This window comes from Lactuca virosa, chromosome 5, assembly GCF_052849685.1.
Source record: "Lactuca virosa cultivar CGN04683 chromosome 5, Lactuca_virosa_CGN04683_v6, whole genome shotgun sequence".
NCBI lineage: Eukaryota > Viridiplantae > Streptophyta > Magnoliopsida > Asterales > Asteraceae > Lactuca > Lactuca virosa.
In genome coordinates, this window is record NC_136430.1 from 396555298 (window position 1) to 396627386 (window position 72089).

Consider the following 72089-nt stretch of genomic DNA (forward strand, 5'->3'; position numbering starts at 1 on the left):
TAATTGTATTCTCAAAATTTGATTATGATTACGGCATCCCACTTCATAATCAAAATTGTGAGAACATGGCAAATAGATATATTATAGCAAAAGAGTGATCAAGTATCATATCTTTATGTTAGAAATTATGAATCGTGTCCCATATGCTTCGGATATAGGATCGATTGCATATGCTATAATAATCTCGTGTTCTAAATTTCCGAATGCCTAGGGCGTTTAGAGGGAAAAAGGAATAGAATCGGATATGACTAAAGTGGTTGAACAACTGTTAAGGACAATCTAAGGTTCGCCAAGGATTGGTCGCTTAAGGGCATTTGAAAGTATAGTAATGGAAGGACCATATTGACATTATTATGAATAGAAAGGAGTCTATTAATAATGAGTTGTCATATGGCAAATATGGAATGTTTCCATATTGGGAGTTGAAGAATAGACGAAAAAGTTAGAAACTTTTATGCAAGAAGGATATTCAAAGAAATGTACTTTGAATTTGAGACTTCATTTCCATGGAATTGTCTTGTAATAATCTCCAAAGGAATATTTTGTAATATCATTGGTCAAGTCTCTGTGACTTTTGGAACCTAGACATTACAAAAGAATCATTGCATGATAGTTAAGAATCTAACACTTTCTAGCAGTGACAAGAATTTGGAATTCTTACACTTGCAATAAGGATTTGGAATTTTGAAATGAGCATCATTGAAATGTTTTTCAATTGATCTATTTCACAAAGTAAGGACCATAGACAAACATAGTGTGCATGCTTGATGCATGGCATAACCATTGTTTAGACAAACATAGTGTGCATGCTTGGAGCATGGCATAACTATTGTTTTAATTCAAGTATTAAGTTGATTATTCGAAACATTATACAATGAATAATGAGTAGTCAATATGACTCAAAAGTTTTTGGGCTATATAGGATTAGTATTGTTCTTGTGTTTCGCTTTGCATGTTTTGACTTCCCGAATAACTAGGTTATTCAAACCATCCACAGTTGATCATACTTTGGAAGTAGGTATTGAGGCAAGACTATCATGAATGGGTATGTAGTTTGTCTAGGACAAGGTGGCTGCAGTGTTCATGAGTACTCCTGGAATAAGATTCGAGTATTGGATTCAACCCATGCTCATCTGAATCACTTCATGGATTTTATCAAGAGTGATTGTGAGACGATAATATCTTATATTCTTGAAACGAAAACATGTGAGTTGTAGTTGCGAGTAGGTTGCACATTGACATATGTAAGCGCACCAGTAACTTGGATGTTATAAAACATATTGTTGTGTGTAACTTGATGAGTAAGTACAAGCAAGCATTTGGGTCGAAGTTTATTCGTTCCTTTTACCCCATGTGGATAAAAGCGATATTTGTGGGCCCCTCGATGATTTAGTGATGACACCAGGCCTGGACTGATTTTGATTTGTTCCATTAGTCGGTTGTCATAAATCTGAATCGGGAAACAACAGATGGACAGAGAGAATGATTATAATCCATGTCTCAGTCCATATGATATCAAGAATGGAGGAATATATGATCCCTTTGTTGGGTTTTGAGCATTCTAACACTCCTATGGTGTACATGCAACCCTATAAACCTTGGATCTATGTTTTCTCTATTATACATGCAAATATTAACTATTCCAAGGTTTCATCCTAACTAGCATATTATGAAGCACCTATACTACAAAGTTCTAGTTAGGTGACATACCTTTTGATGTAGCTTGATATCTTCAAGCTTTAAGAGCTTAGCCCCAATAGTGTGGAAGCCTCAAATGGAATCACAAATCACCAAAACACCTTGGAAGAACTTGAGAGAATATGTATGCACACTAAAATCGGCCCACTCTTATTTTCACACACTTGTGCCAATTTTGTGAGCCAAGGACCCCTTTATATATTATGGAGGATTAGGGTTACATCCATGTAAACCCTAACACCCATGACCTTTCATTTACATAGGATCCATGGGTTAAAAGCTCCATGGACCATCCATGAAAGCTTAGTCCAACCTAAATAAACTTGGCCCATTCCATATATATAAGAGTCCATATTTAATTAGTTCTTTTTGATCACTTAATTAATTCTAAATTAATTCTTGATCAATACTAATTAAATAATATGATTCCATATTAATATATTAGAACTTATAATACATTAATATAAATCATAAATATACTATTCTCAAAAGACTATCCATATAAATTGTGTCGGTGAAGTGCAACCCAAATGGACCATGCCGGGTCGAGTCAAGTACATACCAAATATAGTTATGGACTTAGACATTAATCCAACAGTCTCCCACTTGGATAAGTCTAAAACTATTATTGAGTATGACTTCAAAACCTAACTGGCAATCGTAGCTCTTAAAGCCGCTGTCGAACTCTGACCTTGTCAATGACTTGTCCATTAGATAAGGGATCATATATTCCTCCATTCTAGATATCATATGGACTGAGACATGGATTATAATCATTCTCTCTGTCCATTTTTTGTTTCCCGATTTTCGATTTATGATGACTGACTGATTGAACAAATCAAATCAGTCCTGGCTTGGCCAAGCACTCACATGTGTCATCGCTAAATCATCGAGGGGCCCACAGATATCGCTTTTATCCCGAAGGTAAAAGGAATGGATAAACTTCGACTCATATGGCTTGTTCTACTACTTGTTGAATCATACACAAAGGCACGTTTTATAACATCGAGTTACCAAATGCGTTTTCGTGCAATCAATGTATAACCAACTCATAGTAACAACTCATATCTCTAGGTTTGAAGAATATAAGATATTATTGTCTCATGATCACTCGTGATAAAATCCATGAAGTGATTCAAATGAGCGCGGGTTGAATCCAATACTCAGAACTTATGAGCACTCATGAGTGTTGTAGCACCACTTTGTCCACTAACTTGGACCTCTACAAACCAACCCATGACAGTCTTGATTCGTATCTACTTCCAACATATGACCGACTGTGGATGGTTTGAATAACTTAATCATTCAGGAAGAGCGACTTAGTTATTCTAGAAGTCAAAACATGCAAAGTGAAACACAAGACTAAATGAATCAAATATGGTATCAAACCCTATGAATATAAATAAACACTTTTATTTATCACCATACTGATTACTCATTATTCATTATTTCGATTTTATCAACTTTATAAATGAATTAAAAACACTAGTTGTCCCATGCTCCAAGCATGTACACTATGTTTTTCTTAAACAATAGCTTTGCCATACACCAAGTATGCACTATATGTTTGTCTATGATCCTTACTTTGTGAAATAAACCAATTGAACATAATTTCAATGATTCTAATTTCACACTCCCAAATCCTTATCGAAAAATGTGAGAATTTCAAATTCCTATCATTTATCGAAATCTGTTTAGATTTTAAACTTATATGCACTGACCCTCCTGTAATGAATATGTACAAAGTCACAAAGACTTGTCAACAGTCATTATAAGCTATTCCAATAGAGATCAACTCCATACAAAGTTCTACTACTTGTTGAATCATACACAAAGGCACGTTTTATAACATCGAGTTACCAAATGCGTTTTCGTGCAATCAATGTATAACCAACTCATAGTAACAACTCATATCTCTAGGTTTGAAGAATATAAGATATTATCGTCTCATGATCACTCGTGATAAAATCCATGAAGTGATTCAAATGAGCGCGGGTTGAATCCAATACTCAGAACTTATGAGCACTCATGAGTGTTGTAGCACCACTTTGTCCACCAACTTGGACCTCTACAAACCAACCCATGACAGTCTTGATTCATATCTACTTCCAACATATGACCGACTGTGGATGGTTTGAATAACTTAATCATTCAGGAAGAGCGACTTAGTTATTCTGGAAGTCAAAACATGCAAAGTGAAACACAAGACTAAATGAATCAAATATGGTATCAAACCCTATGAATATAAATAAACACTTTTATTTATCACCATACTGATTACTCATTATTCATTGTTTCGGTTTTATCAACTTTATACTTGAATTAAAAACACTAGTTGTCCCATGCTCCAAGCATGTACACTATGTTTTTCTTAAACAATAGCTTTGCCATACACCAAGTATGCACTATATGTTTGTCTATGATCCTTACTTTGTGAAATAAACCAATTGAACATAATTTCAATGATTCTAATTTCACACTCCCAAATCCTTATCGAAAAATGTGAGAATTTCAAATTCCTATCATTTATCGAAATCTGTTTAGATTTTAAACTTATATGCACTGACCCTCCTGTAATGAATATGTACAAAGTCACAAAGACTTGTCAACAGTAATTATAAGGTATTCCAATAGAGATCAACTCCATGGAAACTAAGTCTCATATTCAAAGTACATTGCTTTGGACATGCTTCTTGCATTAAGTTTTCTAATCTTACACAGATAACTTCCACCTATGGAGACAACTCCATATTCTCATTTTGACTATCACTTCTGAATAAGAGATGCCTCTTTTCAGAATATGTCAATATGGTCCTTCCAAAATTAGCACTATACTTCCAATTGTCCCTAAGCAACCAATCTTTGGTAAACCTCAGATTGTCCTCGACAATTGCTTAATCATTTTAGTCATATCCAATTCTAGACCTTTTCCCTTCTTAATGCCTCTGGGCATTTGGAAAAATTTAGAAATGACAAATATTATAGCACATGCAATCGATCCTGTACCCAAAGCAAATGGTACACGATTCATGATGTCTCACATAAAGACATGATTCTAGACAGTCTTTTGCTACAATATTTTTATTTGCCATGTTTTCAAAATTTGACTATGAAGAGGGATGCCGTAATCATAATCGAATTTTAAGAACGCAATATATAGAATTTCCTTAATTTGAACCAATCCAACATGAAATTCATATATATATTCTTGACTAAAGATGATTAAGGTCTCAATCTAAGCCTTTAGAACTGAAATGAAGTATATCCTCTCCCTTAATTATAGCAAAACAACTTTTTCAATCCCTGCAGCCTCACGAATTGAAACTTTTGTTTTCTATAATTAACATTGCTAACTTGCAACACTAACAATAATTATCATGCTCCCACTAACATGATGATTATTAGCATAACACTTATGCTCCCACTAGCTTTGACATGTACTCAGAAATCAGCTGGACTTCTAGAAATCAATACTTTATTGACTTTCTTACCAAAGTTCAGATTTCTGATACGAGATGCTTTGATAAAACTTTATCAAAATGATACACCTTTCCTTAGATAGCATGCATGTGTGTCTAAACAATTTCAGAACTATGAAAAGGGATGTCGTAATCATAGTCTCAATTGTTTAGACCTTTTGCCATCTGCTTCAAATCTACTTGGTGGAAGTGTTTCCTCACCATCATTTTCATGAATCGGATAGAAACCTTATGACCCTTAGATTTTATGGTGTATGTGTTCTTATCCATGTGAATCGTCAAAACCATAGTCACAAGACAAGGATAATGACAAATCCAAACTCATATGGACTGAACTTATGCAATCTTAACTTCTTGCCACCTGGCAGCATAGGGCCTGCCATTGCTTCCAAGTTGTTATGCAACCAATTGAGAACTTTCAGAACTCCTATGCAAAGCCAACTTTAACTGGAATGGGCACAGAATATGTCAACACGATAGGTTATAAACCTCAAGTCGTGTGCTAGTGAAGAACCTCAGGTTTTATTCTTGATTAGTTCTTGAAATTTTTTTTAGGATCTTTAAGACTCCCACTATCCTCTTGACATATAAGACTATCTTGCCAAATATTCAAGAGATAGTGCGGATTCTTTATCAAGACAAACACTTCACACAATTGGCCTTAGTTGGTCTTTGTTTTATCCAAAACATCACAACCTACCAAATTCAAATGTACAAGAGTAGGACACTTTTACTCTTACATTTGACAAGTGTTTTAAACCTTTCTTTAAGATATGTCACTCAAGTTACAATCTTGGAGTATGACTCTAAGAATTGTTTTGGAACGAAGTATGACTCATCTTCCTGATCTAACCATTTCAACAATTCATGACTCCTCTTCTTAGTCATAAGAATGCACTAAGATGACCTTTAGAGGACTAATTGTGATATGATTTCTAAATCATTAAGATGATCACAAACATGATACTAAAGTACTCTCCCATCTTTTCAGATTTGAGAAACTTTTATCTTTCTGCCTAATTTGATTCTTCCCATTCGTTCTGCCATACATTGAGACTTTTCCAATGTTTCAGAATTATACTTAAACTTGTAAGTATAACCATATTTACTAAACTTTAGTAAATCAAATAGTCTTAACGAGCTTTGTGGTGGACATGACCAGTGCACAAGAATGTGTACTCGATCCCTTTAGTCCTTCACTTGACTCACACATCCATGTGAACAAGTAATTAGTCTTGATTTTCCAATGCTTGAAAGTTCTCATTCATCATACTATTCAACTTGCATGATTCCAAGTTTCGGTCCAATTGAAACTTAGGTGATGAGGAACTTTCCTGATTTGGTAAATTTAGACACTACCACAAAGGAAAGAATCAAATCCATTTTCCAATATTGCTGTCAGTGGAATCATATAAGCAACAATTTTCCACAAAATGTCATTGTAAGGATACTTCAAATAAACAAAATTAAACAATTTTCTTTTATTTTAAAACTTTGCGGAAAAACTTATCCTTACAATCCACATGGAAAATTGTTGTTATCTATTCCTTAGCAATATATCATAACTTCTTAAGCAACTGCTCAAAATTCTGATGCGATCGAAATCCGCCTTCACGATCAGAATCAGCATATACTTCCTTTAAGATTTCTCTCTATTCTTTGATTCTTAAAGCATCAACATGTGACCCAGTCACATCATGTAATGAGGATCTCAGAATAGAACTTAACAGAGTTAGATAATGGGCTCTACCTGATGTAGAGTCAAACTTATTGACTTTAACATCCTTAGGTAAATTTGGCAGCTTTGCAATCAACGCCCCTTCCTTTGGCAAAATAAACATATGGACCCTTTGGTAATGGGGCTATCTCAGACTTAGCCTTTCTCTTTATCATTTGGTCAACCAGGTTGACTATGGCCAATCCCTTTCCATTGGGAAGAGAATGCTTTTTCTGGATTTCCAGTGTCACCATTGTCACTGTCCATAAAGTTTTTGGGAAGTTGATCTTCTAATCAAATTTGCTTCACTATCGTTCCAAATCATTGCTGATTCAGCAGCACCAAGCAAATAGATATGATCATTAAGGTTCATGTCATAGTCTGTATCATAGTAGTCCCAAAGGAACTCACTATGTGACTTAGAAAGTGATTGAACATCCAACTTTCTCAAGACTTTGACACCCAACTCTCCCGACTTGTCAATATGTGACTTCATTTCTAAGATGTGATCACACATAGACCTTGCTTGCCATTAGGGCTTGAGGGACCTTGAACTTGTGGGTTAGGGAGAATAATTGGAGGAGGTGGAGGAAGAGAAGTATGACTTCCATGAGCCAAACTCGGGAAGTCATATTCATTAGGAAAGCTTGGTTTGGGAAGATCATTGTTGTCTAAACCAGACATCAACAATGGGAGAAATTCACGTAAAGTTGATTTAAGTCCTTAATATAACACCCAATATGATATATTATGGCTAGGACCCAACAAACTATTTTATAACTTGGAAGAGGGATGTCGTAATCCAAGCTATAAAATATTTGAAGGTAGGTGAATGACGATTCACCAATTTCCACCAAGATAAATGAAATGTATTATTAGGTTTTAATTGGTTTTGAAACTCCTAGATTCTTTTGAGATTCATTGAACTTTTCAATGGCATGTTTCAATCTCGAGTGTGCCCTTCAGGTTTTGTGACTGAGATGCCGAGGATCACAAAACAAGGTGTGAAGTAACCATGCAAATATACTTGGTACCCTTAATATTTACCCCTCAATCGATGTGCCGGTTAACCACACACGCTCCAACGATACTATGATAAACATTAAGTTACCCTTTGCCATCTTGTTAAGTCCAGGTTAGTGTGCCGGTTAACCACACACGCTCCACTAACAGCTTAAACAAAGTGCAAAGTGTAATTTCATGGATTAGCACCTTATTCACATTTTCCTAAGTAACTAAGATTATGAATTTATAAGTGTTTAGTTACTTAGTATTTATCATTATACTTATAATGAAGGGAGAATTATAGTCCTTGTCCTACCTGTTCGGCTAACGACCCTCCACCGGTCAAGGAAGCGGTGAGTGAGAGTGGACACCCATTAAACTGCCATTTTATAGGCAGTAACCTTATACCCCCCTTATAGACCGGCTTCGTGAATGAGGCCTACTAATGGTAAGACGACTTGCTCTTATACATATAATATATTAAACTTTTAATATTATAATAGTATAAGGTGTATTTTAGACATTTAAAATACTTGGTGGTTTAATCTATTAATTAAACTAGACTTTTAATTTAATTAAACTCAAACCATATATTTATGGATTAATAGTACTCTTTTAATTAAACGCTTTAATTAACTATTAATAAAGTCCATAAGAGTTAATTTGAACTATTCAACAAAACATCATAATTCCAATTATTAAACTCAAAATTAAAACCATTTAATTAATTGTTTAAGTTATGAACCCAAGAGTTTTAGAATTCAATTCTTTTTTTCATAAAAAACTTTTCTCAAATTCCAAAACTTGAGGGCAAGTTTTGTAATTCTTGAAAACCTTTGGATTCCATAACTTATGGAATTAATGGTGTTTTATGATGAAACTTTCCATGTTCCATAACTTAAGAACAAGTTATGGAATTCTTTAAAACATTAACACCAAATTTTGTAATTCCATAAAAACTTTGAATCAAATTTTTTTTTTTTAAAAAAAAACTTTCATATCCATAACTTATGGAAGTTTCAAAAGCCCTTAAGATCACAACTTTAAAAAAAACTTTTGAGCTCCAAAATTTTATGACAAAATATGTAACTCCTTAAAACATTTAGATCAAACTTTTAAAACTAATAAAATAATCATATCATTTTATCTTTTACTAAATTTGACCTAATTCAACTCATATAACAAATGATTCAAATTTTACAAATAATTCGTTTTTCACAAAACAAGTAATTATCTTAAAATTTGACTAACGTCATGTTTTTTTTTCCTTTTTTTCAACTTGAAAATAAAACATTTGCATCAATATAACAGAAAAAAACCCATGGCTCTGATACCACAGTTGGGTTTTGAGCATTCTAACACTCCTATGGTGTACATGCAACCCTATAAACCTTGGATCTATGTTTTCTCTATTATACATGCAAATATTAACTATTCCAAGGTTTCATCCTAACTAGCATATTATGAAGCACATATACTACAAAGTTCTAGTTAGATGACATACCTTTTGATGTAGCTTGATGTCTTCAAGCTTTAAGAGCTTAGCCCCAATAGTGTGGAAGCCTCAAATGGAATCACAAATCACCAAAACACCTTGGAAGAACTTGAGAGAATATGTATGCACACTAAAATCGGCTCACTCTTATTTTCACACACTTGTGCCAATTTTATGAGCCAAGGACCCCTTTATATATTATGGAGGATTAGGGTTACATCCATGTAAACCCTAATACCCATGACCTTTCATTTACATAGGATCCATGGGTTAAAAGCTCCATGGACCATCCATGAAAGCTTAGCCCAACCTAAATAAACTTGGCCCATTCCATATATATAAGAGTCCATATTTAATTAGTTCTTTTTGATCACTTAATTAATTCTAAATTAATTCTTGATCAATACTAATTAAATAATATGATTCCATATTAATATATTAGAACTTATAATATATTAATATAAATCATAAATATACTATTCTCAAAAGACTATCCATATAAATTGTGCCGGTGAAGTGCAACCCAAATGGACCATGCCGGGTCGAGTCAAGTACATACCAAATATAGTTATGGACTTAGACATTAATCCAACACCCTTATCTAATGGACACGTCATTGACTAGGTCAGAGTTCGACAGCGGCTTTTAAGAGCTACGATTGCTAGTCGGGTTGGAGTCATGCTTGCAATAATAGTTATTAGACGTATCCAAGTGGGAGACTGTTGGATTAGGTGTCTAAGCCCATAACTATTATTTGTATGTACTTGAAACGAGAGTAGCATGGTCCATTTGGGTTGCATGGCGTCGGAACAATTTGGATAGACTTTTATGAGAAGAGGATATTTATGATTTATTAATATATTATAAGTTCTAATATATTAATATGAAATCATTTTATTTAATTAGTATTGATCAAGAATTAGTTTGGAATTAATCTTGTGATCAAAATAGACTAATTAAATAAATGGGGATTGATATGGTAAATCATTCATTCTTATAAAGTAGGCTTATGATCCATAGCTCTTCATGTTGGGCTAAACCCATGAGGTGACCCATGGATACTCCATGGAGGTTAAAACCCATGGATCATGAGGAATGTGGAAAGTCATGAGTTACATGGTGTAACCATAATGTGCACACTATATAAGATGCCTCATAGCTCATGAAATGACACCTTTTTAAGGGACAAGAAGTGAGGGCTAGCCGATTTGTGAAGCAAGTGTTCTTCTCTCAAGTTATTCCAATTGTTGGTGGTGTTGTGTGATTCCATTTGAGGTGCAACACTTTGGGCACTAAGTTCTTAAAGGTCCAAGGCTTCCAACTACATCAAAAGGTATGTCTTCTAACTTGTTTTATTACCCAAGTATCAACGTTTGTATGCTAGTTAGGGTAATACCTTGGAAAGATCAAGTTTGCGTGTATAATAGAGAAAACATAGATCCAAGGTATTTAGGGTTGCATTCACACCTTAGGAGTATTAGAATGCTCAAAACCCAACATGTTCAGCATGGACCGGTTCTATGTTTAGCAGCTAGGGCCAGACGTTATCTTCAGCAGGGTTGTTATGGATTTGTGGCTTATGTGACGGATACCCGAGAAAAGGGTAAGGTGACTGTGAGTGATGTACCGATTGTTTCGGAGTACCTAGATGTGTTCCCGAAGGATTTTCCTGGAGTACCACCGGAGAGGCAAGTGGAGTTTCGGATTGACTTGGTTCTAGGTGCGGCTCTGATAGCCAAAGCACCCTATCGGTTAGCACCTTCAGAGATGCAGAAGTTGTCTACACAGCTGTAGGAGCTTCTAGACAAGAGATGTATTCGGCCAAGTAGTTCACCATGGGGAGCACCGGTCTTTTTTGTGAAGAAGAAAGTTAGGTTGCATCGGATGTGTATAGACTACCGGGAGCTGAATAAGCTAACGGTGAAGAACCGTTATCCACTCCCCAGGATTGACGATTTATTTGACCAGCTCCAGGGTGCATCTTGGTTTTCCAAGATTGATCTACATTTGGTTTATCATCACATGAGGGTCAGAGCGTAGGATACGCAGAAGAAGGCCTTTCGAACTCGTTATGGTCATTACAAGTTCGTGGTGATGCCCTTCGGGATCACCAATGCTCCAACCGTATTCATGGATCACATGAATCACGTATGTAGGCCTATGCTAGATCGGTCTGTGATTGTGTTTATTGATGACATATTGGACTATTCCAAGACCCAGGAGCAACATGAGGAGCATCTGAGGGAGGTATTGGAGACTTTGAGGTAGAGATTGTATGAGGCGTCGATTCTGAACCTGCCAGAGGGTATTTAGGATTTTGTGGTGTAGTGTGATGTAGGGATAAGAATAAGCGGGTACTCGACTAAATTCAGTGGAACCGGAACTGGCGGTTCCTAGGATGTTGGAATCGGAACCGGAACCGGTTACATCAATTTTGGAACCGCTCCCGGGACCGCCGGAACCGGTTCCAGTTCCGGGTACCCGCTTCCTAAAAGTTTCAAACTATTTCAAGCCAAAAGTGATGAAATTTTTAATAATTGTCTATTTAAAAACCTCATAATTTATAATGAGTACACTCCCATATACAAGATCGGATGCAAACATGTCTACAACTTGTTAGTCATCTTTTTTTATAGCCTTTTTTTTCAAATTCATTTACCCCTCAAGCAATGTGGGATGATGTCTAGCAAGTGGCCACGGTTTCTTATTATTGATAAATTCAACAAAAGAACTTTCAATGTGGAAAGCTAAAACTAGGGATGACAACTTCTCTTATTATTTGAATAGTATACAATTTTGGCTACTATATGCTATCGAGCCACATTCTTAAAGTAACATTTTAAAGGTTTTATTATAAAACAATTTTGAGATAACTTGAGTTTAAAGATATGGTAATCATATTTATACCTTTCATTGTTAACGAATAAAAAAATGTCAAATATATATATATATATATATATATATATATATATATATATATATATATATATATATATATACACACACACACACATAAAACCGGTCTCCGCGGGTACCGGTTCCAAAAATATGAGAATTGGAACCAGAATCGCCTTAGGCATTTCCAAAACATTCGGAACCGGAACCGCTTAAGGCGGTTCCGGTTTCAGAACCGGCAGTTCCGAGGCGGTTCCGGTTCCGAAAGTGGGTACCCTATTCCGCTACTCATCCCTAGTGTGATGCATCAATCACAGGTTTGGGTGTAGTGCTGATGCAATGGGGTCATGTGATCGCTTATGCCTCGAGGCAGCTGAAGCCTCATGAGGTGAATTCTACTACCCATGACGTGGAGTTGGCGGCTGTGGTTTTCTCCCTCAAGAATTAGCGAAATTACTTCTATGGGGTCCGTTGTACTATCTACATGGATCACAAGAGTTTGAGGTATCTGATGGATCAGCTGAATATGAATATGAGGCAATGTTGGTGGTTGGATGTGGTGAAGGATTATGATTGCGATATCCTTTATCACCTGGGAAAGGCCAACGTGGTGGCCGATGCTCTCAATCGCAAGGTGGTTGCTGCTCCGATCAGGGATGTGTGTTTGAGTATGACGGTGATTACCCCACTCTTAGAGAAGATTCGAGAGGCTCAGGTTGCGGCTGTGAATGAAGAGCATCGGAAGAGTAAGCGTGTAGTGGGTTAGGTGGCTTCCTTATATTATGATAGACGAGGCTTATTGACCCTTCATCGGAGGGTGTGGGTTCCATACTGGGGTGGTGCACATCAGTTTTTGATGGAGGAGGCGCAAAAGTCGAGATTCTCTATTCATCCCGGAGCGAAAAAGATGTATAAAGATCTCCGACTTGACTATTGGTAGCCATGTATGAAGCGGGACGTGGCCTGGTATGTGAAGAGGTGCTTGACTTGTAAGAAAGTCAAGGCCAAGCATCAGAGACCTCATGGAAAAATGGAGCTATTGGAAGTTCCCGTTTGGAAATGGGAAGAGATTACGATGGATTTTATCAAAAATTTGTCACGGACGGTGTGCGGAGTGGATTTGATATGGGTCATCGTGGATCGATTGACCAAGAGCGCAAATTTTATTCCGATACAAGAGAGTATTTCGACGGAGAAGTTAGCCGATATCTACATTTGGGAAGTGGTGGCACGATATAGGGTGCCGGTTTCAGTGGTCTCTGATAGGGATGTTCGGTTTACTTCCAGAATCTGGAAGATATTTCACAAGGAGTTGGGTACTCGTGTGCACTTCAGCACGACTTTCTGTCACAACTCCGAATTTTAGACATAGCATGGTCTAAACCCTAACCAAGTACTAGTGTAAACTATATTGCAAACCTTGTTGCATGGTGTCTTCTATAACCCCAGGGCTTGTTTATAGAACTAACAAAGAAGCATGGATTGAAACCTAAACTAAATTAGGATAGTATAATTCAACATTTAGCAAAAGATTAAGGTTTAATCATGAAATAACACACCATAGGTGTGTTCACGACCAAGAACTCAAAAAGAAAAGGAGTTCACGGCCTAGAGTAGTTAAGGGAAAGGAGTTCACGACCCTAGACTTCTAGAAGGGGGAGTCCACGGTCCAAAGAATGAAGCCTCAAGTAGTTCACGGTCCAAGAATGTTTCCAAGATGTAGTTCACGGTTTGAATTAAATATCTAATGAAGTTTACGGCCTAGGTTTAATTCACAAGAGTAGTTCACGGTTGGAAATATAAAGATCAAGTGGTGATCACGGCATAGGAATTGATTTGCAATAGAGTTCACGACCAAAGTATAACCGTGAACACAATCCAAGGCTATTTGGGGTGAAAACTCAAAGGTGTTGATCCGTAAACACCTTATTCTAGAAAATCTAAGGTCCGAAAACACACTTTCTAGGACATAATTCATCCGTAAACACTCCTAAATATCTTCAATTCTTATCCAATTTAGCTTCCCAATGTGATTATCTCTGTAAACTTCACATTCACCGCCTCATAAGTTCCTTCACATATATGTCACAACTTAGAACTATTTCTCTCATTTCATACAAGCAGTAAACGAAAACATTCTCATTCTCTCTCAAATAGCAAACCACATTTCTTTCATTCTCAAGAATTAGACCAAGCTTCCAGGGAGTTATACTTCAAAACTTCATCCTTAAGATATTTTGGTAAGTATTAATTCATATTACTTAGTGTTTATGAAAACACTTGTGTTATTAAGATCATATTATTCACACACTATTGTGTGTTTAAAACCATTCGGAACATGACATCCTTCCCGTAATCTAGCTTGAAGGTCACCGTTTCTATTCCGTATTCAAAATCGTTACCACACATAAGGTGAGTTCATACCCCCATATTTTTCCAAGCTTTTTCAATGTTTTTAGGGGGGGGGGGGGAATACAAGTAAAACACAAGAAATTTTGTGTTTAAAAATATAATTTACTTATTATGTTTTCCTTACCATTAATATGCATTTAAACGTGAAACTTGGTAACACATGGAAATAAACTTATAAACTATAATAGGTATAGTTTATGGATCATATGAACTATTTTTTACAAAGTCCAGGTTAAAACATGGAAATAAACTTATAAACTATAATAAGTATAGTTTATGGAATAAAAGGATCTTTTTACAAAATTACCTGTTATTTATAAAAAGGTTTTCGCATTATTACTTGTAAATCCGTTGAAGCTAATTGTGAGACACATCTTCGTGTACTTACCTAAGTACCAAGGGAAGTCTAGCCTTATGAACCAGAGTCTCCTGGAGGGAGAGCGTGAGTTTTGTATAGATCTATACGGGACTGAAAATCCTGCGCCCTGACTGTTAGCTACAGTCGTTCTGGGTGACAAACGTCATTAATGATATTGACGTCCGATTCACGTCGTATCAGGATATCCGTCATATTAGTATGGTTATAAGAACTCACAATGAGAAAACAACGATATATTTACGTAGTAATATACTTTTTCTTAAACAGTTTCAAGGGATATTAACTATGTGATTACTCAGTATATACAATAGGGTTATATAAAATTGAAGTATGATAGACAGTGGAATGTGTGATTTCCGCCTTACTTCCTGTTCCTTGTTTGGTTGTGGGCTTAGGGCAGATTCACCCATTCAACTGTCTGTTCGATCTCGGTTATATACAACTCGTATGTACTAAGTGATCATAGGAGGGTAGTATCGTCACATCGAGTTTTCAGGGAAAACACATCTTCAACTAGTTTTTCTTATAAATAAAACTAGGTATCATTAAACTAAGTATGGTAATTATACTTGTGCTTTTCGGTCTTGGAACGATTAAGACTACAAATCGGTTTTATAGAAAATATAGGATTTTCTATGATAAACATCGTTATTTTAAAGGTAAACAGTTTTCGATTTAACTTTCTGAAAACAATAACAATTATTACTGAAAATAATGTTTTACAAAGAGTAAGTGGAACTAGGAACATATTTACAAAAGGTTCAACACTTATTTACAAACTAGTATAACATAAAGGACCTTTAATGGTTAATTCTATAATTTCTTAGTTCATACATCAGAGTTATATATAAATAATATCCGATCGGCAGTGGAATGTGTGACTTCCGCCTTACTTCCTGTTCCTTGCTTGGTTGTGGGCTTAGGACAGATTCACACATTCAACTGTCTGTTCGATATTAGATTATATATAGCTAGTATAAACTAAGTGATTATAGAAGGAACTAGTGTGGTTACCATTCTACTAAAGAAAATATAGGATTTTCTGAAGGAAACACATTCATTATATCTAAAAGAATCATTAATGTTAATTATGTGATTACTTCGTGAATACGTTACAGTTATATATAATAAAGATCCGATGGGCAGTGGAATGTATGACTTCCGCCTTACTTCCTGTTCCTTGTTTGGTTGTGGGCTTAGGGTAGATTCGCACATTTAACTGTCTATTCGATCTATATTATATATAATTTGTATTCACTAAATGATCACAGAAGGAACAGTTACAGTCATATTACCCATTAAGAAAATATAGGATTTTCTAGAGGAACATGCGAACTTTTCCAAAGAACAAAGAGTATACTTTTTATAGCAAAAATACTTATGAAATCACCAACTTTAATGTTGACACTTTTTCAAACCATTTGTCTTCTCAGGAACGTTAGTAGACAGGTACCCTCTCAGGTGTTGTGAAGATGGAGCATTACGTCTTATCTTTTGTTATAGTTTTAATGTAAATCATGCAATGTTTTGAACACAATGTAAACTTTATATTATTAATACGATGGTTGTTGTTGCTTTGATTACTATTATAAAAATGTTATGATACTGTACATGACGTCCTCCGCCCCCGAACGTTTCTGTCGTTCCGGTTTGGGGGTGTGACACTATCCACCCAGGGACTGACGGTCAGATTGAACGGACTATCTAGACATTAGAGGACATGTTGCGGTCATGTGTTCTGGATTTTTTCAGTAGTTGGGATACGTATCTTCATTTGGCAGATTTTTTGGATAACAACAGTTATCACGCCAACATTGATCGACCTCCTTTTGAGATGATCTATGGGAGGAAGTGTAGGACACCGATATTTTGGGGTGAGGTCGGTCAACGGGTCATGGGGAGTACATGGGTGGTACTCAAAATGATGGAATTGATTCAGCGCGATAAACTTCAGACTACACATAGGCGACAAAAGAGTTACGCAGATAGACACCGGTCAGACTTGGAGTTTCAGGTTAGGGACATGGTACTCCTAAAGGTGTCACCTTGGAAAGGTGTCATCCGATTTAGGACGTGGGATAAGCTAGGCCCCATGTATATTGCTCGTTTCAGGGTGATAGCCCGAGTGGGCATGGTGGCGTATCATTTGGATCTGCCAGAGGAGTTCAGTCAGATTCATAGCACTTTTCATGTCTCTCAGCTATAGAAGTGTTTGGTTGATGATTCAACAATGGTTCCATTGGAGGACATTCAGTTGGATGATCGCCTGAATTATATAGAGATACCGGTGGCGATCCTAAACAAGAGGATGAAGACTCTGCGAACCAAGGTTGTAGATCTCGTGAAGGTGTAATGGCAGCACCGAAAGGGTTCAGAATGGACGTGGGAGCCGAAGGACGAGAAAAGAGAGCATTACCCCAAGCTGTTTGAGGCGGCGGACTCTAAGGACGAAGTCTAATTCAAGTGGGGGAGATTGTAACGCCCGATCTTGAGGTACATTATTCATAATTAAATTATCATTTTGAAGATTTCCACAGCATGGTGGAGGTACCACCATGACGTGGCGATACGAGAAGGGTTCGCGTGTTTCATTTAAGCCCACACGGTGTGGCAATATTGGCCACGGCGTGGTGGACGACTGACATGAAAACCCTATTTTTCCGGGTTTGCTCCCTATTTAAAAGAATGAGGAGGCTAGGGTTTGCTCATCCTCAGCCTCCACTAGCCCCCTCAAAACCTCAAGAAAATGCTAATCACTTTCCTCCATTATTGAGCTACATTTGGTGTCCCTTGAAGCTAAAGAAGGAAGAAAGAGGAAGAAGGAAGCAAAGATCAAGCAAGCAAGTCTCCATTCTTCACCTTAGCACTCTTCTGGACCTTTGTAAGTGTCCAAGACTCGATTTTTATCATTCTATGTTTCTAGATCTTGAGTTTTGTTCCATTAACTTCTTTTTTTGCTTGTTGGGATGGTGAGATCTCTTAAAGTTTGCAACTTTATGAATCCCTGGGGCATTTGGTGTAATTTGTGCATTGGATCTGGAGTTTGGTTGGGTTTTCAATCCATGCATGATATTAAGGTCAAAAACCCTCATTTTGACCTAATATGGGTTCAAGACATGCATCAGACATGCATGTCTATAAATCACTAATATTTAGGTTAGTTTTGGTGCTAGAATCACTTTTGGAAAGGATGGACTTTAGACTTTATGGAATAAGTGCTTATTGGTTAACATCTTGCATTGTTAAGCCTTTTGCGATTTAGGTTGGTTTTTGGACCTTTTCAGTGGTCCTAATGGATAAAGTTAGAAACTTTATCCTCCTAGATCACATTTTGGACCAGATCTAAGCTTTGGAGCTGTTGGAATCGAAGAAAACAGCTTAATGCAATTATGCTATTGGAGCCCCTCCTCCCCCAGCTACCACGACGCAGTCCTAGGCCACCACGGTATGGCGGCTGAGATTTTCCTGACTGTTTGGTCGTATGCGGGCCACGACGTGGCCAAGGAAGACCACGTCGTGGCGGTCGGCTGGAGTCAACAATTACTATTGACTTTGACCGTTGACCTTGAGGGTTGACTTTTGACTTGTGGATTTTTGTTCAACTATTAATTTCCTAATATGTAGATTAAGGTTTTTCCTTGTATGATTATCTAGGTGGCGTTTACCACATGCTGTGGTATTTTGAGGATGTGTTGACTTTTGAGTTGCTTTGCAAGGTCATTTTGCTCACTATACTGTAGGACACTAAGGATTGTATGTGCTTGTAGTCTTTGTAACTCATATTGTATGTGTTGTATGCATGTGTGCCTGTTTGCTGTATATATGTGAGGTGAAATTAGGAATGGCAACGGCGCGAGTTCGGGGCGGGGCATGGTTTCCCAAACCCACCCCGATATCTTTCGGGTATCTTAACGGGGTGCCCCATTTGGTTTCGGGTTTTCCCATCAGGTTTTGGGTATCTTATCGGGTTTACAACAATTCATAACGAAATCTTTATTCCGTTTTAGGGTACCCCGATATCTTATAAAAAATACATGTTCTAGCATCTCTTTTAAATTAAAAATATGATGTATCACTTTAATAAAATAAACTGGACGTTATATTAAAAATTATTTGATTTAAGTTTAGTGTAATACGTCAAAACATAAAAAAATGATCATTCACACCAGATTGTTAATAACTAAAAGATTGTCCACAATAAGTATTTTATCTTTGAACGCGTGCAATTAACATCAAAAGGTTTCGAACATTATATATATATATATATATATATATATATATATATATATATATATATATATATATATATATATATATATATATATATATAAAATCGTGGCGGGGCGGGTCGGGTCGGGGCGAGGATAACCCACTCCCTGCCCCGAACCTGATAAAAAACCCGATAACGACCCGTTACCCGACCCGAAATGATCGGGTTTCGGGTTTCCCCTTCGGGTTCGGGCTTTTTTGCCATCCCTAGGTGAAATAGACCCGATACAGCCTTGTGATGACATACGAGTTGAAATAGACTCAGGGATGAAATAGATCTAAGGGTGAAATAGACCTGGTAGGCTGGTACAGCCTTGTGCTGACATATGAGTTGAAATATACTCGAGGTTAAATAGACCCGGTACAGCCTTGAGCTGACATATATGTATGGTATGCGGTATTATGGGGAACTCACTAAGCTTTGTGCTTACAGTTTTCAGTTTATGTTTCAGGTACTTCTAGTTCGAAATGGAAGGGCTCAGGATGATCACATTGCACACACCATGATTTTCCTCTTTATTGACTCTGATGTACTTTTGGGACGTTTATTGATACTCTCTGAATACTTTATGGTTTTTTCAAACATGTTTGGTTGATGGGTTATTTAATATAAAAAAAAAATTTGTTTCTGAATTTTTGGATGTTACATATTTGTTTTTTTTTCGAACTATGTGATTTGGTTGATTTCACATTGCTTGAAATACTACTTTTTTTTTTTATATTTGTGTTTTCGAACTATGTGATTTGGGTGAGTTTACATTGCTGGCAATACTTCTTTGTTTGTATATTTGTGTTTTTGAACTATGTGATTTGGGTGATTTCACATTAATTGAAATACTGCTTTGTTTGTATATTTATGTTTTTGAACTAAGTGATTTGGCTGATTTCTCATTGCTTGAAATACTGCTTTGTTAGTATATTTGTGTTTTCGAACTATGTGATTTGGGTGATTTCACATTAGTAGAAATATGGATTTATTCAAAACGCAACCATTTGCCACCCATATTTTGATGGAAATTCATTATAAAGCTTAAAAACTCTAAGTATAGAAATCATAATAACTTAAATTTTAAAGCATGATATTCTTCTTGAACATTTTGAATTAGTTAGTCAATAAAACTATCATAGGAATTTGAGACTAAAATACATGCACAAAATCCTAGACTTGATAAATATGAGACTTCTATATGAGAAATACTTCATTCACTAAGAACATTACACTTAGTATCAGTCCTCTGTGCTATAACTGTTAATCCAGGAGGAACGTGGAACTATTAGTATAGATCTATGCGGGTGGTGTAGATTTATACGGGTCGATAGCCCCGCATGTGGTTGCTAGCTACAACTACCGTCTAACGAGACTATATGGGTGTAATTGTTCTTTCTTTCATTACTACACGACTTCGATGATGCGTCAATGATGTTGTAGGCACTTCAATTTATAGTGCCCAACAAAGGCTTTATCACTTATTAGTGTCGGTTATAAGATCACATTATAACCCCAGAAATTCATTCTAGAATGTGGAGGAATAAACTAGAAAGATGTATTGAAGCGTTTAAGTGTCAAATATGGATTTAATTGAACAAACAAATCTATAACAAGACACGACATATTATCAAATTATAACTTAGGTAAATAAGTTATGTATATAAACAAAACTCTTTTACTTGTATAGGTTTATAAGGGTAGAACATGTTGCACTTTACGCTTTTATAATTCATCAGTCTAAAGAAAAACACTGTTGAGTCTTGATTATAAAAACACTCAAATTTAAAGCTATAAATAAAACTCTTTTTACTTGTATGCATTTTACAAAGGTCAACATGTTGCATTTATACTTTTATAATTCATAATTCTAAACACACTTTTGATTATAAAAATATATAGATTCAAAACCTATAAAGCTCACCAACATTATTGTTGACGTGTTGTTTTCAAATGTATGTATCTTCAGGAACATAGGGGAAAGAAAACACACCATGTGTGTAATGGAATAATACATTTCTTTGTTTGACCAATCTATTAGGCCTTTTGTTTCATTTTAACTTACGTTTGTAGAACTTGTTCTAGTATCTATCGCCTATTAGATTGACGACAATGTAATTCTTTGTACCAGATTTATGGAAGAATGTAATGCTTGTATTATTCAATATATGTCGTGAACTTTGATCTAATGTTTATGTCGCAACACCGGCGTTTCCGCCTACGGTCGGGGTGTGACATATTGTCAATCTAACATTAAGACTATCAAAACATACAAATCTCTCATTTTTACATTCAAATCTATTTTTTAGAGTTTTTATTGAGTTAAGAAATATTGTATCTGATGATGTGGCATTTCTAGTGTAAAAGGCATTTGACAAATAGATAGAGAATTTGAGTTGTCTATAACGAAGGGAAGGACCTTCGACATATCTATCTATTTTAGTGTGAACATTTAGGTTGTACTTTAGGCCTTATTCACACTATACATTTTGGATTCTGTGATAACACTACTATTTATAGTGTTGTAGTCTTGAGTGTTAGAAGATAGAGTTCTGATATTTCTTTATTTGTACACTTGAAAATTATCTTTCAGAAATCAATTGAGCTTAAACAGAATTATTTACACCTTGTGTTCATTTCATTACAGTTTGATTCATGTTGATTGGTCTTATTTCCACATTGTCATTTCCATGAGATCCTACATGTGGTATCAGAGATTAATCTTGAAGGTTTAAGCAACTATTTAAATATCAACAATCCTAAATGACAATCTGATCTCGTGAATCTTACATCGTTCTTCATTGTTGTAAGTATTATGTTTTTGGAAGGAAGTCTTGTTCTAGAAATTGAATTTTGTTCTTTGATTCATTCAGATTCGATTTCCTCTCTCTAGAACTTTGTTCAGATCTTATTTCTTATTCAAAAATTCGTTCAAATCTGTTATTGATCCGTGTTTTAGAAACGATTTTGTTGAGGAGATTCGTATTGTGTTCATAGATTTGTTCTTGATCTCTTAAAATTTGTTTCAATTCTACTTTCTCTCTCTAGAACTTGTTTTCAGATCCATTTTCTCTCTCCTGAAATATCCAACATCTTGTGATCTTTTTGTTTTCTGATATGTAATGGAAGAAGCAATCAATGAGAAATGGTTTGTAATAGATGGAGGTTATCCTTACACCTACACCTTTGAAGAAATTCTTTATTCCTTGACTATTGGTTTCATTAAAGAATATTCACTCAGTTATTCTGGTGAAATGGATAAGCATGGAGAACTAATTGGTTGTCCTCTTGATCACAAAAATCATAAATTTTTACTTGATCGATTGATCTCTACTTACCATGAGAGAAGAAGGAATAAGAAAGAAGGTGAAGTCATAAAAGGAATTCGTCTTGATGCATGTACATTGATCGATTGATTAATGTACTTGCAACTTATCCAGATGTTCTTGAAGTTCATAAAGATGTTCTTGAAGATGTTCATCGTGGTTTTTATGCTCTTGATGTTCCAGAAAAGGAGATAATTCTAGATGCTCATGTTGAGGGGGGGTTAAGTGTTTTGGGAAATTTTTGTGATTCAGAAGATTTACACTCCAAATCTAATGTGTCAACCGAAGAATTTCAAAACAAATCTCCTGAAGTTGTGAAAATGTGTTGTTTTATTGGAACTCAAACTGAAGATTGTTCATGTTCTTATGATTCATTTGAAGGAATGGTGCATTACAAAAAGCCTGATATTCAAGATGTTCAAATGTATCAAACTCCAAAGGATGTGATTCAAAAGTGCAATGTCAAAGTTGTGAAGAAAGCTGTTGTGTATTTTGATTACGAATCTTCAAAGTGGAAAAAGTCGAAAAAGAAGAAGAAGAAGAAGATCAAAGTCAAGAAAATTTGGGTGCCTAAGAAAAAGTATTCAAATGTTTCTACGGTGTCGAATCTCTCAAAGCCAAAAATGTCAAAAGTTCTCAAATTCGACATGATGACGAATTTCGTTATTGGAGAAATGAGAAAAAGTATCATGGTTGGTACAATGTGATGTTTGGTAATTTTTCAGTTCCCACCAAAGAGTCAATAAGTTCATTTTATTCTCAGAAATATGATATTGGATCTTCGTTATTCAATTCATATTTTTTGAAAAGGCAAAGAATTTTCAAGGCATTTTCTCAAGTTCTCAATTTCAAGTGGATTCCCAAAATGGCATGTTAATATCGAAGCTAATTTTGAGGGAAAGCAAATGAATTCGACATGCATGTTCAAAATGATTTTGGATTTTCAATTCGATGGTTAAGAATTTTTTATGTCGAAGGTTTCATTAAAAAAATATCGTTGCGCCTTATGTTTCAGCCATATCTGAATATTTCTTTGGCCCAAAATAAAAAATCAAATAGGAACAGTTCCAAAAACCATGTGATCTATAATTAACGTTGATATCTTTTTTTGGGAACATGGGTCTCGATTAAAGCTATGATTTTGAATAGTCTGAAAAATCATTGATGTCGACTGATGATTGGTTATGAGGAAACAACTATGTATTTGTTTGAAGATGGTGTTGGGTCAAATGGAGACAACATATGTGATAGGTTAGAAGGGTCAAACGCATACGATGGATTCTGATAATGTCTTGAGTAGCGTGTGTTTTTCCTACAACATGATATTGTGTATGTTGTCTTTCCAACTCGTCAGAAATCGTGAAGAGTGACTTGTCTACATCTCTGAAAAGTTGATATAGCTGAAAGCGATGTATACTATTTCTTTCTCAGAAAATGTGTTCCAATATATTTGTGACAGCTAATCAGATTCGTTGACTATTCATAAGTTAGAAAAAGACAAAGATATATATGATGGGTATTGCGAAGAGTGTATAGACTGTCTCCTTAACTCTAGCAATTTCTTTTTTTGGAAAATGATGAAAGCATTGACTACTGATTGATCATGGTGTATTTCTGTTCAATTTGCCACGCCAAAAAAGCTAAAAGTCCTGAATTTATTAATATGTCGAGAAAAGTGTTACCATTTAATTGTTTAATTTGAGGTGGTCTTAAAAGGTGTTATTAAATCAGGTACCAGGGCTTGTGTACATCTGTAAAGTCGTGTTGGGAAGCATAATTTGTTGGAAAGCATGATTTTAGGCTCTGTGTCTTCGTCATTAACGAATTTTTTGGAGGAAAAGAATTGGGTATCGAGATCGTAAATTTTTTGGTGTAAGTTTTCTCTAAATCTTCGACATCAAAGGGTTTGGTGAAAAATATTCGACATATGGGGTTACATGGACTTGATAACGAAGTCAATGAAAATTATGAAGTTTTCGACATGATATATAAGTTTTCGTCATGATAACGAATCCTTCACTTCTGATATTCGATTTTGATATCGATTTGTTTCTCAAAGAACATTTTTTCCATCTTATTTTTGTTTCCTCTCTTTTCTTTTGGTCTAATTCCTAAGAAAATCAAAAAACAAAAAAAAAGATTTTTATCTTTGTTCTTTGTTCTTTGAAGCCTCAGAAAACCCTAGAAAACTCAAAAAGATTTTTGTTTTGTTCGTCTTTTTGTCTGAAGCCTCATAAAAACTCGAAAAACCAAAAATATTGTCTTTCAGTTTGTTCTTGGAGGTTTTGGATGTCGAAGTTATGAAGTCTTGAGTATCGAGGCTCTAAAGGTCAAAGCTTTCAGATTTGTGAAAAAATTTCGACATTGATAGGCAAGGTTGAAGTTTTTAGATCTGAGAATTTTTTTTTGACATTGATAGTGAATCTATTGTTGTTAAACCACTGCCGTGTACGATTTAAGCAAATAATATTTTCAGTGCTTGGTTGCACTAAAGGATAACATAGGGAAGCATGGTTGAATCCTCAGGGACACAAGCTAATGGTCAATTCCTCTTTACGTAAGTCACATACTTGTCAAAACATAAAATATAAAAAAAGGGGATTTTGATTTAAAACTAAAACTAAAAGTTATAGTGAAATAAACTAAATGAAATCAATAATAAAAACGAATTCAATTATGCTGCGACTTTTCTATTCATGTGATCAGCCCAGATGTGGTTATTCAAAATGTGTTCTATTTAAGCTGGTACTGATAAAAAGTAACAAGATCTAGTACAATCTCTTTTACCTAGTTAAATTAACCAAAACAAGCTCTTCAGTTAACACTAACTTTTTACTGTCTAATTAAAAAAGCTCTTAATTAAGATCAGAAAAGTTGCATTACGATCTGTGTAAAATTCCCAGCAATACCCAATATTTTTCATAAGCTCGAAAGCGTAAAGTTATGATATTTCTGTTTATACCAAAGTTAAATCCCAACACGGAACCAATATGATACTTGTTACTTATTACCAGTTGACAAGAACAATTACAGATTCTATTAACTGATTAACTAGAATGATTAAACCCTTGCTAGGCGATCAGGCTAACAAGAATTAAAATCAAACATTCATTAAGCTTAAAACTGAAATAATAAGATAGAAGCGCACAATGAAAACCAAATCTGATAACTGATCACATGAAAAGTACTAGTCTAATGCAGAACTGAAAACCAGGGTTCTAGCCAGACATGGCTAAAATCTGATAAAAACTAGTAAAAAGAAACATTACACTACTAAATCTTACTAAACTAAACGTAGAACACGATCCACAGTCGACAGATCTTCAGAAATCAATGAAATCAGAGAGAAATCGTCTCAGAAATCATCTTTTTTTGTCATCTGGAGCTTTAGGAATCGGCTAGCCTTCAATCGAATCAGAGAGGTTGTATTTATATTCAAGTCAGAAGCTTTTGAAGCAAGAAAATGAAATCCACGATCGCATCTATCAGAAAATGCGATTGCATTTTTGTTGAAAATCTTTCGGAATGTCGTTTAATGAAGTATGATGCAATTTTTGACATTTTGTGAACTTCAACATGGGAATGCGGTCAGAGAATTGGCAAAATGCAATGACATTTATTTTTATTTTTCTTCCCCAGATCATTTTTCGACCCTACAAAACCTCTACCAACAAATAAAATTGTAGATTGGAAAAAAATGAGATTGCATTTTTGCTTATTTGCAAACACAAAAGTCGTCCGAAATTTTATCTAGTTTCCAGAACATTTTTAATCTTGTCAATCGGAGTTACGAGTCATGAGATATGGTCAAAATACTGACAATGGATCAAAGCTGCCAGAAACATCTTTTAGGCTTTAGAATGTAGTAATATATCTTCGTAGGATCAATTCGATCGAATTTTTATTGACCAAAACAGCTTCCATTCATTCCTCAGAATCCTTAATAAATTCCAAGCTCCAATTAACTCAAATGCTCCATCAACCACATCCAAAGCTGCTCGCAAAGTACTACTCCACTCGAATTATCTGAAAAACAACATAAAAACATGAGCAGTACGGGAATTCTAACGAATGACATGAGCTAAACATTATTTAAACTAATGGCATGCAAATGTGCAAATTATGATGTTAAATGTTAATAAAAACTACCTAAAAGATGCATAAAATGACATCTACTGTTCATTTTTCGACATTGATAGGGAAGGACGAAGCTTTTAGATTTTCGACATTGATATGGAAGGATGAAGCTTTCAGATCTTCGTTATTGATAAGAGAAGTCGAATTTTTCAGAACTGAGAAAATTTTTCGACATTGATAGGAAGGTATTGTTCATTTTTCGACATTGATGACGATGTCAAATTTTTAGATGCTATAGCGAAGTTCGCATCTGACTCATTCAGAAGTTACTGTTCTCATTCAGAGCTTCACAACCCTTCTTTTTCGACATTCCTTCTGAACCATTAAGAGAGTCGACATTCTCATATCTAAAAAAAATTCACAATTTTTCTTCAAGGGGGAGTGTTGTATATTCAATGGGGAGTGTTGTATGTTCAAGGGGGAGGGGGTGTTGATTGTTCAAGGGGGTGTTCGAATTTTCAGATCTATGTGTTTTGATGGTGACATTTTTCAGATCTGTTCCTCTCTCCTACACATTCCTCGGGTGCTGATGATTCTCACACTTTTAGGGGAGAATGTCACGGAAGAAAAGCGTGTTCCTCATCAGATCCAACATTTAGGGGGAGAATGTTGAGTTAAGAAATATTATATCTGATGATATGGTATTTCTAGTGTAGAAGGCATTTGAGAAATAGATAAAGAAATTGAGTTCTCTACATCGAAGGGAAGGACCTTCGATATATCTATTTATTTTAGTGCAAACATTGAGGTTGTACTTTAGGCCTTAGTCACACTATATATTTTGGAGTGTGTGATAACACTACTATATATAGTGTTGTAGTTTTGAGTGTTAGAAGAGAGAGTTCTGATATTTCCTATTTTGTACACTTGAAGATTACCTTCCAGAAATCAATTGAGCTTAAACAGAAATATTTACACCTTGTGTTCATTTCATTACCGTTTAATTCATGTGGATTGTTCTTCATTCCGCAATATCATTTCATGGGATCCTACAAACCTGACGCAACCCACCCAACTACTTTTATGTTACTTTGATTTTCATGTTTGGTTATGAGTTTCAAAACTTGGTGGTTTTAATATTTCTTTGAACTATGCAATGACTTTGGTGTTTTTGGTTGTTTTAAATGGCTTGAAATTTTTTTTGAATTAATTTATTAGTTTATTTATATTTTCTAAAAAATGGATTTAAACACATGGGTTGATCCCATAAACCGATCACCGAACCCGATCATAAACCGAACCCATTAGATTCTAAAACCCAAAAACCGAAATACGCAGGTTGGGTGAGGTTTTACCCCAAAACCGACCCAACCCAACTCATGTTCACCCCTAGTTTTAAATGTCATCGGTCAATGGTGTGGACCATGTAGTTTATTTGATTCATATGGTGCCAACTTTCTTTTGGTCTCCCTTATCTTAAAATTCATTGTTGTTGCTGGTATGTCGATTGAATTCCCGAACATAAATTGCTGGATGGTATCTTCTTTTTAGCCATTTGGCTCATTTGGAATGCGAGAAATGTGTTGAACAAGCCTACTTCTCCTTCGATGATCATTGAGAAATAAAAGCCACGAGTTTTGTTTGGATTAAACATAGTGCAAGAAAGCATAACTTAAACTGGCTTTCTTGGTATTCTTCTTCTAATGTTTTCTTAAATTTGGACTCGTAACTATATTTTTTGTTGCTAACTGTTGGCTAGTGCCTTTTACGTAGAATTTTTCTCCGTTCCAAAAAGAAAACCTAAAGTAAGAGGAAGAATGATCTAGCAAGTCGCTAATGTGCATATGATGTTAACACATTCATTATCATATACGGGAGTAACATTAAGGTTGGGTAGATCTACTTCCCACTAAAATGAATAGATCTGGTCGCACTAGAAGTTGATCTTCGTAGGCCCTATGAAATAATAGCCCCTCATAAATTCTTGGATCAATGTTATGACCCACCCCCCAACTACTCTACTGATCTCACATACCTGAATTCTCACGTTCCCATTCTTGTGCTTAAGATTTCACACTAACATACAAGTGGTATAACTTTTATTAGCATGGTAAACGATTTTATTGTATCAAAAAGATTATGGTTGTTATAGTAAAATGATGTATAAAGTCATACTTCTAATGACAAACGTTTTTGAACAAAAAATTTCTGGTATGATTTATTTTTATTTTTATTTAAACGATGTCTAGAATTTACTATAATGATACTTTTGCGATTTCAGCAAAAATAGTACTTTACGTTACGACCATATAAAAAAATAGCGGTGGTCCGAAAATCAAGTCACTATTGGCTCTATATAAATCCCATAACCTTCATACATTTCTCTTCACCAAAACACTACACACCTCCAATCGCTTGAGTAACTGAACCCAGATTTATAACAATGGCGGGTATGTTGATGAAGATGGCCTGTGTGATGGTGGCTTGCATGGTGGTGTTTGCACCTCATGCAGAAGCTGCCGTGTCTTGCGGTCAGGTGGCGAGCAGTTTGTTGCCTTGCCTGACATACCTAAGGAACGGTGGGGCAGTGCCGGATAGCTGTTGTGCTGGTGTTAAGGGACTTAACAGTGCAGCTAAATCTACGGCTGACAAGAAAATCGCTTGTGGATGCCTTAAGAATGCTTATAATGCCTTACCTGGAATACAAGCTCCCCTCGCATCTGGCCTTCCGGGCAAATGTGGTGTCTCAATTCCATACAAGATCAGCCCCAATACTGACTGCAACAAGTATGTCAACTTTTAAGATTTATATATCACTAATGAATACACACTCATCACACACTACCCGATTTCCCATAAAAAAAGCATTATCAAATTATACAATCAACGATTCTACTATATATATATGAATACATAACCATCCAAGTTTCTGTTTTTACATACATATAACCATTTTCAAATGGCTGATTATTTCACTAGCTGAACTACAATGTGAGTTATGGTTTAAAAATGCTTAATGTGTTTCTTTGATAAATAAAACATAAGCCATACGTTGGAAAATCATTTAATAACTTATTTTTTAGTTTTGCATAAGAAAATTTCTGGAAATGTGATCGTACTGTTCCTAGTTTACTGATATGTTGAATGTACGTACTGTGGAAATTGTAGGATTCAGTAATCTATGGAGGACGAAAAGAAAGATCGAGTGATAAAAGGAGACGAGATTTCATGTGTTAGATTTTTCGCTTTACCAATAAATGATATAGGGCGCATTCAGATATGACCCTTTCTAGCTCTGTTGTCCATTGTATTTCTAGCGCTGTTGTCCTTTATATTTCGAATGTATTTTCATTTCTAATGTATTTTCCTTCCACAATTTTCATCGTCGAGCTTGTAATAACTCTCTCTCTCTCTCTCTCTCTCTCTCTCTCTCTCTCTCTCTCTCTCTCTCTCTCTCTCTCTCTCTCTCTCTCTCTCTCTCTCTCTCTCTCAATTAGTCCTAAAACTTATATCCACTACAGGATTTGAACCCTCGATTTTAAGGAGAGAGTGCAACACCGGATGCCGTCGGGCTACAAACCCTTTGGTACACACATACATACACACGAGTTTTATTAGTATCATTTTTTTAAAGCATCTTCAATGACAGATTTATCTTATAGCTTTTATTATTTAATTGACCGATTACTACAACTTATTAACATAGAAGTGTATAGTGTTTTGTGTATTTATAATATTGAATGATCAATATCTTATAATTTTTTAAACATCTAACTAGGAATAAGCGTAGACGGGTACCAGTCCTAATTATCTTGAACCGAAACCGGCAGTTCCTAAAATGTTGGAACCGGAACCAGCGGGTAGCGGTTCCAATACCGGGTACCCGGTTCGTTAAATTGGTTGAATTTTTAATACTTATAAAAGTATATATCTATTGTAAACTTACAAGAAAGTTATCGACAACATCAATACGTAATTCGCTACGTATTAAAAATGATGATTAGAAAATATTAATAGCTTGAAAACATGACAAAAAAAATGTGAGCATATTTCTTAAAACCATTAAATATTCAAAATAAATTACTCAAAATTCTAGAATTTTATCCGATGTTATTCGAGATACCGTATAAAATATTTAATTGTGATATATATATATATATATATATATATATATATATATATATATATATATGGGGCAAATCAATAGAAAATGTATAAAGATTTAAAAACCTTAAAACCTACAAAATCAATAGAAATGTTGTATTTAAATTGATTTGTATCAAACATGATTGCTATTTTATTGCTATGTCTCTCAATACATAGAAAAAAAATACTTTAAGATGTTTAATCTTTTTTTTTTACTTTGAAGGGCTAAAAATGGCAGTTTTGGGACACAGGGACACATTTGTTAAAAAAATTTGCAAAATAATAATAATAATAATAAAATAAATAAATAAACTTTTTTTCTCAACAATTTTATATAAAAGTAGCGATTTGTAATTTTGTAAAGTCAAAAAAAATTAGATATCTCAAAGTATTTTTTTATATATTTTTAGGGTTTTTAGGGTTTTTTAGGTTTATGCATTTTCTATTGATTATATATATATATATATATATATATATATATATATATATATATATATATATACTAGCTGTTTACCCGCGCCAAGCGCCGGGTGCGAATATTTTTTTCCAGAAATTAGTTTCTAGAGAGGATTAGTTCTTTTGCGTAAATAGATTTATTATATCTAAACAATTATCAATAATAGTCATGTTAGTAGAAACGAAAATCAATAAGAATTAACATGAAAAGTTGAAATTATTTACAAATGTACATAAACACATGATTGATTGTGCATTATTAATCATGCAATACTTTTTATGCACCACATTTGATGTGTAGACTTCACTGCCATTGAATTGTTCATCATGGTTCACTAATACTTTTGTATTGGCACGTGATATCCCTCCTGACAGTGCCACATAAAGTTGGTCATGTGATAAAACCGATTTTGGAAGATACATACCTACATTTGGAATTGTTTGTCCCTTGACTATCATCATAAAACATAATCGAGTTGGAAATTGTTTTCTATTTTGCTTGAAATGAAACATATCATCTTCAAACGAACATAGAATACTTATTGACAAAAATATCCTCTTTCTCGCATGTTGACCAAGAGCTATTTCGGTTAAAATACGTTGTTTTTTCAGTTAAAAAGAAAAGTATATTGTACAAAGTTGTCGAACTATCTCTCTTTTTGGAAACACATTTCAAAGAACATGAAATCAATTCCTTGATCAATGATATTGGTGAATGACGATGGATGCTACGGGCATTAAATGCATAGGGCGGTGAATAGTTTTCTTTTTGCGTGTAATTTTCTTTTGGAAAATAGTTTCAAAATGTTATATTGCAAAGGATATACAATTATTGTAGTTTCCCTTTAGGAAATTTTTGATATGTTCCTTAATATTTTCAAACGTCTACGATGTAGGTAGTTTCCATGTAGACAATTTTTGATATGTTATTTATTCTTTTCTAACAATTTTTTTTTGTCATTTGACATTTTGTATAGAAATGATAACTATTCAACTAATTTATAAATAAATTAGTAATCTAACACTTTTAATAGAACATTAGAATTTAATCTAGAATATAATATTTAGTATTTTGGATCGACGAAAAATAGAATATTAAAATTTCAGTTGTCCTAAAATACGTTTTTGTATTTTTAAAAAAATTGGTGCAAATTTAGTTGATTATTAGTTAATAGAGTTTGTTTATAAAAGGTTAATAAAAATATAAGTAACGGCAATATTATACATGATAAATACTAATATAATATGACATTCGGATATGAATTCTTATATGTATTATTTAGTATTTGAAATTTGAAACTTTTTTTAACAAATTTCTATTATTAAAAATACTTAATCCAAAATTTAAACCAATAAAGATTTTTTTTAGTCAAATAGCCTTGTACATGAGAAAATGTTGATAAAAATGAATAAAACATCTACTCAAAGTCTAGAAGCATATGTGCATCCTAAAATATAATCCAATCTTTCAAACAACTTTAAATACATTATTCTTCATAGGAGTAAAACATTCCGGCATAAAAAATAAATGTGTCAAATGAACATTCACACCAAAAGCAGTAAAGCACACCACATACACCTGTGATTGCCGAACGCCCCAAAAACACCAAAACTCAATTTTGAAAATTATCCAACCCATGCTCACACCCCTTGAATATGTTGTTTACCTACTATTAGAAGAAAAAATCCCATTCATAAAAGAATTACAAAGTAAGAGTCGATATTAGATCATTGCACCATTTAGTCCAACTTAAACCTCATCTTTTTATCCATTTTCTAAATCCAAAAAAAAACAAAAAAAAGTTGAATTTTATTTGTTGTCTTCAGTAGAAATTTGGACCCTTCAAATTTAAGGGCCCTGTGCAGCCTGCACTCCTTCATGGTAGGGCCAACCTTCCAAGATCACATAGCATCATTTTCTTCCATTGCTTTCCTCCAAGTTCTTTAAGAAACTGAAACTTCAAATATCAAATATTAGAGTTACAACAAACACCAAAAATGTAGAAGAAAACAGAGAACCAATTAGAATGTATGAAGAATCAAGCACTTACAATCAACTTTAACCCCCTTGAGGACAAGGGTGCCAAACCAGTAACAATGATTATAAGTTTATTACTTTTCCGTATTTAACCTTTTGTGAACATGCCAATGACCGGGCCTGCAACAAAATAATTTTAAGGTTTAAATCGTAATGATTTTCAAGAAACAGGTTCACAACAATATGTCAATATCACAAATTATCAGCAACAAACCAAGTAACACTACTATGATCCCTCTTTGTATCTAATCAAAACTTTTTGCTAAGTAAAACAACTTGGAAAAATTCAAATTTTAAAAAATATATAAAATCAAAAGAAAACTCAAACAATAAAGTAAAAACCATTACTCTTTAATTCCTTTATAAAAGAGTTGGAGAAAAGGACTAACCAATGCTCTCTTTGAGAAACCTTAACACCTTAAGGCCATTCTTGAATCTGCAAACTTCCAAAAATGCTACAGGGATTGTCATTAACTTAAATATATTTATTTCAGGTTATTTCCCATTATGAGCAACTGAAAAAAATCTTATATATTATATTTTAATCTCATTAACAAAATGTATAAAATAATTAAGATAAATATTAATACTTGTCAGAAAAATGTTTAAACTACTCTTCTGACCAAAAAGAAAATAAACAAAAGTGGTATACAAACAAAATAGCAATATACTTTCATTTATTTGACTATTTTAGCATCAAAGTTCATTTCTTTCTATTTCAACATTGGAAAACATACCCAATTCTAGCATTATAATTTTAATTTTTTTTATTAGGATATTATACCTTGAAAATCTATCATGTTATCAGTGAATACCTGAGAGAGGATGTAGCCTGAAGCACCATGGGACAATTCAGTAAAATTCTGCAAACAAAAGTGCCCCTGGAATGAGTTTGATAGAATCCAAAACTTCAAAACATCATCCATAAAAAAATATTTTTGGTAACAAAGATTGGTTAAATAGCTTCCAATATATGCATTAATGAATAATATTGTATATATGTAGCCTTTTCGAAGCCTGAATGATGATCCAATTCCATTTGCCAGACACTTGTTGTCAATGTCATATACACATACACACACACACACCAATATCATGCTAATCATCATCAAATCAACATCACTTGCAAAGATGTTGGTAACAAAAAAGGAAGACAATTAATGAGAATGTTGAGAGTGAGGTCATGCAGCTAACCCAATCGTTTTTCTTAAGGTATCTTCGAATCTTACACCATGTAAATGCAATTATTCTAGCAAACAGTCCTACTAAGCAAGCACAATTATAAACTTAACATGATCATGATTAAAACAACTTGTAAACTTGAATTAAAAAAGTGAGATTACCACATTGGAACTTGTATTACCAAGGGTCTTGGCCTGCAAGTAAGATTAGATACAAAACCATTAAATACAATAACTTAGGTAAGCCATGTCCGGTTCTTTAATCACAATGTAGGATCATTTGAAGTGTCATGTTCAAGATATAGAAAACCAGGAAAAATGTGAAGTACAACACGTAGAGTGAATCCAACTAAACCTAGGTTCCTTACCAACATCTTTTACTTTTCATTTCCTTTCTCAATTCTCTCACATCACTCAATATTACACCAGAAGCATAAAGATTGGAAGAAAAAAAACTACTGTCATTTTCAGGCTCTAAAGCAAGAATGTTCCAAAGATAAGATAATTCCATGAAGATGAAAAATGGAATTTAAGTAATACCATGCATCATTGATATGTTGTTCATACATATGCAAACCATAATTCATAGCAAAAAAGCAAAATCCTAGATTAGTTTCCCTAGGGCATTTCCACAAACAGTTGGCATGTATTCTTTATCCATTAGAAACAAATAAGTACAAATGAGCAAGGGAATTAAAAAAATACCTTGAAACAGAATCTGAAGAAACCAAATCAAAACCCATATCACACAAAATTAAATTCTACAAAAATAATCTTTAAGATGATGAAGATTCAGAGGTTTGAGTCTATAAACATACCTCTATGTATTTCTCATCCAGCCTCAACCGAGAATCCTAATCGTCACTCCTATTAAAAAGATCCATCTCATTTATCAACACGATTATGCAATTGAAACATCGTATATCAGAGACGTTTGATGAACAACTAAATCATAAAACCCTTTAGGCTTTAAATGGTTCATCTTTTTGTTAATCTTCATCTAGATCCGAACACATCTTTTAAAATCCTAGAGATAAAGAACAACGATAAACGGTTAAAGAATAACCAGTGGCATTTGCTGGCGTCGAACTCCAGGGTGGGTGGGTGGCCAATGGAGGAGATAATGATGGCGGTTTCTTCGAGAGAAACATCCATGGGGAATCAAATCCCCTACAAATCAATAAAAAATAAGAAATTAGGGTTCTTCAAAGGTTTGAGTATCTAACCGATGGGAAATTATGATTCTTCTAAAAATACCTCATTGGTTGGATGGTGAAGGAAGCAACAAGCAGCGATACGTATAGGTGGTGGTGTCTGATGACATTTAAACAGAAACAGAGAGAAGCATCAGAGTGGGTTGTTTCTACCTGCATAGAAAATAGAAATCGCAAGAACCCCGGATAAAGAAAGCCTAGCTTTTTTTCTCTTACTGTTCCAGACCGATGTGGGTGGAGAATGATCCAATGGTGGTGGTGATTGGTTTCTCGGAATCACAAAAAGATGCAATGAACCTGAAGATGTTTTTTTTTTCCGGCAACAACATGCGATGGAGACCGAGTGGTAAATGAAATCTCTTTGTGATCGAACTGAGAGAGTGGATGCAAAATATAAATCATATTTAGTGTTTGACTTGTTCAATGGACTTTAAGATAAGGGATGACCGATTCACTTGGCACAGTTTGTTCCAGTTTGTTTAATGTTTATTTGACTTTTTCTATGGTTGACCAAATAAGATCTCGTTTTTTTAGAATGCATAAAGTTGTTGTATATAATGTTTTAAGATTTGTACCTCTTAAAATTCAGCCTTTGACCAAATTTGCATAATAAGGAATATATATATATATATATATATATATATATATATATATATATATATATATATATATATATATATATATATATATATATAGTAACATCCTGTTTTCCTGTCATTTCTTATTTCAAGTCTGTGGACCGGAAGTCGATTATGTAAAGGCTTTGGACCTTAAGGAGGTAAAGTTTAGTCCTTGTGGAAAGAGGTACTGATGCTTAAAAGATTTAACCCTTAAACTGTGTATTGGACCGAAGGGTAGAAAGGGGAATTTTGTTAAATTTTTGCTATTATTATTTGTAAAATCTATAATATAGTTGTGTAAAAATAACTCTTATAATCATTAACTGTTCTGTAATGATTTCTTTTAAAATTACTAACAATTGGGCCAACATATATATTTACGAGCTAATAACGACGGACGATTAACTATCGAACCTAATATGTAAATTGGTTTGTCCTTGTTAGTTTGAATAAAATCAAATTAAATTGGCTTGTCCTTGTTTTATTTTGAATAAAATCAAATGTAATCCGAGAGTTCTTAGTTTGAATATTACCATATTCTTTTTAAAAAATCAAGATATAATTACTACCCGTATGGGTATTTTGTACGAACCTTAACTTATTCTTTTAGAAAAATTACAATTTTTACAACATTATTTAGAATTCATAAAATGTAAATTTTTTACACATAAGTGCATATAAACTTTTGAGAATAAAAACATTAAATTTAGAAAACATAAGACTGTAAAAAATAAAAATAACAAAACTAGGCCTATAATTTACTTATATATATTTAATTACACCCGTATTAAACTTTAGAAAAAAAAACAACAACAAAGAATTCAACACGTTAAATTAGAAAAGAAACTACAATATTTATGTAGTTGAACATGTCATGATCAATGTCAAATACACAAACTCCTCTTTAAAACAAAGTGTTCTTCAAATTTTTTGCTTCCTCTTTTCAAACCCAAAGCTCATACTTCCCATTCAAACAACCCCAACTTGCTATGCCCCAACTTTCTAACTATAAGAAACAAAAGTAGGATGCTATTAGAACCAAAGCAACATAGGTACACTATTATTTGTTGTATTTTACCAAAAAAAAATACACCGTTTTCCTAGTTTTTACATTTCAACTTCAAACTTAAATATATAAAAAGATTCTCCTTGAAAAATGAACAAATATAATGCATTTGACTTTTTATATTTTATTTACATATCTTTTAACTTTAACGATTAGCTTTTCAGTCAAATTCATTCGTTTAAAAAATTGGTTATCATGAGATTCGAAGTATAATAGTAAGCAATAAATTTAACCCCAAATTCCGTCATTAATTTAAATAAAGATTTTAGACTTTCAGAAACAACGTTCATTTCGGTCATTGGAGGACTTTCTAATTGATTAGAATTCTTTAATACATCTTTGACCATAACCTTCACTCGGTTTTTAGGTGATACTATAACAGATTCATTTAACTTTTTTTTGTGTAGCACCCGAGTCGTCAGGTAAGAAGTTATTGATTTATTCTATTTAATTCAGTAAATAGGTGGTGGAGGGCATGTGAGTACGTTGGGCGTACATTTGGTACACACGGCGTACTCCATGCATGCACTTCATCGGGCGATCGCTTGCGTACGCTGGCCTGGGCGCACCCATGCGTACGCTGGGCGTAATCAAGTCATGGGTAAACCCTAATTTAAAGGGGTTTCACCCCATTTAAAGAACTTAAGTCCCTCAAGTCCTTTCCTCTCTCAGCCTCCACTGCCCTTTTAATGCAAATCTCGAACCCTAGCCTCCTTGTGTGCATTTTGAACTTGTCTTAAGTGTTTGTGGTGCTCTTTGGTGGTTTTAAAGGAGAAGGAAGTTTGGGAGGAAGCAAAGGAGAAGAAGGAGCTTGTAGATCCAGAGCTTGTGCACCATTTCCAGCCTAGTGAAGATATAAAGTTTGAACCTTGATCATTACAAGCTTAGATGTAGGTTTAAGGTAGAATATGGCACCTTTGGTCCCACGGTTTGGTTTCTTGGAATATGAGAAACTCCAGGACATTTGAGTTGTCCTTTTTGACTCTTGGGAGTGTTTAGAGTCATAAAAATTGGATCTTGGTGGTTAAGACTCAACCATGTAAGTGTTAGTGACCATCCAAGTGAGTTAATAGACTTAATTCATGGTTTGAGCCCCATCCATGCATGCAAAAGCATAAAGTTTGCAACTTTATGGCTTAAGACATTATTTTGAGCTTGGATCTAAGTTTTGGACGCAAAGGTTGAATGGATTAAGACTTTGGAATGAGAATAGGTTGACTGGCCAGTACGTTGGGTGTACTCTAGAGTACGTTGCGCGTACTGGGTCAGTGTCCCGACTCCGGATGAGCATCAGCGTATGCTGGGCGTACGAGCCATGTACGTCGTGCGTACGCAGTCTGTGGGCTTAGGTAGTTTTTAGGCTCGTATGTTAATTGGGCTTTGGACTTGTTTAATTTGGGCCTCGGGCCCACCTGTTATAGCAAGTTATTTGTGGGCCTAAGGCCATGTTAGGTGTTCTTGGGCGATATTCGACTTTGAGGCTTTGTAGTTGGGCTTGGATGCTTTTTGGGCTTTTTATGGATTTGGGCCTTAGGGGAAAGGACACCCATTGAGGCAAGGGTAGAGGAGCCCTTTTTGCCTTAAGTCAAGAATTAGGGTTTGGACCTTTGAGTTAGAATGTGGCCTAATTTCAAATTAGGATTTTAAGCTTTTGTGTTAGGAAGAGGCTTTCGCGAGTCATCCGCCGAGTGCGATTTGGTATCTTCAGTTTGAGGTGAGTCTTCCTTCGCAGTATCCGTGGTTGGAAGGCACCAACGTCGGCCCACTAGTTTATGATGTAGTGTGATGATTGTCTTTGTGACAATTGTCAGTTATGCCTATAATTTCTTGATGATTCTATGATTCTTATTATGATATTATATGGTAGTAGTAAGGGGTGAAATAGACCTGGTATCCGGTTGAAATAGACTGAAGGGGATCGCAAGCTCCCATATATGCTTGATAGTATCCGATTGAAATAGACCGAAGGGGTAGGCAAGCACCCATATATGCTTGATTGTATCCGAGTGAAATAGACCGAAGGGGTAGGCAAGCACCCATATATGCTTAGCAGTATGTTGTTTAGTATGTGGTATTTTGGGGGAACTCACTAAGCTTTGTGCTTACAGTTTTCAGTTTATGTTTCAGGTACTTCTAATTCGAAGGGGAAGGGTCCGGCCTGATCGCACTACATCACCCTATGATTTCTGCACTTAGTGATTTTGGGAATTTGTAATCTGATAACATGTTACTATGATACTCTTTTGACTATTTTGATATTAGTGTCTTGTGACTTGAATGAAATTAAAAACAAAATTTTATCTATATTTTTGGGATGTTACAAGTGTTGGGTTTGAGCCATAAGAACTTTCCTATGTGCACATGCAAACCCTAATGCTTGGATCTAGGTTTCTCTAATTGAACATGCAATGTTTCCAAGGCTTACAATGCTAGATCTAGAGATAACAATTGAAACATAACACATGAAATCAGATCTAGAAGAATACCTTAGGTTGCTTGCTTGAATCTTCTTGTTCTTGGAGCTTAGAGTCACAACTGTCACTCCTCTAATGGCTTACAAACACCAACTAGCAAGAGGATGATTTGGAGAGAGAGGAGGGATGAGAAAATCGGCTCTAGGGTTTCAATCTTACAAGAGTGGCCGATTTCCCTCACCCATAGGGTCTATTTATACTATGAGCTACTAGGGTTACATCCTTAACCCTAATTGAATAACTTATGCCCTAAGCAATCCAAGGATCCTTCTAGATATGAGGCTTGGACGAATTTAAGATATCCTAAACCTAAAATTCGGCCACCCTAATATCCATAAGGATTCATAGCCCAAAAACACAACTATCACACATTTGACAGTTTAAGCCCCTTTATTCAATTAACCTCTTTTAGTCACCAAATTAATTCCTAATTAATTTATGACTAATATTAATTAAATAATATTATTATTCCTTTAATATATTATTCTTATAACATATTAATATAATAATATCTCTTCTCTCTATATAAATCAACCTGTCAAGTTGCTATGGTGAAGGCAACCCAAAAGGACCATGCACAACCGGGTCAAGTACTTACCAAATATAGTTACGGGCTTAGACACTAATCCAACAGTCTCCCACTTGGATAAGTCTAGTAACTATAGATGCAAACACAATCCGATTAGCAATCGTAGCTCTCAAAGACGTTGTCAAACTCTGATCTTATCAGTATCCTGTCCTTCAGATAAGGGATCGTATAATCCTCTGTTCTAGATATCGTGCGGACAATTACATGGAACATGGTCATACTTATTGTCCTGCAATTGGTTTCTCGATCTCAGATTCATTTGACATAGAACTTAATTGAACACATCAATTCAGTCCTGACCGGGCCCGGCATATAAGTCAAATCAAATCATCGAGGGGCCCTGATATCGCTTTTACCCTCTTAGGATAAAAGGAACAGATAAACTTCGACTTATATGCATCTACTATCCACTAATCAAATCACACACAACAATGTGTTTTATAACATCAAGTTACTGATGCGTTTGCGCATTATCAATGCATAACCAATTAACAAACAATAAACCATATATCTAGGTTTTAAGACCATATGATATTACCATCTTGCGATCACTCGTGATAAATTCCATGAAGTGATTCCAGCAAGTGTGGGTTTATTCCAATGCTCAAATCAAGTTCATAAGCACTCATGAACGTTGTAGCAAACCTTTGCTATGTCTAATACACTTTAGACAATCTACACACCAATTCATGACAGTCTTCATTCATATCTACTTCCAACATATGAACGACTGTGGACCATTCGAATAATTCGATTATTATCAAATAACTTAATTATTCAGGAAGTCAAAACATGCAAAATGAAACAATAGGTAAAATATTAACATAAGACAGTAACATTACTAATAAATAATACTCCTTTATTTAATCATCAAATGTTAATAACAACTTATCTATTACATGTTTCCAAACTATCTAATCTAAACTAATATCGTCCTTTATCCTAATGCTCCTAGCGTGCTGCAAATGCTTAACCCTGCTCAGTCCCTTTGTAAGCGGATCTGCTGGGTTATCTTCTGACGATACCCTCTTCACTACGAGGAGTCCTTCTTCCACCCGATGTCGAATAAAGTGATATTTTCTGTCGATATGTCGAGATCTACCGTGATCTCTTGGTTCCTTGGTCAAGGCAACCGCTCCTTCATTATCACAGAAAATCTCCATGGGCTCCTTTATGGCTGGCACAACTCCAAGGTCTCCAATGAAGTTTTTCAACCATATTGCCTCCTTTGACGCTTCACTTGCTGCAATGTACTCTGAGTCACACGTTGAATCAGCTACAGTTTCCTGCTTGGAACTCTTCCAAGTTACTGCTCCTCCATTGAGGGTAAAGACCCAGCCCGACTGCGAACGATAGTTTTCCCTGTCGGTCTGAAAACTGGCGTCGCTGTACCCTCGCACCTTTAAGTCATTACTCCCACCGAGGACTAGAAACCATTCCTTGGTCCTCCGAAGGTACTTAAGAATGTTCTTGACTGCGATCCAATGCGCTCTGCTAGGGTTCCCTTGATATCTGCTGACCATGCTCAAAGCGAAGGCCACATCAGGGCGAGTGCAAGTCATAACGTACATGATCGAGCCGACTACGGAAGCGTAAGGTACTCGGCTCATTTCTGCTATCTCGACTTCAGTACTCGGACTCCGAGTCTTACTCAACTTGGCATTACTTTGGATTGGTAACTCCCCTTTCTTTGAATTCTCCATACTAAAACGTTTTAGTACCTTTTCTAAGTAAGTGTTCTGACTAAGTCCTATTAGTCTCTTACTTCTGTCTCTCACTATCCTTATTCCCAGAATATAGGAAGCCTCTCCGAGGTCCTTCATAGCGAAGCACTTCCCGAGCCAGGACATAACCTCCTGCAGTGTCGGGATGTCGTTTCCTATGAGTAGTATGTCATCGACATACAATACGAGGAAGCTTACTACACTCCCACTGGCTTTGACATATACACAAGACTCATCTTCGCTTTGCAGAAAACCAAACTCTTTGACCTTCTCGTCGAAACAAAGATTCCATCTGCGAGACGCTTGCTTAAGTCCATAAATAGACTTCTCAAGCTTACACACTCTATTGGGATGCTTCGCATTGACAAAACCCTCTGGCTGAGCCATGTAAACATCCTCAGCCAACTTCCCATTAAGGAAAGCGGTTTTGACATCTATTTGCCATATTTCATAGTCATGAAATGCAGCAATGGCCAGCATCACCCTGATAGACTTTATCTTCGCAACTAGTGAGAAGGTTTCGTCGTAGTCAACTCTAGGAGTTTGAGTGAAACCCTTCGCAACCAATCGCGCCTTATAAGTGTGCACGTTTCCATCCACGTCAGTCTTCTTCTTGAAGATCCACTTGCACCCGACCGTCTTACGACCTGGTACATTGTCAACCAAATTCCAAACTTGGTTGTCATACATGGATTGGATCTCGCTATCCATAGCCTCTTTCCACTTTGCAGACTCTGGGCCTGCCATGGCTTCCTTATAGCTGTTAGGTTCATCCATATTCACTAGGGTACTATCACTAATGAACGTATCCCCTTCCATAGTAATATGAAAACCATGAAACTGGGGTGGAACACTAACTCTTTCGGAACGTCTAAGAGGTAAGGATTCATCAATCGGTTCAACTGGAGTTTCCTCCTCGGGTTGAGCGCCAGTGTTAGAGGTTCCTTCATCGCTCGATTCTTGAAGCTCTTCAAGATCGATCTGCCTCCCACTGTCTCCTTGGCTTATGAGTTCTCGCTCTAGGAAAACCCCTCTCCTCGCAACGAAGACAACATTGTCACTCGGTCTGTAGAAGAGATATCCAAAGGATTTCTGTGGGTAGCCGATGAAAATACATCGCTCACTACGAGGTTCGAGCTTGTCGTGAGTTTCCCGTCTTACGAAAACCTCGCAACCCCAAACCTTGATATGTGCTAACGAGGGAGCCTTCCCTGTCCACATATGGTGAGGTGTTTTGGCAACCTTCTTCGTAGGTACTAAGTTAAGGATATGGGCGGCAGTCTCTAAGGCATACCCCCAGAATGAGATAGGTAGTGAAGCACGACTCATCATGGAACGAACCATGTCTAGAAAGGTTCGATTACGCCTCTCAGCTACACCATTCAATTGTGGTGTCCTAGGTGGCGTCAATTGTGAAACTATTCCACATTCCTTAAGGTAGTCGTAGAATTCAAGACTTAGGTACTCTCCACCTCGATCAGATCGAAGCATCTTGATTTTCCTGCCCAATTGATTCTCCACTTCTTGTTTAAACTCTTTGAACTTTTCAAAGGTTTCTGACTTGTGCTTGATCAAGTAGATATACCCATATCTGCTATAATCATATGTGAAAGTCACATAGAAGCGATTTGCGTCCCTTGTGGTGGATCTAAAGGGTCCACACATCTGTATGTATGAGATCCAATAAACCCTCACCCCTCGCACAAGTGCCAGTGAAGGGTGACTTGGTCATCTTTCCAAGTAAACAAGATTCGCATACGTCATCGTCCCTAAGGTCGAATGACTCCAAGACTCCATCCTTTTGGAGTTGGGCTATGCGTTTCTTGTTAACATGGCCAAGGCGACAATGCCACAAGCATGCTTTGTCCATACTATTGGAAGAATCCACACATAATACATCATTTCCTAAGTTGTCTACAACCATCACAGTTTCATATATTCCATTACAAGGCAATGCTTCAAAATATAAAACATTATTAAAATAAGCATAAATAGAACCCTTTTCATTATCAAATGAATATCTAAAGCCTTGTTTATATAAACCATGAAATGAAATGATGTTTCTAGCCATATCCGGCGAATAGCAACAATTATTCAAATTTAAATCTAAACCATTACTAAGCACTAAGGAATAAACTCCAATCTTAGTCACAGGCGACGATCTTCTGTTTCCCATGATCAGATTCATCCTTCCATGCTCCACATCCCTATTTCTTCTTAGTCCCTGCAAATCAAAACATATGTGAAAACCACATCCTGTATCAAGAACCCAAGAAGTAGCATGTGACAAACTATTAGATTTAATTGTGTAAATACCTGTGAAAGATGGCTTGATCTTTCCATCCTTGATGGCCTGCAGCTATTCTGGGCAGCTTCTCTTCCAATGCCCTATCTTGTGGCAGTGGTGGCACTCTGCCTCCTTGGCGTTTGAGTTGGGTTTAGCAGAACCAACTTTGGTTCCACTAGAAGAGGTACCATCTTGAGACTTTCCCTTGTGGTGGCCCCTTTAGGAGGCCTTCCTCTTCTTACCCTTCCCTTGCCCTATTTCCAAGACAGGGGCAGCAGCTGGAGTGGGAGGTGATGCAACAGATTTATCCTTGAGGTTGCTCTCAGCAGTCCTCAACAAGCCCTGAAGCTTGCTCAAGGATACTTCTTCTTTATTCATGTGATAGGTCATGCGGAACTGGCTATAGCAGGAAGGCAATGAGTGAAGGATAATGTCAATTGCTAGCTCTTCATCGAAGTTCACATTCAACTTCAGCATGCGATCAACATATCTCTGCATTTTTTGCAGATGGGCAGTAAGAGACTCTCCATTTCCCATTTTGGTAGTGATCATCGAAGGGATGATCTCATACCTTTCTTGCCTGGCGCTCTGGTCGTAGCGTTCCAGCAGATCCTGATGCATCTCGTAGGGGTACTTGTCCTCATAGGACTTTTGAAGTTCAGCAGTCATAGTCGCGAGCATGATGCAATGGACTTTCGTGGCATCACGCTCGTGGGCCTCGTAGGCCGCGATCTCATCGGCAGTAGCAGTTTCAATGTCCATCTCCTTAAGCTTCTCGTCGAGGACATACTCTTTGTCCTCGTAGCGAGTGACCATGCGAATGTTGTGGATCCAATTACTAAAATTGGTCCCATCGAAGATCACTTTCCCACACAAGTTCATGAGTGAGAATGAACCAGAGGAGTTTGACCCAGAAGCGTTGTTGTTTGCGTTCGACATCTGAAATGAAAAAAGGAACAAAGTTGATTAGAAATGAATTTCCCAAATTAATCACCCAAATGAAAAATTAGGGCTAGGAACCAACAACATTATTCACTAATTAGAAGAGGGATGCCGTAATCTAATAAGTAAATAACTTGAAGGCAAGTGAATGTCAATTCACTAATTCTCCACCATGAAAAACGAAAAGAAATTAGGTTTTAAATGTATTGAAAACTCCTAGATCTTTTGAGATACATTGAACTTTTCAATGGCATGTTTAAATCTCGATATGCCCCTCTCGTTTGTGACTGGGATGCCGAGGATCACAAAGTGGGTGTGAATAACCATGCAAATGTACATGGTGCCCTCATTGTTACAGTTACCTATTCAATGTGCTGGTTAACCACACACGCTCCATTGAACTATAACAAACAACGAGTCACCCTTTGCCACCTTTTCTTAGAACCCAATTAATGTGCCGGTTAACCACACGCGCTTCATTAACGTCTTAGCAAGGGTACAAAGTGTAATTTCATGGAATTGCATCAATTCACTTTTGCCTAAAGTAACTAAGATTGGGAATTTTGTAAAAACATTTAGTTACTTAATATAGATTCATTATACTTTTAATGAGGAAAGGTTTGCCCGATCCTACTCGTTCGGCTAACGACCCTCCACCAATCAAGGAAGCGGTGGGTGAGAATGGACACCCATTAAACGGCCATTTTATAGGCCATAACCTTATACCCCCCTTATAGATTGGCTTTGTGAATGAGACCTACTAACGGTAAGACTAGCATTTAAGTTATACATATATATATTAATCTTATAATATTATAAGTATAGGGTTGAATTTTAAAACTTGTAAAATTCTAGGGTTTGAAATTTAAATTATTCAAATTAAACTTTTAATCACAAAACTTAAATTTCAAAACTTGAGGGCAAGTTTTGAACTTTTTCAAAACATAAAGGATCAAATAGCAAATAATATAAATCAACTAATTAATTTAATGATTATCTAAATTTGACCTAGTCAATATTACTTGCAAGACAATTTACCAATTTAATTCAAATAATCAATTATAATCATATAAGGAAATTATTATTCAATCAAATGGTAATTATCTTTTGTTTAGTCAAGGATATACTCAAATATATGATAAAATTCGGATTTTAATGACCCAAAATAATTAAGGCAAGTATCCTCAAGCAAAACAGCAAGAAATCCCGAAATCTACTCTAACTGACGCTTGAACTCGCCGAGTTGGTGCTACTCGCCGAGTCCACAATGGGACTCGCCGAGTTCATCATTCAGGGGCACAAAAAACGATTTTTTCATGCAAAAAGCAATCAACCAAAGCATCAATTCAATAGAAATCAATCAAGGCTCTGATACCACTGTTGGGTTTGAGCCATAAGAACTTTCCTATGTGCACATGCAAACCCTAATGCTTGGATCTAGGTTTCTCTAATTGAACATGCAATGTTTCCAAGGCTTACAATGCTAGATCTAGAGATAACAATTGAAACATAACACATGAAATCAGATCTAGAAGAATACCTTAGGTTGCTTGCTTGAATCTTCTTGTTCTTGGAGCTTAGAGTCACAATTGTCACTCCTCTAATGGCTTACAAACACCAACTAGAAAGAGGATGATTTGGAGAGAGAGGAGGGATGAGAAAATCGGCTCTAGGGTTTCAATCTTACAAGAGTGGCCGATTTCCCTCACCCATAGGGTCTATTTATACTATGAGCTACTAGGGTTACATCCTTGACCCTAATTGAATAACTTAGGCCCTAAGCAATCCAAGGATCCTTCTAGATATGAGGCTTGGACGAATTTAAGATATCCTAACCCTAAAATTCGGCCACCCTAATATCCATAAGGATTCATAGCCCAAAAACACAACTATCACACATTTGACAGTTTAAGCCCCTTTATTCAATTAACCTCTTTTAGTCACCAAATTAATTCCTAATTAATTTATGACTAATATTAATTAAATAATATTATTATTCCTTTAATATATTATTCTTATAACATATTAATATAATAATATCTCTTCTCTCTATATAAATCAACCTGTTAAGTTGCTATGGTGAAGGCAACCCAAAAGGACCATGCACAACCGGGTCAAGTACTTACCAAATATAGTTACGGGCTTAGACACTAATCTAACAACAAGTTGGTATCAGAGCCTTGGTTTGAGGGCTCCGGGCATACTCTCGGGTGTGCTTGGACTCAAATCGAGGGTTTGGTAGGTTTTTCATAAAAAGAAACATTTTAATCTGAGGATTTTTAATAAAGGACAAGGTGTATGATGCGTGCAATCAGCCGAGCTCAAGTAAGTCTTCCCAAAATACCCATACAAGTTATATGTTTTATGCTATGATATGAGAATTGCATGCTAGATTAGGGGCTAAAGATCTGCTCAGAATTGCATGATAGAATACTAGGAGAAATGTCTTTATGTACCTATCTATATGAACTTTTAGATTTGCATGCTAGTATCAAATCAGTTACTTATTAGGATGACCTATATAGGGTATGTTTTGAGTTGAATTGCTTGATGCACGAATGTTTCATGCTTTGTGCTTTAGGAAATTTTGTTGGTACTATCTAACTAGTGGATGAATGCGTTGGGCTACATATTATTGCGATTAGATAATTTTAGAAGGATAGGTTTAACTCTGTAGCACAGCTACCATTTGAGTCCAACCGTTGTAGTGTGGGACCTGTCATTCAAAGAATTATCTAGTACTAGTAGTATGTAATTGTGTTCATGCAGTAGTTAGGTAGTATCTGTAGAAGTTCCTTATGCAGCTGATAGTAGAGAGGGGTGAGGAAGGTAGTCTTAGGGAGTCCCTATGGGATGCTTTGGTGCGTAGGACGCCTTATAGTTTGAGATATGTATTAGTGGGGAAGAGTGACTTGGAGGAGTCGGGGTAGTTCTTGAGGAGGGTATAAATAGGTGTGGAAGGTAATATTGGGCCCGTACTACTGAAAGCACCAGATTTATACCCGAGACCAGGAAGACCAAGGTGAATCTAGGGAGCTCGAGAGTGTGAACCTTCTCGTGTGTATGCTAATTGTTTATGTGCTTATATTTCAGTATGGTGATGACATGTCATGGAGAGGGAGTTTCAGGATCTAGGTCTAGTTAGGGCACGGGCTCCGAACCAATTGATGAGGGCTTATGAGAGTTCATTGCGTTTGAGATTACTAGAGGCATCCTTGATGCGACCCCTGTGATGTTTGGGTCGATCAAGGAAGGTATCATGGAGCTGATGAAGGATAGACTTCGGATTTTTAGGGCCAATCTGGCCGCTAGCCAGTCTGGGACCCGCACACTCTCCTTCAAGGATTTCAGGGGATGTGGGGCACCAGATTTATTTGGGGTGAAGAACCCCATCGCAACCAGGCATTGGATAGCCGACATTGAGTGTGCTTAGATGATGAGCTTTTGCCCTAAGGGGTCGAAGGCCGTGTTCACTGCAGGATGTTTGAAGGAGCGAGCCCGAGATTGGTGGGAGGAGTTCGGCTATGCTTTTGGAGCCCCAAAAATTGAGGCCATGACCTGGCCAGATTTTGTGAACTGGTTTTAAGCAGAGTTTGCATCGGCTGTTAAGGTGCAACAGTTAGCAAGGGAGTTTCTTGACATGAGGTAGACGACTGAGACTGTGGTGGAGATCACCGCCAAGTTCAGAGAGAGGGCATTGTTGGTACCCCATTATACAGCTGATAAGGAGATGAATAAGACCCGATACTATGATATGCAAAGATCTGACATCAGGGAGTTCGTTAGTTTTTCTGCTTGCCCGACTTTGGATGATATGATATCCAGGGCGCCGGAACGAGAGATTGATATGGAGCACATAGGGAAGAGGAGGGCGGAGCCTGGCCAGATATTTGGGGTTTCGGCGAAGAAACCCAAGGGTTGCGACTCTAGGTCGAAGGGACAGCAGTGCCGGAGCCGCTGTGGCAAATGTGGCAAGTCGCATGATGGGGTTTGCAGGGCGGGTGGTTCGGGCTGCTACAAGTGCGGCAGGTCGGGGCACTTTAGCAAGGATTGTACTGCTACTATCATCACCATACAAACATCAGGCCTAATTTGCTTTCATTAAAATCAGAGAGGCCACAAGAAGGCCAACTACCCGAGTCTAGTATCAGGAGGACCAGTAGCAGCACCTGCTCCAGCGACCCTACAGATTACAGATGGCCACCAGGGCAAGGCGGATGCGCCTGTTGTGAGGAGCAGGGCCTTTTAGCTGACTGCCGAGGAGGCGCGTGCTGCACCAGATGTGGTGACGGGTACGTATCTTCTTCTTAACTCTTTATTTATGTTGATTTCCGTGCTTATTTTTGTGTTTTGTTTTAGGATCATTCCTTGTGAACGGTATCTCTGCATTGATATTATTTGATTTGGGGGGTACCCGATCTTTCGTGTCTCTTGCGCTCAGCAAGAGGTTTGTTGGAGCTCTGGGTGAGTTGGATAGACCATTAGAGGTCGAGATTGTGGATGATCAATCCGTCCAAGTATCGAGGGTTCATCGGGACTGTGTTCTAGAGATGTTCGGCGAACGGTATCCGATCAACTTGGTTCCCATTCCTTTGCGCGAGAACAAGGTTATAGTGGGGATGGATTGGCTGAACCCCAATTGGGTGGCGATTGATTGTGTGCGCCAGATGGTATGTGTTCGTACCCTAATTGGGGGAGAGTTGGTGGTCCATGGGGAGGACGCTCAGCGCGGGCCGATCCTATGCTCAGTCGTTAGGGCCAATCGCTATCTTCATCAGGGTTGTTCCGGTTTCGTCGCTTGTGTTATGGATACCCGGGAGAAGGGTAAGGCATCGGTTGATGATGTGCCGATTATGCGGGATTACTCGGATGTGTTTCCGAAGGATTTTCCTGGGGTGCCTCCGGAGAGGCAGGTGGAGTTTTGGACTGACTTGGTTCCTGGTGCGGCTCCGATAGCCAAAGCACCATATCGGTTAGGTCCACCTGAGATGCAGGAGTTGTCTACACAACTGCATGAGCTGTTAGACAAGGGATTCATCTAAACGAGTAGCTCACCGTTGGGTGCACCGATCGTGTTTGTGAAGAAGAAGGATGGATTGCAGCGGATGTGTATTTACTACCAGCAGATTAATAAGCTAACGATGAAGAACCGTTATCCACTCCTGAGTATTGATAACTTGTTTGACCAGCTTCAGGGTGTGTCTTAGTTCTCCAAGATTGACCTACGTTCGGGTTATCATCAAATGATGGTCAGAGAGGATGACGTGCAGAAGACGGCCTTCTGGAATCGTTATGGTCATTACAAGTTCGTGGTGATTCCCTTCGGGATCACCAATGATCCAGCTGCATTCATGGACCTCATGAACCGTGTGTGCATACCGATGTTGGATCGGTATGTGATTTTATTCATAGATGGCATCCTAGTCTATTCCAAGACCCAGGAACAACATGAGGAGCACTTGCGAGAGGTGTTAGAGACCCAGAGGAGGGAGAGACTTTATGAAAAGTTCTCCAAGTGCGAGTTCTGGTTGTGCGAGGTGCAGTTTCTGGGGCACCTTGTCAAACAAAATGGTATTCTGGTCGATCCGACTAAGGTGGAGGTCGTGATGAGGTGAGAGGTTCCGAGGTCTCCATATGAGATTCAAAGTGTCCTTGGGTTGGCAGGATATTACCTGAGATTCATTCAGGAATTCTCCAAGATAGCGGTTCCCCTAACACGACTGACGAAGAAGACTGCTACTTTTTGCTGGGGGCGTTAGCAGCAGGCATCGTTTGAGACCCTGAGACAGAAATTGTGCGAGGCACCGATTCTGACCCTGTCAGAGGGTGTTGAAGATTTTGTGGTTTATTGTGACGTGTCTATCACGGGATTGGGCACGAGATTGATGCAGAGGGGTCGTAATTATTGTTTACGCTTCGAGGCAGTCGAAGCCTCGTGAGGCGAACTATCCGACGCATGATTTGGAGCTGGGGGCTGTGGTCTTCGCCCTCAAGATTTGGCGACATTACCTCTATGGGGTCCGCTGTACTATTTACACGGATCACAAGAGCATGAGGTACTTGATGGATCAGCCTAATTTGAATAAGAGGCAGCGTCGGTGGTTGGATGTGGTGAAGGATTATGAATGTGAGATCATTTACCATCCAGGGAAGGCCAATGTGGTGGCCGATGCTCTTCGTCGCAAGGCGGCCGCGACTCCGATCACGAATATCAGTCTGAGGATGACAATGATTACTCCACTTTTAGAGCATATTTAAGAGGCACAAATCGAGGCTATTATGGAAGAGCACCGGAAGAGTGAGCGTATAGTGGGTCAGGTGGCTTCCTTGAATTATGATAGTCGAGGGTTATTGACTCTCCATCGGAGAGTATGGGTTCCGTAGCAGGGTGGTGTACGTCAGATTCTGATGGAGGAGGCACACAAGTTGAGATTATCCATTCATCCTGGAGCGACGAAGATGTATAGGGATCTTCGTCCTGATTATTGGTGGCACTGCATGAAGCGGGATGTACCTTGGTACGTGGAGAGGTGCTTGACTTGCAGGAAAGTCAAGGTCGAGCATCAGCAACCTCATGGCAAGATGTAGCCGTTAGATATTACCGTTTGGAAATGGGAGGAGATTACCATGGACTTCATTACGAAGTTGCCTCAGATTGTGCACGGAGTGGATTCGATTTGAGTCAACGTTGATCGATTAACCAAGAGTGCACATTTTATCCCGATTCAGGAGTGTATCTCTGTGGAGAAGTTTGTTGAGGTATACATCAGGGGGGTCGTAGCGCGGCATGGGGCGCCAGTTTCTGACAGGGACGTCCGGTTTACTTCCAGGTTTTAGAAGAGGTTCCACGATGAGCTGGGTACTCGTCTTCATTTGAGTACGACCTTCCAATTCCACGATGAGCTGGGTACTCGTCTTCATTTGAGTACGGCCTTCCACCTGTAGAAGGATGGCCAGAGCAAGTAGACCATCAATACATTATAGGATATGTTGTGGGCATGTGTCCTGGATTTTGGCGGTAGTTAGGATACATATCTTCCGTTAGCGGAATTTTCGTATAACAATATCTACCACGCAAGTATCGATCGACCTCATTTTGAGATGCTCTATGGGAGGAAGTGCAGGACCCTGATATGTTGGGGTGAGGTCATTCAACGAGTCATGGGGAGTATCGAGGTGGTACTCAAGACCACCGAGTTGATTCAGCAGGTTCGTAGCAGACTTCAGACAGCTCAGAGTCGGCAGAAGAGCTATACTAACAAACGCCGATCAAACTTGGAGTTTCAGATTGGGGATATGGTTCTCCTAAAGGTGTTACCTTGAAAAAGTGTCATTCGATTCAGGAAGCGGGGCAAGCTGGACCCCATCTATATAGGTCCTTTCATGGTTATAGCTCGGATGGGCAAGGTAGCGTATCGATTGGATCTTCTAGAGGAGCTCAATCAGATTCACAGTACGTTTCATGTCTCGCAGTTGTGGAAATGTTTGGCTGATGATTTCGTAGTGGTTCCATTGGAGGACATTCAGGTGGACGACCGCCTGAACTACATTGAGAGACTAGTGGTGATCCTCGACAGGAAGACGAAAACTTTGAGCAACAAGGTTGTTGAATTGGTTAAGGTGCAGTGGCAGCACCGCAAGGGTTTAGAGTAGACGTGGGAGCCAGAGGACGAGATGAGGGAGCATTACCTAGAGTTATTTCCGATAGCGGATTTCGAGGACGAAGTCTGATTCAAGTGGGGGAGAATTGTAGCACCCGAGTCGTCAGGTATGAAGTAATTGATTTATTCTATTTAATTCAAGAAAAAGGTGGTGGAGGACTTGTGAGTACGTTAGGCGTACATTTGGTACGCACGACATACTCCGTGCATGTGCTTCATCGGGTGATCCCTTGCGTACGTTGGGCGTACCCATGCGTACGCTGGGCGAAATCAAGTAAGGGGAAAACCCTAATTTTTAGGGTTTTCACCCTATTTAAAGAACTTAAGTCCCTCAAGTCCTTTCCTCTCTCAGCCTCCACTGCCCTTTTAATGCAAATCTCGAACCCAAGCCTCCTTGTGTGCATTTTGAGCTTGTCTTGAGTGTTTGTGGTATTATTTGGTGGTTTTGAAGGAAAAGGAAGTTTGGGAGGAAGCAAAGGAGAAGAAGGAGCTTGTAGATCCAGAGTTTGTGCACCATTTCCAGCCTAGTGAAGGTATAAAGTTTGAACCTTGATCATTACAAGCTTAGATCTAGGTTTAGGGTAGAATATGTCATCTTTTGGTCCCATGGTTTGGTTTCTTTGAGTATGACCAACTCCATGCCATTTGAATTGTCGTTTTGGACTCTTGCGAGTGTTTTAAGTCATAAAAAACAGATCTTGGTGGTTAAGACTCAACCATGCAAGTGGTAGTGACCATCCAAGTGTTAGTGATAATCCAAGTGAGTTAATGGACTTAACTCATGGTTTGAGCCCCATCCATGCATGGAAAAGCATAAAGTTTGCAACTTTATGGCTTAAGACGTTATTTTGAGCTTGGATATAAGTTTTAGACACAAAGGTTGAATGGATTAAGACTTTGGAATGAGAATAGGCTGACTGACCAGTATGTTGGGCGTACTCTAGAGTATGTTGCGCGTACTGGGTCAGTATCCTGACTCCGGATGAGCATCAGCTTACGCTGGACGTACGATCCATGTACGTCGTGCGTACGCAGTCTGTGGGCTTAGGTTGTTTTTGGGCTCGTATGTTAATTAGGCTTTAGACCTTTTTAAGTTGGGCATCGTGTCTTCCTGTTGTAGAAAGTCATTTTTGGGCCTAAGGCCATGTAAGGTGTTCTTGTGCCATATTGGGCCTTAGAGGCCTTGTAGTTGGGCTTGGATGGTTTTTGGGCTTTTTATGGATTTGGGCCTTAGGGGAAGGGAGACCCATTGAGGCAAGGGTAACGGAGCCCTTTTTGCCTTAAGTTAAGAATTAGGGTTTAGACCTTCGAGTTAGAATGTGGCCTAATTTCTAATTAGGATTTTATGCTTGTGCTTTAGGAAGAGAATTTCGTGAGTCATCCACAGACTGCAATTTGGTATTTTCAGTTTGAGGTGAGTCTTCCTTCGCAGTATCCGTGGATCGAAGGCACCAATGTCGGCCCACTAGTTTATCACGTAGTGTGATGATTGTCTTTGTGACAAATGTCAGTTATGCCTGTAATTGCTTGATGATTCTATGATTCTTGTTATGATATTATATGGTAGTAGTAGGGGTGAAATAGACCCAGTATCCGGTTGAAATAGACCGAAGGGGATTACAAGCACCTAGATATGATTGATAGTATCCGGTTGAAATAGACCAAAAAGGTAGGCAAGCACCCATATATGCTTGGCAGTATGTTGTTTAGTATGTGGTATTTTGGGGGAACTCACTAAGCTTTGTGATTACAGTTTTCAGTTTATGTTTCAGGTACTTCCAGTTCAAAGCGGAAGGGTCCGGCCTGATCGCACCGCATCACTTAGTGATTTTGAGAAATTTTACTCTGATAACATGCTACTATGATACTCTTTTGACTATTTTGGTAATAGTGTCGTGTGACTTGAATTAAAACAAAAATAAAATTTTATCTGTATTTTTGGAATGTTACATTTTGCTTAAAGTTTTTTCTTACCATTGGCACCAACAAAAACCCATAATCATCTTTCAAATATTATAAATTTCATCGCATATGAAATTGAAAGTATAACTTATAAAAACCAAATAAACAGAGTTTTCTTGATTCGTTATTTTAACCAACACCCTTTTTTAGTAAACTTAGGGATGCAACAAATTCAACAAATTCTGCTTACTTCCTACAGGGGACTATTCCTGCAAATTTGTTAACAGATACCATTTTGGTATTTATATAACTTAAAATTGCTTTGCATTTCTGTGGGTTGATATTATGTGTAGTTTTTTTTAAGTATAATGTTGTAATAGGAATAAATTAAAGTATAATGTTATAAAGAACTAATCAATTAAAGTACATTGCTATTGAGAATGTATATTGCTAGTTTAATAATTTTAAAAGAAAATAGAGTATATAAACATTACATGAAGGGTGTCTTTCAAGAATATAAATGTAAATACTCAAATCGATATTTGTTTTTAATTGTAATATTGAAAGTACGATGTTATTTCCTTGAACTAACTTCACCTACAAATTAACGATCAATTCAATATTGACTTTTGGTTCCACAATATTCTTTATTTTATTCAGTGAATATAATAAACAGAAAGAATTTCTTAAACGTAATTATACGTTTTTTATGCACTATTATTGACACTGTGTGGATAAAAAACATAAAAAATTAATAATAATAAACTTATGTTTTGTTTATACAAATAGATTTTGTTTATATAAATATATTTTTTCTTCCCTCGTAAATTAATTACAATCTCCAAAAAAATTTCAAATTTTAAGCATAAATCTTATCATAAATTTACCATTATAAATCAAATCCACCTATTAAATAAATTCTCATTATTTACCGCACCATCTTACATACTAATTCAAGAAGAATATTTTTTGCTTGCACATCTGCTATATTTTATAATTTGTTCGTTAATGATGAATTAAATAAAAAATTTACTTTTTGTAATCGTTTTAAATATTATTTATACATAACCATTATAAACATACCAACCATGGTTTCTACGGTTATAACCTAGTATGTATATATATATATATATATATATATATATATATATATATATATATATATATATATATGTTCTAACTATATATTGTATGGATGTAAGATTCATTGTGGACCAATCATTTCAAATGTAATTAATTTGAAATTTAATTAATAGATAAGGGTAGATTAGTAATCTTGTATTTCATCAAATAATATCCTTAATTATATTCATGGTTTTTATGGAAACAATTAAATTCAAATGAAAAAAAAAATCCAATTTTTAATCATTATATGTATGAACTCTTAATCGGTTATAAAACCCTTAAAAAACTGAATCACAGAGAGAGACACCGTTGCCTCCTGCCGATCTCATCTTCAACGTTTCACCAGATCTCGTCTTCAATGTTTCACTGTCGTTCATCTCCATTGTTTTAAAGGAGGGTTTGATTTGACATGATGTCTCCATTGATGGTTTTTTTGATTAGCAAGATGATAAGATTAAAAGGGTTGCTATGACATGGTCAATTAAGGGATGGATTCCAATTGATTACATCTAGTTTTATAATAGTTGAGAACTCCTACTTACGTGTCATCTTCCTTCCTTCCCCTATCGGACCATCACAACCGACAACTCCATTCCCTCACTAGACTGTCGTTGTTCAATGCAATCGACACGTAACTTTCTTTGCTTTCATCTTTCAACCAGGTAATTCTTTTTCGTCAATCATCTAGGGTTTTGTTCAATTTCAAATTGTTTGATCAAATTTATAAATTGTCATAGTTTTTGACGAAGTGTAGTTAGGTTTGTTTAATTTCAAGATTGCATAGCATGTCTTTCGCAGGGCCGGCCCGGGGGAGTTCAAGGTGTGCGGTCGCACATGGCCCCGAAAAAAATAAGGCCCGAGTTTTAGCCGTATTATCTATTTTATATTTAAATAAATAACAAAGTATTTAGAATTTGGCATATAACATATCTAGTTCACTTGGTAAAAGGGCGCCTCGTCAATCTTGTAGCCCGGGTTCGATACCTCCTCTGTTACTTTTGTGTGAACTTTTAATTTTCCAAAACAAACTATTTCTATAGTATAAATTTAGTTGGCATTTTTATTTTACGTTGTATGCTTTTGTACACCTTTTTTTTCCTTTACAAACTACTTTTTGAATGTAAATTTAATTGGCCTTTTTTTTAACATTAGGTTTTTTTTCAACACAAATTGTTTTTAACTTTTTATATTACAAAATTAATTTACCTTATATCCTAACTTCCTTATAAGCAGGGGCGGTCCTACAGTGGGGGCAGTGGGGGCAATTGCCCCCGCAACAAAAAAAAAATTCATTAAAAAATAGGTTTTTTAAAAAATATATATATTTTAACCCTTCAAAATTACATATTTTTACTCATCAAAAAAATTTGCCCCCCTTAAAAAGTTATAAAATTTTTTTGCCCCCTCTTCGGAAAATTCTTAGGTCCGCCCCTGCTTATAAGCTTGTATTGAATAAAATAATGTAAAAAGTTACATGACAATAAGAATTTGTACATTTTATTAGGTTTTTTCTACAAAATGAAATGTTAAATTTTCATTTTATTGAGATTTTTAATAACAATATATGGTGAAATGATATTTATGCCAATTTACAAAAAAAAAAAAAAAATAAAAAGAAGAAAGAAAGAAATCGGAGGTACATGGAAGAAAAGGGTGGGCCAAGAGGAGGTGCGAGATGTGGGACCACACGACATAGGCCCAAATGCTTTTACGTATTTGGAAATTTCCGTTGTCGACAATGTATTGTTAATCCATCAAATAGCTTATGTCAGGATTTCGTTGTTAATTATTTTCTTTGATTATTTGTATATAGTAGTTTTTCTGTGTTTAAATCTACATACTAATATAATTAACGACGGTAATAACATTTTCTTATTTTTAAAAATATATATATTTAGGGCTTATTTTTATTTTTTGTACAGGGCCTTCAAAATCAATGGGCCGCCCTGGTCTTTCCTAACAAACAATAGATCTTTAAAGTTTAGAATTTTGATATTTCAGAAAGTGAGTAATTTACTTACGTACCCTTTTCTGGAAATTGAACAACTTGTTTCCGAAAAAAGAAACAAATACAAAAACAAGGAATTTGCGCTTATATTGAAAAGAATTGTACGTCAACTTATTGTATTTATGTTTGTTTATGTGTTTTGACTGCTATGAATGCCAACTCAATGAAGAAGTCCCATTTTGTCAAACATAATTGGTACTAGACTCTATGTTTTTTGGTGGTTGCCTGCTTGTTGGCTTTTCTTGAAGGACTTAATTTCAATGATCAGTTTTTCGTGATTTTTTTTATAGATATCCATATTCCATATTAAAAAGTTGTGTGCTTGTTTATTTGAAGCAAAATCCTACTGGAAATTTAGTAGTTATATTTTAATGCATTTGAAATCAATTGCTTATTATATTTTATTCAGGAGCCTATGGATTACTAATCTAATACCAATACTTTTAGAATTTATTTTAATAATTCGAATATTATACTAAATGCCAATTTAATAATCATATGCCTTATTTTTTTGGTGTTTCCATGACTTTTTTGGGGATATATGTCGTTAATCTACTTGGTTGATGACTTGATTCCATAACTTTCTTACAGCATTATTATATTTTCCATTTTACCACATCTCTGCCCAATTTGAAGGCAAGGGTTTAAGAAAACATAATTGATGTTTAATATGAAAAAAGATTGTAGTTTAATTTGATTAATTTTGATTATTATGGTGAAGATATCATTGTATTGTTATTTGAAGTATATTAGATTGAGAACTTAACATGTTTCTTTGTCGAATACAAAATATGGTATGTTATTATTATTTGTATATGAATCTCTTAAATTTTTTTTAATCAACTTCATAACCATACTTTACATTATGATGTGGAAAAGAAAAGAAAACACGGGGAACGAGAGTGTATTATAACATAATGAATTCATATTTTTTTTAGATTTTGATGTTTTTAACAAGTTTATGTTTAGTTGGTAATATGAAAACTTAGTTTTTAAACATGTTTTTATTTCGTTGATAATACAAATTCTTTAAGAATATTCAAAACCATTCTGAGAAAATATTTGCAGAATTATTCTTACAGGATATTTACATAATCACTCTTGTAAAATATTTGTGCGAACACATACAAGAGAAATATTTTAGAATCGAGTTCATGACCCAGTCATTCTACCAAGAATTACATTCGTACGATAATATATCACATTTTCGTAAGAATAGTTTGAATCAAGTCGATTATTTGGATCATTCAAGAAGATCAAGTGTATTTGTTCAAGAATTATACATTTAAGAATGTTATTTTTTTTAAGAATTTTATACATTTTTATGACATTTTGTTAGAATATTTATAATTATATTAAATGTATAAGGCTATTAATCTGTAACAATATGCATGAATTTGTATTTAAGTTCGGACGTTTACGAATTTGTATGTAAAAATGTTGTTATTATTCAACTGGAGGTTCAATAATTTTGTTATTCTTCAATAACATTCTGACAGATCATTCTCATAAAATATAATTCTAACAAAAAAACATTCTAGCATAATGAAGTCGTATGTTTACAAACTACGTTAGAATATAAATTGAATTTTTTTTAAAAAAAAATCTGATTTTTTAAATGAAGAGAATTAATTAGCTCCTAATATCTTGGATTTTTCTTTTTTAAATTTATGTTAGTTGACTAAAGTACCCTTAGAATGAATTAGATTATATTTTTCAATTATCTTTAATTCAATAATAGTTATTAATCACTTTCTTAAAATAACTAAAATGATTGGTATAACGTCCAAAAACTCAAGACCAAAAATTTCATTTTAATTAAGTTAATATATAAAACCAACAGTATAAAAACATTCATAATAATATCTCATGTCAAAACCAAAGTGTCAATAATCAAAACATATTATCATAAAACCATATCAGAGTGTAATCCCAAAGATCTTATGTGCGGTAAACATAGTGTGATGCGCTGCGATCAAGTCGGCGCCTTTCCTTTGAAAAACGAATACCTGAAACCAAAACTATAAACCATAAGCACGAAGCTTAGTGAGTTCCCCCATCATACCACATACCATACAAATCACATTCTGTCAAGCATACCGGGGTGCCCGACCTACCCCATGTCAGACATATCTGGGTGCCCGACCTACCCTGCTGAGCATACCGGGGTGCTCAACCTACCCCTGTTAGGCATACTGGGGTGCCCAACCTACCCCTTCGGTCCTGTCGACCGGTAACCGGGGACTATTTCACCCCTACTACTACCACATAATATCATATCACATACATCATAATCTGTCTAGCATGTATGGGTACTAAACTAACCCTTCGGCCCTATCGACCGGTAACCGAGGACTATTCCCCTACTACCACTACCACATAACAACATATCATAAACATATTGTCAGACATATCTGGGGTGCCCGACCTACCATTCGGTCCTAACAACCGTAATACGGGGACTATTCCCCCTACTGCTACTATCACATAACATCATATCAGGCTAGCACATAAAACACACCAGGTACTAGCAAACCTAGATAATTATCACAAAGACAATCATCTAAGATACAACTCCTACTAGTGGGCTGGCATTGTGGTCGTAGACCCACCACTACTGGAAGGTAACTCACCTCACACTGCTGAAGTCCCGTAGACACAACCCCAACTGCTGGATGACAGGTTCCCGAAGTGTCAACATCAAAATAACACCAAATTAATAATTGGGTCCTAACACATAACCATAAGTTCTTGGAGTAACAGGCTACATTACCCCATATTGCCTTGATTCAAGCCCAATGCCCAAATCCAAAGGCCCAAAATTCAAACTAGGAATCAAAGCCCAACATATGGCCCAATTTTCCAAATTGGGCCTAAACCTTTACAAGGTCTTACCATAAGGCCCAACCATTTAGTCCAATCCAACATTCGGCGTTCTAAAGGCCCAATATTATATAATCATTAAAGCCCAAATTATGGCCCATCTTTCCAAATTGGGCCCAAACCTTCATACGGGCCTTACCCTAAACCCATCTAAATATTTTAGTCCATATGATCACTCTTGGATGACCCATTGTTGGCCCAATCACCAAATCCCAATAGAAAGGCCCAACACAAAGCCCAAGTGAAATTAGGGTTTCGCATAAAATGACAATTAGGGTTAAGTGTTTCTCACTTAACCCATTAAGGACTTAATCCATTAAGTCCATCACTCTACTAGATAAGTCATATGGTGTGATTGGGTTTAATACACAATTCCATTCCAATGGCCCAAATGTGGGTCCCGATAAGTCCAAACCCATAAATCCAATATTAGGGTTTTCTAAACCCTAATTAGGGTTTCCAACCCCATCTTAGCCCAATAGGCCCAATAGCTAGGTCTTTTGATTAATTAAGGTTCATTACGCCCATCAGGGTTTCACTAGGCCCATTAGTCACATGTTTGGGATTTTAGGTCAATTAGGGCTTCATTGGGCCCATTAGGGTTTCATTGGGCCCACTAGGGTTTATTAGGCCCATTAGGGTTTTTGTCCTTTTGTCCAAACATCCCAAACGAGTCACAATATAAACTAGGCACACCGCCACCCGACACGGCGACCGGTGGCGGCAGCCACCACCATACGGTGGTGGTTTTGAGCTTTCTTTTTATTATTCCACTTTCTAATTACATTGTACAAATCTTTAATCCCAAAATAAACACACACTTAAGAGAATAAACACACACACACACAGCCACCTTGTGGTGGCCGACGGTGGCAGATGGTGGCAGCCACCACCTCACGGTGGTGGTGGTGGTGGCCTTTCTCATGATTTCCGACCAAATGAAATCATACACTAGAACCGGAGACACACCCACATGCGTTTTTGCTTGCAAAGTGAATCCAACACCCACCTGTGGTGGGTGGCGATGGCAGCAGCACACTAGCGGCAGCAGTGGTGGTCGATGCAACAGTGTAGCAAGGTGGCAGTCTTCAACCGATGGCGGCGGCTAGGGTGTGGCGACATTTTCCTTGATCTTGACAGAGCAACGACAAACTGAAGGAGAAGAAAGACGAAGTGAAGCAGCATCGACGGAAGGAAGAGGGAGACGATGACAGAGGAGGGTGGCAGCGAATGCCACGAAACCTCGTCGGTCTCTGTCTTTAGCCACCATGAAAGGGTAGCATCAGCAACACTCGTCATGGCGGTTGATTTCGGCGGTGGCTGCGACTTCGACGGCAGGAGGGGTAGCGGTGGTCTTTGTCGGCCGGAGAATGGAAGTAAATGGGTGGTGCGGCGGCTTGAAGAGGGAGGCATAAGGGTGGCCGTTGTGAGAGTGTTTAAGGTTAGGGTTGGTACCGGGGTGACGGGTTTAAATACCCCGATCCCCTTAACTAGTTTCCATAATGCCAAAAGTAGTCCCTCATTTCCCCATTTCTTTCAAATTAAATCCAATACTTACCATTTAAACCCTCACCATTAAAATCCATTACAAATTAGGTACAAAATTTACCAAACAGCCCCCTATCCTCCAAATTCTCTTCAAATGAAGTCCCATAAATTCTCATTTAGTCCCTGCCTTCAATAATACTTACAAATTAAGTCCGGATTTTACACTTTAATCCCCGCCTTCTAAAATTATGACAATTAACTCCTCGAGACCAACACCTTTCTATATAATTATTAATTTTATGGCTACGGTTCATTAATCAATTTTTTTATTTATTTATTAAACAAACGGGGTGTTACAACTCTCCCCCACTTAAATTAGATTTCGTCCTCGAAATCATTCGTTACCATTCCTTACGCGCCCAACCACTCTAGTAAGATGGTCACCATCCTGGGCACACCCTAGCCTTCCCAGGGGTAGCCGTGACCAATCTTCGCAAAGCCCTAAAATCCACAGGTGAACGAATTCCTCGCAACAAGATCACATATACTCTGTTCGAAATCTGCTGTCTTGAGATGGTCTGAATCCCAGACAGACCACTCATACTGAATCATTATCGTTGAACCCATTCCATTTATCCCTCAACTGACTATTCAACTTCTAATAGCTCGAGGTTCCCACTATAAAACAGGATAACAGACCTAATTATCCCTGCAAATCACTTATACCTGGTCAAGGATCAGTTGATCCCGCCGTGAGTGACTTGTCACTTCCCAATCAACCAGCTATTCCGTCCGTACTTGCAACCTAAAACACAAATATTAACACTACCCAAACGCTGAAACTGTCCGAACACTGATCTGCCTGAAACAGTATGTTGCCACATAGCTGCTTTCCAAAATCTACCCAGACCTCCCTGGTCTCAACTCGTTCGCAAATCATCTGAAATATCGGGTTTAGTCCCGGCTGCGGAGCCAAAGAACTCCCACTTAGTCGTCTAACACGACTTCTAAACAAAATCATTATCTGGAACTAGTTGCCACTAGTTATCATGCCACTATGGCGCTAACAACCTCCTGATCCAACCGATCGGATCCATGCGTCGAATCCTGACGTCACCCAAATCCAAGGCTAAGAGTGATTTCTACCTGACCAATGGTAGCCTTAAATCACAAACGACCTTATACGGTCCATTGCTTCCCTGATCCCATAACTGTAGTGGCGTTCCTACAGTCTTATCATTGGCTCAACCAGATCTAATCCATCTGGGTAATTCCGAAATCCAATCCGTGGATTTCCATATCCTCACCGTTGCACCCGAACTGATGGGTACTACTACTCCTTCCGCGTTCTAAAAATACGCTCATGCCATCTACCAACCTAGTGAATGCTACGGCTATACCTGCAGTCTCACGACACTGTATCACTATCTGCTAACCTTGTGAATGCTACGGCTACACCCGCAGAATTACAACACTTCTCACACTATCTGCTGCTAGTGAATGCTACGGCTACCCCTGCAGTCTTACAACACTTTCCATACTACCTGGTCGCTAGTGAATGCTACGGCTACCCCCGCAGTCTTACAACACTTTCGCTACTACCTGATCGCTAGTGAATGCTACAGCTACCCTCGTAGTCTTACAACACTTTCCATACTACCTGATCGCTAGTGAATGCTACGGCTACCCTCGCAGTCTTACAACACTTTCCATACTACCTGATCGCTAGTGAATGCTACAGCTATCCCCACAGTCTTACAACACTTTCCATACTTGTCGAACACGCACTCGATCTAACACTCAACTGAACTTGAGTCCTAACTGGAGCTCTAACCTGGTTCCCGAAACCTGCTGTCTGAGAGTCTCGAAGGCTGCCTGCTGCTCAGGCCCCCAGCGGAAGGCCACCGACTTCTTGGTCAGTCGGGTCAAAGGAACTGTAATCTCGGAGAAGTCTCGTATAAATCTTCGGTAATAACCCGCTAGACCCAAGAAACTCCGAATCTCAGTTGGAGACCTCGGAATCTCCCACTGCATCACGGCCTCTATCTTAGCCGGATTGACCAAAATACCCTTTTAGTTGACAAGGTACCCAAGAGATTGCACCTCGCGCAACCAGAACTCACGTTTGGAGAACTTTACAAAAGGTCTCTCCCCCACTTCGATTCGACTAAGTCTACACGACATGTGAGAATTGAAGGATTCCCAATCCTTCTTGCCTTCCAATAATCCACTGATGACAACCTGTGCTTACCAATGCTAGCGATCACTTATCAGTTAAACCCTAAGATCGCCCATCCTCTGAAAACTTGAAGAGTACTCTTGAAATCTGGTACAGTCTGACACCTCAGTCCATCTCACATGCTGTCAAATGAAGGCCTTAATCTTCACTCTGGCTGGCGAATCCTCGTTCTCACTTCCAATATTGCAGCACCACTGAACTCTAACCGAACACAGCCCATGCGAACATACAATTCTTTTGAACATCCAATGACCAACCACTTATGCATCTAACACCTGCAACTAACACTACCCTCTTCATGTTACCAGTCTTGTCCTAGCAACGGTAGTGCCTTGAACTCCAAAGTTCATCCATAGAAAATTGTCGGCCACACCTGAACCATGATAGAACCACTGAACGTTGACTTCACTGAAGAACTATCATTCTAACCCTGATCGAGTACCCTCTGAATAATACCCCGCACAGATCCTGACGAATATCCGGAATGATAATGGTCCATGTGGAACCCACTCCGCAAGATGCGTCCCTCTGTAGGTTCATCAATGAATTTTCGGCATGCAGGATGGCATATATGATCCTTGATAATCCAAACACTAGCAGAAAACCGACCTGAGATCTGACTTATCCAAACTCACTCACAATTCCAAAGTGATACATATTCCCAACATCCACCTAATAGTAGTAGAAGATGACATACCCACAACATCTGGAGGAATCCTGATCACCTTCTGCTGACATAATCGACCCCGCTACACTTGTAGCAGCCTAAACCCTTGGAATGTCAAACTCCCTTGTGCACTTTCCCGTACGTGCTGCACTGACTCCGGCCCTGCTGGCCTTTCACCCGATGATCAGAAGTCATGGGTCTCTTCCCGGGACCCTCTACTATGCGCACCTGGCACGACCCTCTCTTCTCAAAGTGCTCCAAATCGATATTGCATATGCAAACTCTTGTAAGTCATATCCTTCAGGGTCTGACACCCTGTCACGCCCACTGGCTAGCTTGCCAATGGTTGAGCTGCAACAGCTGGAACATCCTTTGTCCCCAAACCAGGTCACAACTTCTCGCCGAAGCTTCTCAGATTCTCCAAGACTCTCACTTATTCGAGTATGGATCCTGTGCTTTCAGTAGTACGGGCCCAATACTACCTTCCACACCTATCCATACTTTCCTCAGCAATCCTCCTGAATCCTCCAAGTCACTTCCTCAATCGAATACATCCAAGTCTCACTAAACCTCACTACTAACCTACTGAAACATATCCTAGGCTTTCCTAGGTTCCCGGACTCACCCAGTCCTCAGTTGCTAAAAGATTCTCAGTAATGTCAACTAGCTACCTCATGAATATAGCCACATGCAATAGGGATCAGATAATTCTTCGAGTAAAAGACCCATCCCTAGAACGGTTGGACTCAGACAAGAGTTGCGCAATAGGGTCAAGTCCATCACTCTGAGATTATCCAGCCTGTGTCACATGTGACTTAGCATATTCACTTAATAGCTACCTCACATTACTAAGAGTCCCACAAAGCACAAAGCAAGCAGCATTCAGAAAATAGAAAATCTAACCATCATATTCCAATCAAAACATTCTATTCCCTAATCAGGAATATGTACATGCAATTCAAAGGCTCATATAATCAGGCATAACCTAAACAGGCTATCCTATCACTGACTGATCAGTACTAGCATGCAAGTCTACAAGCACATACAATAGACATATAAGGCATCCTTCCTAGATCCTTAGCCCTAATCTAGCATGCAGTTCTCATAATCATATCATAACATAACATATCATAACATGTATGGGTATCTTGGGGAAAACTTACTTGAGCTTGGCTGATTGCACGCATCACACACATTGTTCTTTTCAAAGTTCCTTTCTCTTTTCAAATGCTTTTCAAAGTTCTTTATAGAAAAAGATTTTTTTTTGAAAATTTTCATACCAAATCCTTAGTTTGAGTTCAGACACACCCGAGAGTGTGCCCGAATCCCTCAAACCAAGGCTCTGATACCAACTTATAACGTCCCAAAATTAAAGACAAAAAATTTCATTTTAATTAAGTTATTATATAAAACCAACAGTATAAAAACATTCATAATAATATCTCATGTCAAAACCAAAGTGTCAATAATCAAAACATAATATCATAAAACCATATCAGAGTGTAATCCCAAAGATCTCATGTGCGGAAAACATAGTGTGATGCGCTGCGATCAAGCCGACTCCTTTCCTTTGAAAAACGAGTACATGAAACCAAAACTATAAACCGTAAGCACGAAGCTTAGTGAGTTCCCCCATCATACCACATACCATACAAATCACATTCTGTTAGGCATATCGGGGTGCCCGACCTGCCCCATTTCAGGCATATCTGGGTGCCCGACCTACCCTGCTGAGCATATCCGGGTGCTCAACCTACCCCTATTAGGCATACCGGGGTGCCCAACCTACCCCTTCGGTCCTGTCGACCGGTAACCAGGGACTATTTCACCCCTACTACTACCACATAATATCATATCACATACATCATAATCTGTCTAGCATGGCTGGGTACTAAACTACCCCTTCGGCCCTATCAACCGGTAACCAGGGACTATTCCCCCTACTACCACTACCACATAACAATATATCATAAACATACGGTCAGGCATATCTGGGGTGCCCGACCTACCCTTCGGTCCTAACAACCGTAATACGGGGACTATTCCCCCTATTGCTACTATCACATAACATCATGTCAGGCTAGCACATAAAACACATCAGGTAGTAGCAAACCTAGATAATTATCACAAAGACAATCATCTGACATACAACTCCTACTAGTGGGCCGACATTGTGGCTGTAGACCCACCACTACTGGAAGGTAACTCACCTCACACTGTTGAAGTCCCGTCGACACAACCCCAGCTGCTGGATGACAGGTTCCCGAACTGTCAACATCAAAATAACACCCAATTAATAATTGGGTCCCAACACATAACCATAAGTTCTTGGAGTAACATGCTACATTACCCCATATTGGCTTGATTCAAGCCTAAGGCCCAAATCCAAAGGCCCAAAAGTCAAACTAGGAAACAAAGCCCAACATATGGCCCAATTTTCCAAATTGGTCCCAAACCTTTACAAGGTAAGCCATAAGGCCCAACCATTTAGTCTAATCCAACATTCGACGTTCTAATGGCCCAATATTATATAATCATTAAGGCCCAAATTATGGCCCATCTATGGCCCAATTTTCCAAATTGGGCCCCAACCTTCATACGGGCCTTACCTTAAAGCCCATCTAAATATATTAGTCCATATGATCACTCTTGGATGACCCATTGTTGGCCCATTCACCAAAGCCCAATAGAAAGGCCCAACACAAAGCCCAAGTGAAATTAGGGTTTCACATAAAATGACAATTAGGGTTAAGTGTTTCTCACTTAACCCATTAAAGGACTTAATCCATTAAGTCCACCACTCTACTAGGTAAGTCATATGGTGTGATTGGGTTTAATATACAATTCCATTCCAATGGCCCAAATGTGGGTCCCGATAAGTCCAAGCCCATAAATCCAATATTAGGGTTTTCTAAACCCTAATTAGGGTTTCCAACCCTATCTTTGCCCAATAGGCCCAATAGCTAGGTCTTTTGATCAATTAAGGTTCATCAGGCTCATTAGGGTTTCACTAGGCCCTTTAGTCACATGTTTGGGCTTTTAGGTCAATTAGGGCTTCATTGGGCCCATTAGGGTTTCATTAGGCCCACTATGGTTTATTAGGCCCATTAGGGTTTTATTCCCTTTGTCCAAACATCCCAAACGAGTCACAATACAAACTAGGCACACCGCCACCCGACACGACGGCCGGTGGCGGCAGCCACCACCATACGGTGGTGGTTTTGAGCTTTCTTTTTATTATTCCACTTTCTTAATAAGAAAATGGTGGCTGAGGAGGGTGTTACATTGTATGGTGGCGGCAGAAGAAAGTCGAAGTGAAGCAGCGGTGACGGAAGGAAGATGGAGACGATGGCGGAGGAGGGTGGAAGCGAACGCCACGAAACCTCGTCGGTCTCTGGCTTTAGCCACCACGAAAGGGTAACAGCAGAAACACTCGTCATGGCGATTGATTTCGGCAAAACTATCGGCGGTGGCTGCGACTTCGATGGCAGGAAGAGTAGCGGTGGTCTTTGTCGGCCGAAGAATGGAAGTAAATGGGTGGTGCGGCGGCTGGAAGAAGGAGGCATAAGGGTGGCGGCTGTGATAGTGTTTAGGGTTAGGGTTGGTACCGGGGGTGACGGGTTTAAATACCCCGATCCCCTTAACTAGTTTCCATAATGCCAAAAGTAGTCCCTCCTTTCCCCATTTCTTTCAAAATAAATCCAATACTTACCATTTGAACCCTCACCATTAAAATCCATTACAACTTAGGTACAAAATTTACCAAACAGCTCCCTATCCTCCAAATTCTCTTCAAATGAAGTCCCATAAATTCTCATTTAGTCCCTGCCTTCAATAATACTTACAAATTAAGTCCGGATTTTACACTTTAATCCCCGCCTTCTAAAATTATGACAGTTAACTCCTCGAGACCCTTGCTATATAATTATTAATGTTAGGGCTACGATTCATTCATCAATTTGTTCTATTTATTTATTAAACAAACAGGGTGTTACAATTGGTCTACAATCAACCCTACATTCACACAATAGATAGTTAAAATACAATAACCTAACCCTATATATGTATATATATATATATATATATATATATATATATATATATATATATATATATATATATATATATATATATATATATATATATATATATATGACTTAGGGAATCTGTGGCTGTTATGTACCTAAGCTTATATATAGAACCCTCCAAACTATATAGTTTTGATTCATATATATCCAAACTAATCGTGATATCTTGTTTACTATTCTTCCTTAATCATGTGACTTACTAAACCGATTGAATTTATGTTCTTTTTCTTCATTGTGTCTAAGAATTTAAAGCATTAAAAGTCATGACCATTTAATCTGACATACTAAATTTTAAATGAAAACTTGTAGAATAAAAGATAAAAGAAGTACACACAATAACTCAATTAAAATTTTCACAAATCATTCGATGTAGCTTTCAATTGATGGATAAAACATGTGAGTTATATTCGTTAAAAAATATTGTTTTTTTTTACTTTCCCTATAAACTTCAATGATTTTTTGCAATAAAAAGATATATAATTGATCTTTTTCATTCCATAATTTAACTTAATTCAATGGTATTCTATTAAAACAAAATTAAGAGAAAATGAAATTGAATTTGTTTTGTTTAAAACTACGTCGTTTAAAAGGTTCTATACCTAAGCTTAGGTACATAACAACCACATATTCTCTTTTCCCATATATATATATATATATATATATATATATATATATATATATATATATCCCTATTCTAATAAATGAATAGTTATAATCTCCTTTTACCAAGTGTCACTCTAATACAACTTCTCATTAATATTATGTCATGTGTCATGTAGATATATTAGGCAACTCATTTCAAAATTCAAATTTACATTTTCTAATTATATGTTAAATTTGAAGTTATAATAACTTTAAAATTTTGATATATCTCTTAATTAATAATTTATTTAAAATATATGATTAATAATTATAAATTTTTATTATGAAAGTTTAATTAATTTTATAACCCGTGATTCTCACGGGTTATAAACTTATATATATATATATATATATATATATATATATATATATATATATATATATATATATATATATATATATATATATATTGTAACATCCTGTTTCCTGTCATTTCTTATTTCAAGGCCGTGGGCCAGAAGTCGATTGTGTAAAGGCTTTGGGCCTTAAGGAGGTAAATTTTAGTCCTTGTGGAAGGAGATAATGAGGTTTAAGAGATGTAACCTTTGAACTGTGTATTGGGCCGAAGGGTAGAAAGGGGAAAGTCATAGGTCGGGTTCTTGCATGAAATATGGATTTTTGTTCGAGAAGTTTTTACTCCAAGATATCTAGATAATATTGTGGGGCTCTTCAACACCTTTCCGTAGATATAAAGATCATTGAAATCGGAGTTGGAACGAAGAAGTTATGACCATTCGAAGTTAGGAAGGTTGTGGGTTTAGCCTAGTACGTTGGGCGTACTAGGCATGGCTGATCGCAAAGATCCAACTTGGTACGTTCGGCATTTGCAAGCCTGGTGCAAACCCTAATATTTGGGTTTTGGTCCCTATTTAAAGACCTTAACTCATTCCAAACCCTTATTACCCTCAACCTCCATCCTCTCTAACCCTAATTTCGAAACCGTAGCCCCAGTTGTGAGATCCTTGAGTTTTTCAGTGCTTTGGAGTGTTCTTGTTGCATCTTGGAGAAGAAGAAGCTCATTGGAGAAGTGTTGGTTGCATTGGAGCTTGTAGATCCAGACCTTGTTCACCTTGATCTTTCTTCTGGAGGTATAAAACTTGAATCTTGATGATGCATTTGTTAGATTTGGCTAGTTTTGGGTGTTATGAGCTTTTGATCACTTTAGTGCATAAAGTTTAGATCTTGAAAATTTGTGACCTTGTTATGGATAAAACTGGAAACTTTATCCATCTAAACATCATATTGATTTAGATCTGAAGGTTGGAGACTTAGACTTAATGGATTAAGTTGAGAAAGATGCATTTTTGGTCCCTTTGAAACTTAAAGACTAGATCTTGGTTGTTTGGACCATTCTAATGGATAAAGTTGGAAACTTTATCCATTATGGAGTTGTTAAGAACCATAAAGATGTGATCTTGATCCTTCTATCCCTTCCATGCAAGAGTTTTTATGTCTTAATGGATTAATAAGTTAGGGTTTTAGCTTTCAGACCATTTCTAGCCATGGAAAGTCATAAAGGTGGAAACTTTATGACTTAAGTCGATGTTTTGAGTCTAGATCTAAGCTCCGGACAAAAGGACTTAATGGATAAAGTGCTTAATGGAGGAGTGAGGACAGGTCGAGTAAGTTGAGTACGTTAGGCGTACTAAACCAGCCTTGGACTTTGACTTTTGTTGACTTCTATTGACCGTTGACATTTTGACCAAGTTTGACTTTGGGTCAAACTTGAGGATATTGGGCTATTGATTAAGATTCTATCTAGTTCTGGTGTTAGTGGATTCGCGGGTGCAAGCAGTGCTGAAAAGGGATCGTATCGCAGTGTTTCAGAGTTCTTCGATTCATGTGAGTTTCACCTCATTGTACTGTGGGTCGAAGGCAACAATATCGGCATACTAGTTATGGTTATCTTTA

The 72089-nt window shown here is 37.1% G+C and overlaps 1 protein-coding gene across 1 annotated transcript; it reads left to right on the forward strand.

The window, feature by feature from the left end:
• Positions 1–29100: 29100 nt before the first annotated feature.
• LOC145110876 (non-specific lipid-transfer protein 1-like) lies at positions 29101–30114 on the forward strand. Its single transcript, XM_079047190.1, has 2 exons — positions 29101–29525; positions 29907–30114. The coding sequence occupies exons 1-2, from the start codon at positions 29182–29184 to the stop codon at positions 29914–29916; spliced, it is 354 nt and encodes a 117-aa protein (XP_078903316.1). The 5' UTR covers positions 29101–29181; the 3' UTR covers positions 29917–30114.
• The last annotated feature ends 41975 nt before the right edge of the window (positions 30115–72089 follow it).

Bases quoted from the DNA above. Each gene is read 5' to 3' on its own strand.
- LOC145110876 (XM_079047190.1), top strand. From the start codon at position 29,182: ATGGCGGGTATGTTGATGAAGATGGCCTGTGTGATGGTGGCTTGCATG.